Source organism: Oncorhynchus masou, unplaced genomic scaffold (assembly GCF_036934945.1).
Source record: "Oncorhynchus masou masou isolate Uvic2021 unplaced genomic scaffold, UVic_Omas_1.1 unplaced_scaffold_2046, whole genome shotgun sequence".
Lineage (NCBI taxonomy): Eukaryota > Metazoa > Chordata > Actinopteri > Salmoniformes > Salmonidae > Oncorhynchus > Oncorhynchus masou.
In genome coordinates this window covers 13,110-85,198 of record NW_027008534.1, presented here as the reverse complement: position 1 = coordinate 85,198, position 72,089 = coordinate 13,110, and the positions used below count along the sequence as shown (strand labels likewise).

The window sequence follows — 72,089 nt, the reverse complement described above, 5'->3', positions numbered from 1 at the left end:
CAAGTCAGATAAGAACAAATTCTTATTTAAAATGACAGTCTAGGAACAGTGGGTTAACTGCCTCGTTCAGGGGCAGAATGACAGATTTTTACCTTGTCAGCTCAGGGATTCAATCTAGCGACCTTTCGGTTACTGGCCCAACACTCTAACCACTAGGCTACCTGTCCTCCAGTGAAGGAAAAGTAGCGAACAAGTGCTCAGTGTATATGGGAACTCAAATTTATTTATATAGCCCTTCGTACATCAGCTGATATCTCAACGTGCTGTACAGAAACCCAGCCTAAAACCCCAAACAGCAAGCAATGCAGGTGTAGAAGCACGGTGGCTAGGAAAAACTCCCTAGAAAGGCCAAAACCTAGGAAGAAACCTAGAGAGGAACCAGGCTATGTGGGGTGGCCAGTCCTCTTCTGGCTGTGCCGGGTGGATATTATAACAGAACATGGCCAAGATGTTCAAATGTTCATAAATTACCAGCATTGTCCAATAATAATAAGGCAGAACAGTTGAAACTGGAGCAGCAGCACGGCCAGGTGGACTGGGGACAGCAAGGAGTCATCATGTCAGGTAGTCCTGGGGCATGGTCCTAGGGCTTAGGTCCTCCGAGAGAGAGAAGGAGAGAATTAGAGAACGCACACTTAGATTCACACAGGACACCGAATTGGACAGGAGAAGTACTTCAGATATAACAAACTGACCCCAGCCCCCCGACACATAAACTACTGCAGCATAAATACTGGAGGCTGAGACAGGAGGGGTCAGGAGACACTGTGGCCCCATCCGAGCCTTCAAGCCTGGTGGAAACGCATTCCAGGTGAAGCTGGTTGAGAGAATGCCAAGAGTGTGCAAAGCTGTCATCAAGGCAACGGGTGGTTACTTTGAAGAATCTCAAATATAAAATGTATTTTGATATGTTTAACACCTTTCTGGTTACTACATGATTCCATATGTGTATTTGTTTTGATGTATTCACTATTTTTCTACAACATAGAAAATAGTTAAGAAAAACCCGGACTTTGTGTGTCCAAACCTTTGACTGGTACTCTATATTCAAACAATAGGACGTGTGTGTGTGTGTGTGTGTGTGTGTGTGTGTGTGTGTGTGTGTGTGTGTGTGTGTGTGTGTGTGTGTGTGTGTGTGTGTGTGTGTGTGTGTGTGTGTGTGTGTGTGTGTGTGTGTGTGTGTGTGTGTGTGTGTGCATACGTGTGCGTATGTTAGCGTGTATACTGTGTGAGTGGTCTACCTCACCGACAGAACCGTGATCCCTCCCTGTGAATGCTGCCAGTAGTTCATCTATTATTCAGAGTTTTTCTCCATCAGAATGCGTCTCTTGTTTCTATATTAAACTAGGTAGGCAAATACTATGGTAGTGTAAGGTACAGAGCAGCCCCAACACCTTCTCCTCTCCTCTCTAAGGTACAGAGCAGCCCCAACACCTTCTCCTCTCCTCTCTAAGGTACAGAGCAGCCCCAACACCTTCTCCTCTCCTCTCTAAGGTACAGAGCAGCCCCAACACCCTCTCCTCTCCTCTCTAAGGTACAGAGCCCCAACACCCTCTCCTCTCTAAGGTACAGAGCAGCCCCAACACCTTCTCCTCTCCTCTCTAAGGTACAGAGCAGCCCCAACACCCTCTCCTCTCCTCTCTAAGGTACAGAGCAGCCCCAACACCTTCTCCTCTCCTCTCTAAGGTACAGAGCAGCCCCAACACCTTCTCCTCTCCTCTCTAAGGTACAGAGCAGCCCAAACACCCTCTCCTCTCCTCTCTAAGGTACAGAGCAGACCCAACACCCTCTCCTCTCCTCTCTAAGGTACAGAGCAGCCCCAACACCTTCTCCTCTCCTCTCTAAGGTACAGAGCAGCCCCAACACCTTCTCCTCTCCTCTCTAAGGTACAGAGCAGACCCAACACCCTCTCCTCTCCTCTCTAAGGTACAGAGCAGCCCCAACACCTTCTCCTCTCCTCTCTAAGGTACAGAGCAGACCCAACACCTTCTCCTCTCCTCTCTAAGGTACAGAGCCCCAACACCTTCTCCTCTCCTCTCTAAGGTACAGAGCAGACCCAACACCCTCTCCTCTCCTCTCTAAGGTACAGAGCAGCCCCAACACCTTCTCCTCTCCTCTCTAAGGTACAGAGCAGCCCCAACACCTTCTCCTCTCCTCTCTAAGGTACAGAGCAGCCCCAACACCTTCGCCTCTCCTCTCTAAGGTACAGAGCAGCCCCAACACCTTCTCCTCTCCTCTCTAAGGTACAGAGCAGCCCCAACACCTTCTCCTCTCCTCTCTAAGGTACAGAGCAGCCACAACACCCTCTCCTCTCCTCTCTAAGGTACAGAGCAGCCCCAACACCTTCTCCTCTCCTCTCTAAGGTACAGAGCAGCCCCAACACCTTCTCCTCTCCTCTCTAAGGTACAGAGCAGACCCAACACCTTCTCCTCTCCTCTCTAAGGTACAGAGCCCCAACACCTTCTCCTCTCCTCTCTAAGGTACAAAGCAGCCCCAACACCTTCTCCTCTCCTCTCTAAGGTACAGAGACCCAACACCTTCTCCTCTCCTCTCTAAGGTACAGAGCCCCAACACCCTCTCCTCTCCTCTCTAAGGTACAGAGCATCCCCAACACCTTCTCCTCTCCTCTCTAAGGTACAGAGCAGCCCCAACACCTTCTCCTCTCCTCTCTAAGGTACAGAGCAGCCCCAACACCTTCTCCTCTCCTCTCTAAGGTACAGAGCCCCAACACCTTCTCCTCTCCTCTCTAAGGTACAGAGCGAGTTACAGTCATGTGTGCATATATTTAATGTATGGGTGGTCCTGGGAATCAAAACCACAATACTGGTGTTGCAACCACCATGCCAACTGATCTAATAAGGACCATGCTCTACTAACTGATCTACAGAGGACCATGCTCTACTAACTGAACTACAGAGGACTACGCTCTACTAACTGAACTACAGAGGACCATGCTCTACTAACTGATCTACAGAGGACCATGCTCTACTAACTGAACTACAGAGGACCATGCTCTACTAACTGGTCTACAGAGGACCATGCTCTACTAACTGAACTGCAGAGGACCATGCTCTACTAACTGGTCTACAGAGGACCATGCTCTACTAACTGATCTATAGAGGACCACGCTCTACCAACTGATCTACAGAGGACCACGCTCTACCAACTGATCTACAGAGGACCATGCTCTACCAACTGAACTACAGAGGACCATGCTCTACTAACTGATCTATAGAGGACCATGCTCTACCAACTGATCTACAGAGTACCATGCTCTACCAACTGGTCTACAGAGGACCATGCTCTACTAACTGATCTACAGAGGACCATGCTCTACTAACTGAGCAACAGAGGACCATGCTTTACAAACTACAGAGGACCATGCTCTACTAACTACAGAGGACCATGCTCTACCAACTGGTCTACAGAGGACCATGCTCTACTAACTGATCTACAGAGGACCATGCTCTACCTAACTGAGCAACAGAAGACCATGCTCTACAAACTACAGAGGACCATGCTCTACTAACTACAGAGGACCATGCTCTACTAACTGGTCTACAGAGGACCGTGCTCTACAAACTACAGAGGACCATGCTCTACTAACTACAGAGGACCATGCTCTACTAACTGGTCTACAGAGGACCATGCTCTACTAACTGGTCTACAGAGGACCATGCTCTACTAACTGAGCAACAGAGGACCATGCTCTACAAACTGAGCAACAGAGGACCATGCTCTACAAACTACAGAGGACCATGCTCTACTAACTACAGAGGACCATGCTCTACTAACTGGTCTACAGAGGACCATGCTCTACCAACTGGTCTACAGAGGACCATGCTCTACTAACTGATCAACAGAGGACCATGCTCTACTAACTACAGAGGACCATGCTCTACCAACTGATCAACAGAGGACCATGCTCTACTAACTGAGCAACAGAGGACCATGCTCTACAAACTACAGAGGACCATGCTCTACTAACTACAGAGGACCATGCTCTACTAACTGGTCTACAGAGGACCATGCTCTACAAACTACAGAGGACCATGCTCTACTAAGTACAGAGGACCATGCTCTACTAACTGGTCTACAAAGGACCATGCTCTACTAACTGATCAACAGAGGACCATGTTCTACTTACTGAACTACAGAGGACCATGCTCTACTAACTGATCAACAGAGGACCATGCTCTATTAACGGGTCTAGAGAGGACCATGCTCTACTAACTGATCTACAGAGGACCATACTCTACTAACGGGTCTACAGAGGACCATGCTCTACTAACTGATCAACAGAGGACCATGCTCTACTAACTACAGAGGACCATGCTCTTCTAACTGATCAACAGAGGACCATGCTCTACTAACTACAGAGGACCATGCTCTACCAACTGATCAACAGAGGACCATGCTCTACTAACTGATCAACAGAGGACCATGCTCTACCAACTGAACTACAGAGGACCATGCTCTACCAACTGGTCTACAGAGGACCATGCTCTACTAACTGAACTACAGAGGGCCATTCTCTACTAACGGGTCTACAGAGGACCATGCTCTACCAACTGGTCTACAGAGGACCATGCTTTACTAACTGATCTACAGAGGACCATGCTCTACCAACTGGTCTACAGAGGACCATGCTCTACTAACGGGTCTACAGAGGACCATGCTCTACTAACTGATCTACAGAGGACCATGCTCTACTAACTGATCTACAGAGGACCATGCTCTACTAACTGGTCTACAGAGGACCATGCTCTACCAACTGATTTACAGAGGACCATGCTCTACTAACTGATCTACAGAGGACCATGCTCTACCAACTGAACTACAGAGGACCATGCTCTACCAACTGATCTACAGAGGACCATGCTCTACCAACTGAACTACAGAGAACCATGCTCTACCAACTGAACTACAGAGGGCCATGCTCTACTAACTGATCAACAGAGGACCATGTTCTACTAACTGAACTACAGTGGACCATGCTCTACTAACTGATCTACAGAGGACCATGCTCTACCAACTGAACTACAGAGAACCATGCTCTACCAACTGAACTACAGAGGGCCATGCTCTACTAACTGATCAACAGAGGACCATGTTCTACTAACTGAACTACAGTGGACCATGCTCTACTAACTGATCTACAGAGGACCATACTCTACTAACGGGTCTACAGAGGACCATGCTCTACTAACTGATCTACAGAGGACCATGCTCTACTAACTGGTCTACAGAGGACCATGCTCTACTAACTGATCTACAGAGGACCATGCTCTACAGTCGAGTCCTGACACAGTAGACGTGTCCTATAGCTTTCATCTATAGTATACAATCAATGTGCATTTATTTGGAATTGTGCTTATTAGCTAATGGTCATCACAACAGAGCTATCTCAACCTATTGGCTATCACAGCGGAGCATTCTCAACCTATTGGCTATCACAGCGGAGCATTCTCAACCTATTGACTATCACAGCGGTGCTCTCTCAACCTATTGACTATCACAGCAGTGCTCTCTCAACCTATTGACTATCACAGCGGAGGTCTCTCAAGTTAGGCTGGGGGGGGGGGGTCATACACCCAATTAGTACAGCCTGTAACAGACCCCGACATGCAGGGTGACATTTTGGCAGAGCCATAAAGTGCTATCATTGTCATATTGATGGAATTCATGGTTAAGATACGTAGTGCCAGCTGCACTGTCATTTTAAACCTTCATATTGGTGGAATTCATGTCATTTTAAACCCTCATATTGATGGAATTCATTTCATTTTAAACCCTCATATTTATGGAAATCATGTCATTTTAAACCCTAATATTGATGGAATTCATGTCATTTTAAACCCTCATATTGATGGAATTCATGGTTAAGATACACAGTGAGCCCTCCCCACCTCTCCTGTTATGGATGTCAAACAGGGACAGGTTCAGAAGGAAATGCTACCACAGGCATGGGGAGGGAAATGCTACCACAGGCATGTGGGGGGAAATGCTACCACAGGCATGGGGAGGGAAATGCTACCACAGGCATGGGGAGGAAATGCTACCACAGGCATGGGGAGGGAAATGCTACCACAGGCATGGGGATGGAAATGCTACCTCAGGCATGGGGAGGAAATGCTACCACAGGCATGGGGGGGAAATGCTACCACAGGCATGGGGAGGGAAATGCTACCACAGGCATGGGGAGGGAAATGCTACCACAGGCATGGGGAGGGAAATGCTACCACAGGCATGGGGAGGGAAATGCTACCACAGGCATGGGGAGGGAAATGCTACCACAGGCATGGGGAGGGAAATGCTACCTCAGGCATGGGGAGGGAAATGCTACCACAGGCATGAGGGGGGAAATGCTACCACAGGCATGGGGAAGGAAATGCTACCACAGGCATGAGGGGGGAAATGCTACCACAGGCATGGGGAGGGAAATGCTACCACAGGCATGGGGAGTGAAATGCTACCACAGGCATGGGGAGGGAAATGCTACCACAGGCATGGGGAGGGAAATGCTACCTCAGGCATGGGGAGGGAAATGCTACCACAGGCATGGGGAGGGAAATGCTACCACAGGCATGGGGGGGAAATGCTACCACAGGCATGGGGAGGGAAATGCTACCACAGGCATGGGGAGGGAAATGCTACCACTGGCATGGGGAGGGAAATGCTACCACTGGCATGAGGAGGGAAATGCTACCACAGGCATGGGGAGGGAAATGCTACCACAGGCATGTGGAGGGAAATGCTACCACAGGCATGGGGAGGGAAATGCTACCACTGGCATGGGGAGGGAAATGCTACCACAGGCATGGGGAGGGAAATGCTACCACAGGCATGGGGAGGGAAATGCTACCACAGGCATGGGGAGGGAAATGCTACCACAGGCATGGGGAGGGAAATGCTACCACAGGCATGGGGGGGGAAATGCTACCTCAGGCATGGGGAGGAAATGCTACCACAGGCATGAGGGGGGAAATGCTACCTCAGGCATGGGGAGGGAAATGCTACCACAGGCATGGGGAGTGAAATGCTACCACAGGCATGGGGAGGGAAATGCTACCACAGGCATGGGGAGGAAATGCTACCACAGGCATGGGGAGGGAAATGCTACCTCAGGCATGGGGAGGAAATGCTACCACAGGCATGAGGGGGAAATGCTACCACAGGCATGGGGAGGGAAATGCTACCTCAGGCATGGGGAGGAAATGCTACCTCAGGCATGGGGAGGGCAAATGCTACCACAGGCATGAGGGGGAAATGCTACCTCAGGCATGGGGAGGAAATGCTACCTCAGGCATGGGAGGAAATGCTACCACAGGCATGAGGGGGAAATGCTACCACAGGCATGAGGGGGAAATGCTACCACAGGCATGGGGAGGAAAATGCTACCACAGGCATGGGGAGGAAAATGCTACCACTGGCATGGGGAGGGAAATGCTACCTCAGGCATGGGGAGGGAAATGCTACCTCAGGCATGGGGAGGGAAATGCTACCACAGGCATGAGGGGGGAAATGCTACCTCAGGCATGGGGAGGGAAATGCTACCTCAGGCATGGGGAGGGAAATGCTACCACAGGCATGAGGGGGGAAATGCTACCACAGGCATGAGGGGGGAAATGCTACCACAGGCATGAGGGGGGAAATGCTACCACAGGCATGGGGAGGAAAATGCTACCACTGGCATGGGGAGGGAAATGCTACCACAGGCATGGGGAGGGAAATGGGAACTTTCCACACCGGTGACACTTTATTGTAATGTCAAGACAGTACTACTATAGTTCTACATCTGTAAAGCACCTTTCATAAAAATTAAAACACTACAAATATATTTAAAAAACAGTACATACAGTACATACATAGGCAGCAGGTAGCCTAGTGGTTAGAGAGTTGGACTGGTAACCGAAAGGTTGCAAGATCGAATCCCCCAGCTGACAAGGTAAAAAATCTGTCGTTCTGCCCCCGAACAAGGCAGTTAACTGTTGCTAGGCCATCATTTAAAATAAGCATTTGTTCTTAACTGACTTGCCTAGTTTAATAAAGATAAAATAAATAAATGAACATAGTAAACAACAAATAAAAAACAAAATATATATATATATGTGTGTAATAACATATAATCAAAAAATAGTTGGTGGCGTTTTAATATGTATTGATAGCGACTTCCTGGTTTTACAGTATGTCACATGGATGCTGTCTTCCTCAGTTCTGTGAATTGCCATGCAGTCTGCAGTGTGAGCAGTCCTGTACAACTGCATGCTGTAGGTTTGTGTCTGTGTGTGTGTGTGTGTGTGTGTGTGTGTGTGTGTGTGTGTGTGTGTGTGTGTGTGTGTGTGTGTGCGCATGAGTGAGTTTGTACTAAGTTGTTTCACAATGTCTGGGTGTAATTTGGTTTCTGGGGTGTATAAAGTTCATGCAATGTGTGTGTGTGTGTGTGTGTGTGTGTGTGTGTGTGTGTGTGTGTGTGTGTGTGTGTGTGTGTGTGTGTGTGTGTGTGTGTGTGTGTGTGTGCGCGCGTGTGTGTGTCCGTGCGTGTTTGTGTGTGTGTCTATGACGGAGATCGTGTGACAGGAGGGGGGAGTATGACTCCCTAGGTAAACATCGTCCCATAGAGACACAATCTGTTCACCAGAGAGGAGGGAGGGTGAGAGAGAAAGAGAGGAGGGCAGGGTGAGAGAGAAAGAGAAAGGGGGGAGTGGGGATAAGGGAAGCCATCACTGTTATCTTAATTCAAATGGCAATAGCAGCAATCATTTAGAGCGTCAAGAGGGAGATTTGAAGAGGATTTTAATCAATCTCATCAGACAGCGCCCAATGTTCAATATGTCCACCTTCAACTTTCACTAGGTTTCAAATAAACCACTGGACTTAACGAAGGTTTCCACCCACTGACCTTCAAACGTTCTCTGAGTCCCAAAAGGCATCCTATTCCCTACAGGGCTCTGGTCAGAAATAGTGCACTATGTAGGGAATAGTGTGTCATTTGGGAGGTATGGACAGTAGACAAGGGCTCTGTTCTGAAGCCCCCAACGTCACTTCACCAACGACATCCAACCAGTCATCCCTTCCATTCAACCAGTTCATTCATTTCATTGAACTTTCGAGCTGGAATCCTTAGTTGCTACATCCATTTTTGGACTCATTAATTAATGATTTATACTCTTGAAGAATCTAACTTGTAAATGCCTCATGAGCTTAGTTTAACTGTTGTACCCCATCAGAACCCCAAATTTAAGCTAGTTTTACTTCAATGTTTGTAAACAAAGAGAATGTAAACAAACTCTGTATAGCCTCATAGCATGGATCCAACTATACTTTTCATATCATGGATGGTCTGTCCTTGCATTTACTGTACAGAGCTCTTGTTTTGAATTTTAGAGTGGTTACTCGTCTCCAGGCCCATCCCTCAGTTTATTTGACCAAAACACAGGCGGGGTGCCCACTTGTTGTTGTTTCAATATAGCATTCCAGCTTTAACTTTGTTTTTCATGAACAAATTCCAAAGCTGAACACCTCAACAGTTTGATTATTTATCAATATTAAAAGGAATCAGCACATGTTTCCCCATTTCATTTAGTGAATGGTTTTGGATGAGTGTAGTTGCAGCAGCTCTTTCACAGTCTCCCACCCACCTAACACAATGACATAGTGTCCTCAGTCCAGACTCCAGGGATGTATATATGCTGTATGTCACAACATTAGACTGTACAGCAGACACTATGACAACAGTGGATATAATGACAATAGAGACAAGTGGAGGGAGGAGAAAGGATGACATAAAGACAGGATGAGAGGGAGGGACAGCAAGAGGAGGGAGGGACAGCAAGATTTTGAGAGGGACAGCAAGAGTTTGTGAGGGACAGTAAGAGGAGGGAGGGACAGCAAGAGGAGGGAGGGACAGCAAGAGGAGGGATGGACAGCAAGAGGAGAGAGGGACAGCAAGAGGATGGAGGGACAGCAAGAGGATGGAGGGACAGCAAGAGGAGGGAGGTACAGCAAGAGGAGGGAGGGGCAGCAAGAGGAGGGAGGGGCAGAAAGAGGAGGAAGGGACAGCAAGAGGAGGGAGGGACAGCAAGAGCAGGGAGGGGCAGCAAGAGGAGGGAGGGACAGCAAGAGGAGGGAGGGGCAGCAAGAGGAGGGAGGGACAGCAAGAGGAGGGAGGGACAGCAAGAGGAGGGAGGGACAGCAAGAGGAGGGAGGGACAGCAAGAGGAGGGAGGGACAGCAAGAGGAGGGAGGGACAGCAAGAGGAGGGAGGGACCTCGGAAATATCATTATATATGGACAAGTGATCACTAGGGCGTCTGAGATGACGTAACATTTTACTCTCTTCTCTCTCTCTCGTTCCCTCTATTCCTCTCTGTCTGTCTCTCATCCTCTTATGAGGGGATTATCAGGAACGCTCTGTGAATTTGAGAATTTAATATAAAAGGTAACAAAAGAGTTGTCATCAGCTCATTTGCCCAGCCAGTCTGTTCTATCTGTTATAACACACATGGAGGCCCAGCCAGTCTATATGTTATAACACACATGGAGGCCCAGCCAGTCTATCTGTTATAACACACATGGAGGCCCAGCCAGTCTATCTGTTATAACACACATGGAGGCCCAGCCAGTCTATCTGTTATAACACACATGGAGGCCCAGCCAGTCTATATGTTATAACACACATGGAGGCCCAGCCAGGCTGTTAAAACACACATGGAGGCCCAGCCAGTCTATATGTTATAACACACACGGAAGCCCAGACAGTCTATCTGTTATAACACACATGGAGGCCTAGCCAGTCTATATGTTAAAACACACATGGAGGCCCAGCAAGTCTATATGTTAAAACACACATGGAGGCCCAGCCAGTCTGTTCTATATGTTATAACACACATGGAGGCCCAGCCAGTCTATATGTTATAACACACACGGAAGCCCAGACAGTCTATCTGTTATAACACACATGGAGGCCTAGCCAGTCTATCTGTTATAACACACATGGAGGCCTAGCCAGTCTATCTGTTATAACACACATGGAGACTCAGCCAGTCTATATGTTATAACACACATGGAGGCCCAGCCAGTCTGTTCTATCTGTTATAACACACATGGAGGCCCAGCCAGTCTATCTGTTATAACACACATGGAGGCCCAGCCAATCTATCTGTTATAACACACATGGAGACCCAGCCAGTCTATCTGTTATAACACACATGGAGGCCTAGCCAGTCTATCTGTTATAACACACACGGAGGCCTAGCCAGTCTATCTGTTATAACACACATGGAGGCCCAGCAAGTCTATATGTTATAACACACACGGAGGCCTAGCCAGTCTATATGTTATAACACACATGGAGGCCCAGCCAGTCTATCTGTTATAACACACATGGAGGCCCAGCCAGTCTATCTGTTATAACACACATGGAGGCCCAGCCAGTCTATCTGTTATAACACACATGGAGGCCCAGCCAGTCTATCTGTTATAACACACATGGAGTCCCAGCCAGTCTATCTGTTATAACACACATGGAGGCCTAGCCAGTCTATCTGTTATAACACACATGGAGACTCAGCCAGTCTATATGTTATAACACACATGGAGGCCCAGCCAGTCTATCTGTTATAACACACATGGAGGCCCAGCCAATCTATCTGTTATAACACACATGGAGACCCAGCCAGTCTATCTGTTATAACACACATGGAGGCCTAGCCAGTCTATCTGTTATAACACACACGGAGGCCCAGCCAGTCTATCTGTTGTAACATACATGGAGGCCCAGCCAGTCTATATGTTATAACACACATGGAGGCCCAGCCAGTCTATCTGTTATAACACACATGGAGGCCCAGCCAGGCTGTTATAACACACATGGAGGCCCAGCCAGTCTATATGTTATAACACACATGGAGGCCCAGCCAGGCTGTTATAACACACATGGAGGCCCAGCCAGGCTGTTAAAACACACATGGAGGCCCAGCCAGGCTGTTAAAACACACATGGAGGCCCAGCCAGTTTATATGTTATAACACACATGGAGGCCCAGCCAGTTTATATGTTATAAGACACATGGAGGCCCAGCCAGTCTATCTGTTATAACACACATGGAGGCCCAGCCAGTCTATCTGTTATAACACACATGGAGGCCCAGCCAGTTTATATGTTATAACACACATGGAGGCCCAGCCAGTCTATCTGTTATAACACACATGGAGGCCCAGCCAGTTTATATGTTATAACACACATGGAGGCCCAGCCAGTCTATATGTTATAACACACATGGAGGCCCAGCCAGTCTATCTGTTATAACACACATGGAGGCCCAGCCAGGCTGTTAAAACACACATGGAGGCCCAGCCAGTTTATATGTTATAACATACATGGAGGCCCAGCCAGTCTATCTGTTAAAACACACATGGAGGCCCAGCCAGTCTATATGTTATAACACACATGGAGGCCCAGCCAGTTTATATGTTATAACATACATGGAGGCCCAGCCAGTCTATCTGTTATAACACACATGGAGGCCCAGCCAGGCTGTTAAAACACACATGGAGGCCCAGCCAGTTTATATGTTATAACACACATGGAGGCCCAGCCAGTCTATCTGTTATAACACACATGGAGGCCCAGCCAGTCTATCTGTTATAACACACATGGAGGCCCAGCCAGGCTGTTAAAACACACATGGAGGCCCAGCCAGTTTATATGTTATAACACACATGGAGGCCCAGCCAGTTTATATGTTATAAGACACATGGAGGCCCAGCCAGTCTATCTGTTATAACACACATGGAGGCCCAGCCAGGCTGTTAAAACACACATGGAGGCCCAGCCAGTCTATATGTTATAACACACATGGAGGCCCAGCCAGTTTATATGTTATAACACACATGGAGGCCCAGCCAGTCTATCTGTTATAACACACATGGAGGCCCAGCCAGGCTGTTAAAACACACATGGAGGCCCAGCCAGTTTATATGTTATAACATACATGGAGGCCCAGCCAGTCTATATGTTTTAACACACATGGAAGCCTAGCCAGGCTGTTAAAACACACATGGAGGCCCAGCCAGGCTGTTATAACACACATGGAGGCCCAGCCAGTCTATCTGTTATAACATACATGGAGGCCCAGCCAGTCTATCTGTTATAACACACATGGAGGCCCAGCCAGTCTATCTGTTATAACACACATGGAGGCCCAGCCAGTCTATATGTTATAACACACATGGAGGCCCAGCCAGTCTATCTGTTATAACACACATGGAGGCCCAGCCAGTCTATCTGTTATAACACACATGGAGGCCCAGCCAGTCTATATGTTATAACACACATGGAGGCCCAGCCAGTCTATATGTTATAACACACATGGAGGCCCAGCCAGTCTATCTGTTATAACACACATGGAGGCCCAGCCAGTCTATCTGTTATAACACACATGGAGGCCCAGCCAGTCTATATGTTATAACACACATGGAGGCCCAGCCAGTCTATATGTTTTAACACACATGGAGGCGCAGCCAGTCTATCTGTTATAACAACCATGGAGGCCCAGCCAGGCTGTTATAACACACATGGAGGCCCAGCCAGTTTATATGTTATAACATACATGGAGGCCCAGCCAGTTTATATGTTATAACATACATGGAGGCCCAGCCAGGCTGTTCTGTCTGGCAGTGAGGTAGTGTGTATGTTATAACCTTCACAGCACCTTTATAACCTGTTATAGGTTATAGAACTGCTACAGCAACTCCTAAGTCAACGTTGTGGAGTAGATTGTGCTCACAATCAATGTGAGATGGTTGTATGGATGGATTGATGGAGAGATGGATTGATGGACAGATGGGTAGATGCATCGATGGATGGATCAATGTTAGATTACAACCTACTACATTATTTGAAATGATCATCCAGTCCATATCCACAGCTCTACACAGAGCATCACTGAGACACTGGCCGTGTCCCAATACCCGTAGTTGAATTCTAAATAGTAGGCTGATTGGGTATGCGAAAATATTCCTTTTATAGCATGTGACATTTTGAGAACTGAGTATACTTTAAATGCCAGGATGTCATAGTCTTTTCGGCTTTCCGTCGAGTAGGAATTGGATGCATGCTATTGAGGAAAAGCATTGTGTCTTCAGACCCACGCTGTGTTTGACAACAGCCGGTAATCAGATAAGAAGACGGGCTGTATCAATATGAACGAACAGGGAGACAACGCAATTGCATATTACAAATCAAATCAAATGTTATTTGTTACATTCGCCGAATTCAACAGTGAAATGCTTACAAAGCCCTTAACCAACAATGCAGTTTTAAGAAAAATAAGTGTTAATAACAAAGTATTTACTAAATAAACAGAAGTGAAAAAGATAAATACAAAAAATTGAAGAAAAAATAAATATAACAAATAATTGAAGAGCAACAATAAAATAACAGTAACGAGGCTATATACAGGAGGTACCAGTACAGAGTCAATGTGTGGGGGCATGGGTTAGTCCAGGTCATTGAGGTAATATCGTCTCGTCAGTATAATATTTGTTGCTTACTGCATACATTGTTACTAAATAGTACGTTCTAAATAGCATGTCGTAAGATTAGGACACCGTGTGTAGTTTTATTAAGTAGTAGGCAAGACAGATTTCGGACACGGCCAATATTTAACAGTATCCTACTGTTTCTAACTGTAGAACAGTCCTCTGTTACAGTACTTCACTGTAAATCAGAGTCTATATCCAGTCATTAGAAACTTTAAAGGTTCCTCTCAGTATGGAACGCTGTTTATTGTTATAAAGATGATAACGCAGGCCCCGTCATTACTAACATTATCACAGAGTGCCATGGATTCCATAGTGTCACCAGAGGGACGAGCTGGGACTGGCTGTACATGTAGATATGGATTCCATAGTGTCACCAGAGGGACTAGCTGGGACTGGCTGTACATGTAGATATGGATTCCATAGTATCACCAGAGGGACTAGCTGGGACTTGCTGTACATGTAGATATGGATTCCATAGTATCACCAGAGGGACTAGGTGGGACTGGCTGTACATGTAGATATGGATTCCATAGTGCCACCAGAGGGACTAGCTGTACATGTAGATATGGATTCCATAGTGCCACCAGAGGGACTAGCTGGGACTGGCTGTACATGTAGATATGGATTCCATTGTGTCACCAGAGGGACTAGGTGGGACTGGCTGTACATGTAGATATGGATTCCATAGTGCCACCAGAGGGACTAGCTGGGACTGGCTGTACATGTAGATATGGATTCCATTGTGTCACCAGAGGGACTAGCCGGTACTGTAGATATGGATTCCATAGTGTCACCAGAGGGACTAGCTGTACATGTAGATATGGATTCCATAGTATCACCAGAGGGACTAGCTGTACATGTAGATATGGATTCCATAGTATCACCAGAGGGACTAGCTGGGACTGGCTGTACATGTAGATATTGATTCCATAGTGCCACCAGAGGGACTAGCTGTTCATGTAGATATGGATTCCATAGTATCACCAGAGGGACTAGCTGGGACTGGCTGTACATGTAGATATGGATTCCATAGTGTCACCAGAGGGACTAGCTGGGACTGGCTGTACATGTAGATATGGATTCCATAGTGTCACCAGAGGGACTGGCTGTACATGTAGATATGGATTCCATAGTGTCACCAGAGGGACACTAGCTGGGACTGGCTGTACATGTAGATATGGATTCCATAGTGCCACCAGAGGGACTGCCTGTACATGTAGATATGGATTCCATAGTGTCACCAGAGGGACTGGCTGTACATGTAGATATGGATTCCATAGTCTCACCAGAGGGACTAGCTGGGACTGACTGTACATGTAGATATGGATTCCACAGTGCCACCAGAGGGACTAGCTGGGACTGGCTGTACATGTAGATATGGATTCCATAGTGCCACCAGAGGGACTAGCTGTACATGTAGATATGGATTCCATAGTGCCACCAGAGGGACTGGCTGGTACTGTAGATATGGATTCCATAGTGTCACCAGAGGGACTGCCTGTACATGTAGATATGGATTCCATAGTGTCACCAGAGGGACTAGCTGGGACTGCCTGTACATGTAGATATGGATTCCATATTGTCACCAGAGGGACTGCCTGTACATGTACAGGAGATATGTGCATGTGTTATCTTATCTGCAAGTCAACAGCAGATACTGTCAGCTTAAGGCCACATCTGATTCACTTTAGCCTTCTGTTGATAAATGTGAAAGGTATTACCATGCTATGCTCTCATTGCATTATGGGTAGTGCAGTGCTTCACGCCGCACACAGTCAAGGCTGAAACGTACCTGTTGAATAAACCAAGGTTGCTATTTGACATTTAACTGGAACAGCAATGGAAAGAGGACCTGAGTTATCTGTTGTCCCCTCAATGTAATGATAATCGTATTCCTCGACTGTCAACGTGTTGTATTGGGTTTATAAAAGGGCACCGTTAAAAAAACGGACAGGAGAAAACAAAGAAAAGTGTTTCCTATCAGGCACAATGGAACGATGGAGCCAATGGGACTGTTCCTAAAGCACCAACGTTGCAGGCCAGGATCGCTAAATCAACCACAAATTCTCCCAACATTCAGAGTACAGTATTTCTACCTGGTTTGCTCCAGGCTGTCGGCATAGTACTGTCTGACCTGTCTCTGAATGGACCAGGAACCTCTTCCCAGCAAACAGCGAACATTCGGTCACTTTCCAATGGAGTCCCAATTTGGTGTACAACTAACGTTAGCATGACCACATGTCATTTGTGTTTGTTTTTGACATTTCTACAATGTTTTTTTTGTCCAGTTAAATGAATGTTCATAGAGAAAACATCTTATTGGGGAGCATCCCTGGGAACCCCAGTTAATAATTCAGAGAACTTTTAGAGAAGTTGACATTTTAAACCTTCTCAGAATGTCCCTACTAACATTTTGGGAAAGCAGAGGTACCGGTAAACATCAATTGTTTTCTAGTGTAACAGACATCACTCTGTTTGCTTAGCGAGTACCGCTTCCTCCTGATTTGGCTCATACCAAGGCTCTGACCCAGAATCTCTGCCTCGTAAACACACCTGACTGCCCTCCTGATTTGGCTCATACCAAGGCTCTGACCCAGAATCTCTGCCTCGCAAACACACCTGACCGACCTCCTGATCTGGCTCATACCAAGGCTCTGACCCAGAATCTCTGCCTCGTAAACACACCTGACCGCCCTCCTGATTTGGCTCATACCAAGGCTCTAACCCAGAATCTCTGTCTCGCAAACACACCTGACCGCCCTCCTGATTTGGCTCGTACCAAGGCTCTAACCCAGAATCTCTGCCTCGTAAACACACCTGACCGACCTCCTGATTTGGCTCATACCAAGGCTCTAACCCAGAATCTCTGCCTCGTAAATACACCTGACCGACCTCCTGATTTGGCTCATACCAAGGCTCTGACCCAGAATCTCTGTCTCGTAAACACACCTGACCTCCCTCCTGATTTGGCTCATACCAAGGCTCTGACCCAGAATCTCTGCCTCGTAAACACACCTGACCGACCTCCTGATTTGACTCATACCAAGGCTCTGACCCAGAATCTCTGCCTCGTAAACACACCTGACCGACCTCCTGATTTGACTCATACCAAGGCTCTGACCCAGAATCTCTGCCTCGCAAACACACCTGACCGACCTCCTGATTTGGCTCATACCAAGGCTCTAACCCAGAATCTCTGCCTCGTAAACACACCTGACCGACCTCCTGATTTGGCTCATACCAAGGCTCTAACCCAGAATCTCTGTCTCGTAAACACACCTGACCGACCTCCTGATCTGGCTCATACCAAGGCTCTGACCCAGAATCTCTGCCTCGCAAACACACCTGACCGCCCTCCTGATTTGGCTTATACCAAGGCTCTGACCCAGAATCTCTGCCTCGTAAACACACCTGACCGACCTCCTGATCTGGCTCATACCAAGGCTCTAACCCAGAATCTCTGCCTCGTAAACACACCTGACCGACCTCCTGATTTGGCTCATACCAAGGCTCTAACCCAGAATCTCTGCCTCGTAAATACACCTGACCGACCTCCTGATTTGGCTCATACCAAGGCTCTGACCCAGAATCTCTGTCTCGTAAACACACCTGACCTCCCTCCTGATTTGGCTCATACCAAGGCTCTGACCCAGAATCTCTGCCTCATAAACACACCTGACCGACCTCCTGATTTGACTCATACCAAGGCTCTGACCCAGAATCTCTGCCTCGCAAACACACCTGACCGACCTCCTGATTTGGCTCATCAAATCAAATCAAATCAAATTTATTTATATAGCCCTTCGTACATCAGCTGATATCTCAAAGTGCTGTACAGAAACCCAGCCTAAAACCCCAAACAGCAAGCAATGCAGGTATAGAAGCACGGTGGTTAGGAAAAACTCCCTAGAAAGGCCAAAACCTAGGAAGAAACCTAGAGAGGAACCAGGCTATGTGGGGTGGCCAGTCCTCTTCTGGCTGTGCCGGGTAGAGATTATAACAGAACATGGCCAAGATGTTCAAATGTTCATAAATGACCAGCATGGTCGAATAATAATAAGCTCATACCAAGGCTCTAACCCAGAATCTCTGTCTCGTAAACACACCTGACCGCCCTCCTGATTTGGCTCATACCAAGGCTCTAACCCAGAATCTCTGCCTCGTAAACACACCAGACCGCCCTCCTGATTTGGCTCATACCAAGGCTCTGACCCAGAATCTCTGCCTCGTAAATACACCTGACCACCCTCCTGATTTGACTCATACCAAGGCTCTGACCCAGAATCTCTGCCTCGCAAACACACCTGACCGCCCTCCTGATTTGGCTCATCAAATCAAATCAAATTTATTTATATAGCCCTTCGTACATCAGCTGATATCTCAAAGTGCTGTACAGAAACCCAGCCTAAAACCCCAAACAGCAAGCAATGCAGGTATAGAAGCACGGTGGTTAGGAAAAACTCCCTAGAAAGGCCAAAACCTAGGAAGAAACCTAGAGAGGAACCAGGCTATGTGGGGTGGCCAGTCCTCTTCTGGCTGTGCCGGGTAGAGATTATAACAGAACATGGCCAAGATGTTCAAATGTTCATAAATGACCAGCATGGTCGAATAATAATAAGCTCATACCACGGCTCTGTCCCAGAATCTCTGCCTCGTAAACACACCTGACCGCCCTCCTGATTTGACTCATACCAAGGCTCTAACCCAGAATCTCTGCCTCGCAAACACACCTGACCGCCCTCCTGATTTGGCTCATACCAAGGCTCTGAGGCCAGAATCTCTGTCCCGTAAACACACCTGACCGCCCTCCTGATTTGGCTCATACCAAGGCTCTGAGCCAGAATCTCTGTCTCGTAAACACACCTGACCGCCCTCTTGATTTGGCTCATACCAAGGCTCTGAGGCCAGAATCTCTGTCCCGTAAACACACCTGACCGCCCTCCTGATTTGGCTCATACCAAGGCTCTGAGCCAGAATCTCTGTCCCGTAAACACACCTGACCGCCCTCCTGATTTGGCTCATACCAAGGCTCTGACCCAGAATCTCTGTCTCGTAAACACACCTGACCGCCCTCCTGAAGTGTCTTACCCAGCTATTCGGTAGCAGGTGGGGATCTTTCAGGCTAAGGAGTGAATTTCACACATCCCCATGTGTTACACTGGATTCCTTCTTCCTGACATCATTAATACAGTGCCTAGGGTCATCTGACTCCTGCCTCATGTCTCGTTTGATACCTCTTCATTATGTGTGTGTGTGTTTCCTACCTCTTAACTGCTGCCAGCTGAGACCAATCAGAACACCCTATATGAACTGTATCAGCTGACCGGGAAATGAAGTGGTTGAGCTTCAAATGAGGACACAGAAAGATGATGATGGTAATGATGATGATGGTGGGGATGATGATGATGGTGATGATGGTGGTAGTGATGATGGTGATGTTGATGATGGTGGTGGTGATGATGATGATGGTGGTGGTGATGATGATGATGGTGGTGATGGTGATGGTGATGATTATGATGGTGGTGGTGATGATGATGGTGGTGAATATGATGATTGTGATGATGATGGTAGTGATGATGGTGATGTTGGTGATGATGATGGTGGTGATGATGTTGATGATGGTGGTGGTGATGATGATGATGATGATGATTGTGATGTTGATGATGATGGTGATGGTGATGATGATGAAGATGGTGGTGGTGATGATGATGGTGGTGGTGATGGTGATGATGATGAAGATGGTGGTGGTGATGATGATGGTGGTGGTGGTGATGATGATGGTGGAGTGATGATGTTGATGATGGTGATGTTGATGTTGGTGATGATGATGGTGCTGGATGCTTGTAACATGCCAGAGGGTTACATATCTTGTGGTCTCATACCTGGTCCATGACTAGCTACCAACCAGAAACAGAGAGTTTTACGGTGTTGAAGAGACATTGATACATCGTCACAGAGGTTATGGCAGCAGAAGAGGGACAGACCTTTTAGTTACAGCGTAATTGACATCGGCTGTGCTCACGAGGCACCAAACGGAAGAAAACGTACTGAAACAGGGAGAGAATTTCTGGGCTTAAGAAAACTCTCCTTTTCACAAACTTCCTTTCAGTTACTCTGAGTCACATTGATACAGTGATCACGATGGGGGCTCTGTTCCATTTTGATTTAGTCCATTCAGGAGATGGATGGAGATTCTATCCATTCATTGAATGTGTTCATATACTTCTTGAATTATGTTTTAAATGTAATAAATTGAAAAGTTAATTTCCAGAATATATTAAATTAACATTTCTGGTGAAGTTAGCCACCTTGATAGTGCCCTTAGGTTAAAGAGACTGCACAATACTGTAGAGGACGTCCCACTAGAGTCCTGCCGAAGCCCTGGACCAGAGACCACACACCGTGGGGGAAAGGGAGAGGACATCCCACTAGAGTCCTGCCGAAGCCCTGGACCAGAGACCACACACCGTTGGGGAAAGGTAGAGGACGTCCCACTAGAGTCCTGCCGAAGCCCTGGACCAGAGACCACACACCATGGGGGAAAGGTAGAGGACGTCCCACTAGAGTCCTGCCGAAGCCCTGGACCAGAGACCACACACCGTGGGGGAAAGGTAGAGGACGTCCCACTAGAGTCCTGCCGAAGCCCTGGACCAGAGACCACACACCGTGGGGGAAAGGGAGAGGACGTCCCACTAGAGTCCTGCCGAAGCCCTGGACCAGAGACCACACACCGTGGGGGAAAGGTAGAGGACGTCCCACTAGAGTACTGCCGAAGCCCTGGACCAGAGACCATACACCGTGGGGGAAAGGTAGAGGACGTCCCACTAGAGTCCTGCCAAAGCCCTGGACCAGAGACCACACACCGTGGGGGAAAGAGCAGCCCTTTGAGTGAATAGAAGTGTAATTCACGTTAATTAACCCCGTGGGCGAGTCTCGTTAGCAGGTAGCATATGTGCTGGTGCCGGGCTGCAATCTGTCTCGTTGGGTCTCAATACAAAGGCTGATGGTTAATGAAGGCCCTGCTGCAACATCCACACCACTCAGCTCAGCTGTGATGGGCTGGTATCTCATCTCCTCCATTTGTATTGGGTGGATGGATACCATTATTCAGCAGATTAGTAGATGTGCTAAAATCCCAAATGTGCAAAGGGAAATCCAAAGGGACTTACTATTATAAATAAACAACATATTATGGGCTGGCCACCACATCCAAATTGCTTACTTTAGACAAAGAAACTGTCTCAATCAAATCTGCATATTGAAGGAAAGAAGTCTGACTAGTTTATCCTATTTTGATATTTGAAATACTGTGTAGTGCACATAAGTAGGTAAGTATGCTAAACAATCCTAGCATACAACAGTGCTTAGTGTACCAGTCCTCTGTCACGGCTGGCTGAAGGACTGGACCAAGGTGCAGCAAGGTAAGCGCACATTTTCTTTTTATTAAAAATGACGCCGACAAAACAAAGAACAAAAACCAAACCGTGAAGCTTTGGGCCATGTGCCCTGAACAAAGTCAAAGTTAACTTCCTACTAAACAGGTGGGAAGAAAAGGGTACCTGAGTTTGGTTCTCAATCAGAGACAATGATAGACAGCTACCTCTGATTGAGAACCACACCTGGCCAAACACATAGAAATAGAAAATCATAGAAAAAATGACATAGAATGCCCACCCTAGTCACACCCTGGCCTAACCAAAATAGAGAATAAAAAGCCTCTCTATGGCCAGGGCGTGACATCATCCTTCTCATGAACTCAATTTAATAATCAGTGCAATTCCCCAAGTGTGACTTGTTGCTAAAATCAAGAGATGGGTAGTAAAGAATACTGTATGTCCATCCAAAAAACAATGATATAAAAGATAGGGTGGAGTTATGGAAAGACATGGTGGAGGAGATGGGTTGAGTGTGTTCGAGTTAGAGGGAGAGAGTGGAAGAGAGAGAGATGGTGTTCCACTATAGAATAAAGACAGCCAGAGAAAAGTAAAGACTAGAGGATGGAGAGGCAGAATGAGGACTAGAGGATGGAGAGGTAGAATGAGGACTAAAGGATGGAGAGGTAGAATGAGGACTAGAGGATGGAGAGGTAGAATGGGGACTAGAGGATGGAGAGGTAGAATGAGGACTAGAGGAGGGAGAGGTAGAATGAGGACTAGAGGATGGAGAGGTAGAATGGGGACTAGAGGATGGAGAGGTAGAATGAGGACTAGAGGAGGGAGAGGTAGAATGAGGACTAGAGGATGACCCACTAGCGTAGTATGTGTTGCGCTTGATGCCATCGTTTATTCCTCCATATTCATTTCCGGAAGTAAATATTTTTGGGTAATCCTAATCTGAATGTTGTGACAGATTAAGAGGGAGTGGGAGGAGAGATTGGGATCACTTGAACAGTGCATGAGAGATGGAAAAAGGGAGAGAGCGAGTGAGGAGGGAGGGAGAATACACCGGAAGAGGTGAGGAAGAGGTACAGTAGCAGGGGATAGGATAGAGGGAGGGAGGGAGGGAGGGAGGGAGGGAGGGAGGGAGGGAGGGAGGGAGGGAGGGAGGGAGGGAGGGAGGGAGGGAGGGAGGGAGGGAGGGAGGGAGGGAGGGAGAATACACCGGAAGAGGTGAGGAAGAGGTACAGTAGCAGGGGATAGGATAGAGGGAGGGAGGGAGGGAGGGAGGGAGGGAGGGAGGGAGGGAGGGAGGGAGGGGTAAGGGAGGGAGGGAGGGAGGGAGGGAGGGAGGGAGGGAGGGAGGGAGGGAGGGAGGGAGAATACACCGGAAGAGGTGAGGAAGAGGTACAGTAGCAGGGGATAGGATAGAGGGAGGGAGGGAGGGAGGGAGGGAGGGAGGGAGGGAGGGAGGGAGGGAGGGAGGGAGGGAGGGAGGGAGGGAGGGAGGGAGGGAGGGAGGGAGGGAGGGTACACCGGAAGAGGTGAGGAAGAGGTACAGTAGCAGGGGATAGGATAGAGGGAAGGAGGGAGGGAGGGAGGGAGGGAGGGAGGGAGGGAGGGAGGGAGGGAGAGGGAGGGAGGGAGGGAGGGAGGGAGGGAGGGAGGGAGGGAGGGAGGGAGGGAGGGAGGGGGAGGGAGGGAGGGAGGGAGGGAGGGAGGGAGGGAGGGCATAACATTTAATCCCATTTACATCCAAATAAACTGTTTTTTATCCCTCTATCTATACATTGTATTAGTCAATATAACAATACACTCACTGTATACTACTTTGCTAAATAAATATTATGTACATTTCAATGTAGAACCAAGTTTTCTCTCTCTCTTCTATGCTGTTCTTGGTTTGCGTTTTACTGATTGCGTGTTTCCAGCGTTTGAAGGGATTACAACAAATCTGCTTTGTTGAAAGGGGGAGGTACAAGCTGCAGCATAAGAGCATTGACCAACATACGTATAGACAGATATACTGAACAAAAATATACACGCAACATGCATCAATTTCAACCATTTTATTGAGTGAGAATTCATATAAGGAAATCAGTCAATTGAAATAAATGCATATACATGTACTGCCAATTTCTCTAAAACTACGTTGGAGGTTTCTTATGGTGGAGGAATGAATATTAAATTCTCTGGCAACAGCTCTGGTGGACATTCATGCAATCAGCATGCACCTGTGTAATGATAATGCTGTTTAATTAGCTTCTTGATATGCCACACCTGTCAGGTGGATGGATTATCTTGGCAAAGGAGAAATGCTCACAAACAGGGATTTAAACAAATTCGTGCACAAAATTTGAAAGAAATAAGCTGTTTGTGCATCTGGAAAATATTTCTGGGATCTTTTATTTTAGCTCATGAAACATGGGGACCAACACATTACGTTGCGTTTATATAATTTTCTTCAGTGCAGACAGACAGACAGACAGACAGACAGACAGACTGACTGACAACGAGAGAGAGAGAGAGAGAGAGAGAGAGAGAGATGAGGGAGAGAGAGAATATTAGAAGGGGGATAACTCAATAATTCATCTCCCCAAAAAATCTATTAATATTTAATCAAGCTAAGAGTTGGACTTGCTTGTGTGTATTGTGTATTTGTGTTCATTAAAATTCAATTGTATTTGTAACATGCGCCGAATACAACAAATGCTTATTGTGTGTCTGTGTGTGTGTTCAGTGTGTGTCTGTGTGTTTGTCCAGTGTGTGTTCAGTGTGTGTGTGTTCATACTTAAAATAATGGACGAGGAGAATAGAGTGAGGCAAGAATCATCTCCAGGAATCTCTAAATCACTTGATTTGAATAAAGGATGAGTCTTTCTATTTAGACATTCTATTTGATTTAGTCCGGACTGATTCACAATGAATCAACTCTTTGGAACACAATGATTCCTAGCATTGATTCCGGCTGCTTTCGTCGACCTCACTGAGTAACTGGATCCTCCATGGAAACCAGACAACCTGTGAGCTCCTGTGTGACCCTGTAAGAGCATACACACACATGCACATGCAGGCACACACTAAAACACACAAACACACTGATACACACACACCTACACACACCTATATATATATACACACACGCACACAAACACACCTATACACACACCTATATACACACACACATATACACACACCTACAGTATATACAGTGCCAAAAGTATTCGGCCCCCTTGAACTTTGCGACCTTTTGCCAAATTTCAGGCTTCAAACATAAAGATATAAAACTCTATTTTTTTTGTGAAGAATCAACAACAAGTGGGATACAATCATGAAGTGGAACGACATTTATTGGATATTTCAAACTTTTTTAACAAATCAAAAACTGAAAAATTGGGCATGCAAAATGATTCAGCCCCCTTAAGTTAATACTTTGTAGCGCCACCTTTTGCTGCGATTACAGCTGTAAGTCGCTTGGGGTATGTCTCTATCAGTTTTGCACATCGAGAGACTGAAATGTTTTCCCATTCCTCCTTGCAAAACAGCTCGAGCTCAGTGAGGTTGGATGGAGAGCATTTGTGAACAGCAGTTTTCAGTTCTTTCCACAGATTCTCGATTGGATTCAGGTCTGGACTTTGACTTGGCCATTCTAACACCAGGATATGTTTATTTTTGAACCATTCCATTGTAGATTTTGCTTTATGTTTTGGATCATTGTCTTGTTGGAAGACAAATCTCCGTCCCAGTCTCAGGTCTTTTGCAGACTCCATCAGGTTTTCTTCCAGAATGGTCCTGTATTTGGCTCCATCCATCTTCCCATCAATTTTAACCATCTTCCCTGTCCCTGCTGAAGAAAAGCAGGCCCAAACCATGATGCTGCCACCACCATGTTTGACAGTGGGTATGGTGTGTTCAGGGTGATGAGCTGTGTTGCTTTTACGCCAAACATAACGTTTTGCATTGTTGCCAAAAAGTTCAATTTTGGTTTCATCTGACCAGAGCACCTTCTTCCACATGTTTGGTGTGTCTCCCAGGTGCCTTGTGGTAAACTTTAAACAACACTTTTTATGGATATCTTTAAGAAATGGCTTTCTTCTTGCCCTCTTCCATAAAGGCCAGATTTGTGCAATATACGACTGATTGTTGTCCTATGGACAGAGTCTCCCACCTCAGCTGTAGATCTCTGCAGTTCATCCAGAGTGATCATGGGCCTCTTGGCTGCATCTCTGATCAGTCTTCTCCTTGTATGAGCTGAAAGTTTAGAGGGACGGCCAGGTCTTGGTAGATTTGCAGTGGTCTGATACTCCTTCCATTTCAATATTATCGCTTGCACAGTGCTCCTTGGGATGTTTAAAGCTTGGGAAATCTTTTTGTATCCAAATCCGGCTTTAAACTTCTTCACAACAGTATCTCGGACCTGCCTGGTGTGTTCCTTGTTCTTCATGATGCTCTCTGCGCTTTTAACGGACCTCTGAGACTATCATAGTGCAGGTGCATTTATACGGAGACATGATTACACACAGGTGGATTGTATTTATCATCATTAGTCATTTAGGTCAACATTGGATCATTCAGAGATCCTCACTGAACTTCTGGAGAGAGTTTGCTGCACTGAAAGTAAAGGGGCTGAATAATTTTGCACGCCCAATTTTTCAGTTTTTGATTTGTTAAAAAAGTTTGAAATATCCAATAAATGTCGTTCCACTTCATGAATGTGTCCCACTTGTTGTTGATTCTTCACAAAAAAATACAGTTTTATATCTTTATGTTTGAAGCCTGAAATGTGGCAAAAGGTCGCAAAGTTCAAGGGGGCCGAATACTTTCGCAAGGCACTGTATACACATACACACACACACACACACACACAAACACACACACCTATATACACACACACGCACACAAACACACACACAAAACATCTCTAATTCTGTCTCTGTCCCTCTCTGTCTCTCTCTACCCCCCTCTCATTCTGTATCTCTCTACCCCTCTCTCATTCTGTCTCTCTCTACCCCTCTCTCATTCTGTCTCTCTCTACCCCTCTCTCATTCTGTCTCTGCCCCTCTCTGTCTTTCTCTCTACCCCTCTCGGTCTCTCTCTCTACCCCTCTCTCATTCTCTCTCTCTAATTCTGTCTCTGCCCCTCTCTGTCTTTCTCTCTACCCCTCTCGGTCTCTCTCTCTACCCCTCTCTCATTCTCTCTCTCTAATTCTGTCTCTGCCCCTCTCTGTCTTTCTCTCTACCCCTCTCTCATTCTCTCTCTCTAATTATGTCTCTGTCCCTCTCTGTCTTTCTCTCTACCCCTCTCTCATTCTCTCTCTCTAATTATGTCTCTGTCCCTCTGTCTTTCTCTCTACCCCTCTCGGTCTCTCTCTCTACCCCTCTCTCATTCTCTCTCTAATTATGTCTCTGTCCCTCTCTGTCTTCCTCCCTACCCCTCTCGGTCTCTCTCTCTACCCCTCTCTCATTCTCTCTCTCTAATTATGTCTATGTCCCTTTCTCTCTCTCTTTCTTTGCCATGCTAGCTATAGGTGAAATTAGTCATTGCATATATACTGTGATAGTGTGTGTGTGCGTGCGTGTGTGTGTGCGTGCGTGTGTGTGTGTGTGCGTGTGTGTGTGAGTGCGTGCGTGCATGTGTGTGTGTGTGCGTGCGTGCGTGCGTGCGTGTGTGTGTGTGTGCGTGCGTGTGTGCGTGTGTGTGTGTGTGTGCGTGCGTTCAAGCTCCAATAATAATGATCATGGTGGTTTTGTTATCGAGGTCCAAGGTTCTGTATGGCTACGTCTTTACCGTGGACACACGGCTCCACATTAGATTAGATACCACAGCTCTGTGTGGGTGGGTGGGTGCTGGTGCCAGTGTGTGTATGACAGAGTGGACAGTGTCAGAAGGGCTAAGAGCTTATCAGTGATGGTCCGCACAGCAGAGTTCTAGAATACTAGACCGTTGGCTTTCATACTTTATGAATTCTCAGGGTGGCTGAAGACATTTCTGCACCTGTCACCACAATGAAATGTATAGGAGCTTTGCACACGGAGATGCTTTGGTTGAGAATTTGTGGGAGGTGCATGTTCGGGCTGTGTGTTCCCTGCAGATGGTTATCGCAGAGCAAGATCCAAAATTCTGCATTGTTGGTTAAGTAAGCATTTCACTGCGCATGTGACAAATAAAATGTGATTTGATGTCACTATGGGACTCCGGACTATCACGAATCAGCTGCTTTGGACTCTGAACTGAACTGCGCTTTAGTGTGTAAAGTGTGTGTGTGTGTGTGTGTGTGACAGAGTGGTCAGTGCCAGAGCAGCAGCAGGTATAGGCTACTGTGAAGGACTGAACACTGGGGGAATGTGCCATAGCTGGTACCCACCCACCTAGGGACCAGGCAAACAACAGATGCTCCTACACAGGGGGAGTTGCTGATTCAGAGATGACCTGTGTGTGTGTGTGTGTGTGTGTGTGTGTGTGTGTGTGTGTGTGTGTGTGTGTGTGTGTGTGTGTGTGTGTGTGTGTGTGTGTGTGTGTGTGTGTGTGTGTGTGTGTGTGTGTGTGTGTGTGTGTGTGTGTGTGTAAGCTTGGAGACTTATAGGAGACTTACAGTTCAGCGAGTGCATACATTTGAAGTATACTATGTGATTAAGGGCAGCAGGTGGTTTTACCTCTAGTGGTGAGAGCGTTGGGCCAGTAACCGTAAGGTTGCTAGATCGAATCCCTGAGCCGATGAGGTAAAAATCCGTCTTTCTGCCCCTGAACAGGCAGTTAACCCACTGTTCCTAGTCCGTCATTGTAAATAAGAATTTGTTCTTAACTGACTTGCCTAGTTAAATAAGAAATAATAATAATAAATTATATGGGAATTGAACCCTTGCCGTTGTTAACACAATGCTCCTTCTTCCAACTAAGCACCACAGGGTTCAGTTCTCACTAGATTTCAGTTTCTTCTTTTTCTTTTATAGAATTGTAAAGCGACTGGGTGCTTGAAGAGCGCTACATACCATGTGTAATTATTACTATTGCTACTAACTCTGTCCCTCTCTCTCCCTCTGCTCTTCACCAGAATCCTAGAAAAGCGTCAGCCCAATGGCGAGACCATCGAGCTTTCGGCCGAGGGCCGCCCAGAGCTTGTGGAGGAGAAGGAGATGCCCGTGGTGGACTGCACCTGCTTCGGCCTTCCCCGTCGCTACATCATCGCCATCCTCTCAGGCCTGGGCTTCTGCATCTCCTTCGGCATCCGCTGCAACCTGGGCGTGGCCATCGTCAGCATGGTCAACGACCACACCGTCTGGAAGGGTAACAAGGAGGTCCTGGTGGTGAGGCACACTGTTCTGGCACTTACACTCACACTTCTATTTTCTTCCTGCACTCTTAGAGAAAAAAGGTGCTATCTAGAACCTAAAAAGGTTCTTCGGCTGTCCCCATAGGAGAACCCTTTAAAGAATCCTTTTCGGTTCCAGGTAGAACACTTTTGGTTCCAGGTAAAAACCCATTTGGAAAATTATTATTTTTGGTTCCAGCTAGACCTCTTTTGGAAAAAGGTTCTACCTGGAACCGAAACGGTCTTACATGGAACCAAAAAGGGCTTTCCTTTATAGGACAGCCGAAGAACCCTTGTGGAACCTTTTTGTCTAAGACTGTAGTTCTGAAGAATAAATTTTTTGAAGAATTGAAGAAAACATTTACTTACTATGACTGTCTGCTTTAATGAGGAAAACATTTACTTACTATGAGTGTCTGCTTTAATGAGGAAAACATTTACTTACTATGACTGTCTGCTTTAATGAGGAAAACATTTACTTACTATGACTGTCTGCTTTAATGAGGAAAACATTTACTTACTATGACTGTCTGCTTTAATGAGGAAAACATTTACTTACTATGACTGTCTGCTTTAATGAGGAAAACATTTACTTACTATGACTGTCTGCTTTAATGAGGAAAACATTTACTTACTATGACTGTCTGCTTTAATGAGGAAAACATTTACTTACTATGACTGTCTGCTTTAATGAGGAAAACATTTACTTACTATGACTGTCTGCTTTAATGAGGAAAACATTTACTTACTATGAGTGTCTGCTTTAATGAGGAAAACATTTACTTACTATGACTGTCTGCTTTAATGAGGAAAACATTTACTTACTATGACTGTCTGCTTTAATGAGGAAAACATTTACTTACTATGAGTGTCTGCTTTAATGAGGAAAACATTTACTTACTATGACTGTCTGCTTTAATGAGGAAAACATTTACTTACTATGACTGTCTGCTTTAATGAGGAAAACATTTACTTACTATGACTGTCTGCTTTAATGAGGAAAACATTTACTTACTATGAGTGTCTGCTTTAATGAGGAAAACATTTACTTACTATGACTGTCTGCTTTAATGAGGAAAACATTTACTTACTATGAGTGTCTGCTTTAATGAGGAAAACATTTACTTACTATGAGTGTCTGCTTTAATGAGGAAAACATTTACTTACTATGAGTGTCTGCTTTAATGAGGAAAACATTTACTTACTATGACTGTCTGCGCTAACGACTCAAATGTAAATGTCTGAAAAAGGGAGGCTCTTTGAAGTGACCGGTGGTTCTATGTGGCTCTTTCTTCTCAAAGAACCATTTTCTTGAAGAGGGTTTTTCCCTTCTTTCTTCGCTGTCTGAATGGTAGCAAATAACCTTGCTAGCTAGAGTTGTGGGAAGAGGAGGGTTGGGGTCAGGTCAGGTTAGGGAAGGGCTGGCTACAGGCCACAACAAAGGTTGTAACTTTGGGCTTGGAGGCTCATAGTGTGTGTAACCTAACGTAGCAGGTGTAAAATAAATACCTGAGCGGGGTCCACACATCCATTTTTCAGGGGAAAAGCAAGCTAGGTTGAAGATACTGTATCAATGAAAACCGCATACTTCCGGTTGTTTCCGACCTCGCTGAGGTTGGAGTGTGTCCAGGCTTTATTTTTGTGCAGAGGAAGAAGAATACTGTCAATGGACAATGTACTTTGACTTGAAAATACTTATTTATAATCACAATCAGCACCTTTTGAAGTGTGGCCTTTATCAAGGTGCTTGGGAAGCTAACACAAGTCTTCAGGTCCCAGGCAAGGTTCCTCATCACTCAAGCATTATTAAACGAACCCACTCCGCTACACATCCGTAGTCATGGGTTGTGTTCATTAGGACACGCAACAACAAACACTTATTCAAAAATGTTCTGCAACTGAAAATCTAAATGAGCGTTTCTTATTGTACAAATCCAGGTAGTCCCTTGCTCCCAGATGGTTTCCTTCCGTTTGGTGTCTTATGAGCACAACCATGGTCACTCCTCCTCTTTCTCTCCCTCCAGGCAGCACAGTTCAGCTGGGATCCAGAGACCGTGGGGATGATCCACGGGTCCTTCTTCTGGGGATACATCGTCACACAGATTCCCGGAGGTTTTATATGTCAAAAATATAAAGCGAACAAGTAAGTACATTTTAGGATACATCGTCACACAGATTCCCGGAGGTTTTATATGTCAAAAATATAAAGCTAACAAGTAAGTACATTTTAGGATACATTGTCACGCAGATTCCTGGAGGTCTCATATGTCAAAAATATAAAGCTAACAAGTATGTCCGTTTTAGCATGCTTTGGGATGATTATTCCTGTATTGATTGACTGATTTCCTTATTGTATGTCAATACCTTTCCTCAAACGTGTCGGAGGTCAACTTTTTTACAACTAGGATTCATTTGACTAAAGTATACATTATATATGACTAAAATATACATTATAGTTGACCTAAGTATACATTATATTTGACTAAAATATACATTCTATTTTACTAGAGGATACATTATATTTGACTTAAGTATACATTCTATTTTACAAAAATATACATTATATTTTACTAGAGTAAACATATTTGACTGATTGACTGATTTCCTTATTGTATGTCAATACCTTTCCTCAAACGTGTTAGAGGTCAACTTTTTTACTACTAGGATTCATTTGACTAAAGTATACATTATATATGACTAAAATATACATTATAGTTGACCTAAGTATACATTATATTTGACTTAAGGATACATTCTATTTTACAAAAATATACATTATATTTTACTAGAGTATACATATTTGACTAAAGTATACTTTATATTTTACTAGAGTATACATTACATTTGACTAAAGTTTACATTATATTTACTAAAATATACATTATATTTTACTAGAGTATACATTATATTTGACTAAAGTGTACATTATTTTGACTAAAATATACATTCTATTTTACCAGAGTATACATTATATTTGACTAAAGTATACTAAAATATACATTATACTATGGCTGCGGATGTTGCCTCAATCAAAAAGTTGTGTATTCATTTTTACTAATGAAGTATAGACGGAGCCCTTATAGTCAAGCGTTTCCATCAGACATTTTGAACTGCTACCAAGGTTGGGACAGTCTCATCAATAACACCAAATACATTTCTCTCAGGGTTGGGGTTAATTACATGTTGATATCAGTCAAATGAAATGAAAACCAGCTCATGAATTGAAATCTTTATAGAATTTAAATATTTTATCTTCATAGAAAATATTTGCCAATAATTACTTCCTGAATTAAACTAAATTGAAAACTAATCTGACCCCTGATGAACCATGGTCTCTATCGCTCTCAGTGGTTGAAATGGAGGCTGGTCTCTATCGCTCTCAGTGGTTGAAATGAAGGCTGGTCTCTATAGCTCTCAGTGGTTGAAATGAAGGCTGGTCTCTATAGCTCTCAGTGGTTGAAATGGAGGCTGGTCTCTATCGCTCTCAGTGGTTGAAATGAAGGCTGGTCTCTATAGCTCTCAGTGGTTGAAATGGAGGCTGGTCTCTATCGCTCTCAGTGGTTGAAATGAAGACTGGTCTCTATAGCTCTCAGTGGTTGAAATGAAGGCTGGTCTCTATAGCTCTCAGTGGTTGAAATGGAGGCTGGTCTCTATCGCTCTCAGTGGTTGAAATGAAGGCGGGTCTCTATAGCTCTCAGTGGTTGAAATGAAGGCTGGTCTCTATAGCTCTCAGTGGTTGAAATGAAGGCTGGTTGTGTTTGTCTCTGACTGTTTCTGTCTTGGTGTGTTTCAGTGTGTTTGGCTTCGCCATAGTGGCCACATCCACTCTCAACATGCTGATTCCATCTGCTGCTCGTACACACTACAGCTGTGTCATACTAGTCAGGATATGCCAAGGCCTCGTCGAGGTACTTAGAGTGCATCTGTCTCTCTCACTCTCTCTGTGTGTGTGTGTGTGTGTGTGTGTGTGTGTGTGTGTGTGTGTGTGTGTGTGTGTGTGTGTGTGTGCGTGCGTGCGTGCGTGCGTGCGTGCGTGCGTGCGTACGTGCGTGTTTTGAATATTATGTTTGGATATTTACTGTGTGCATCACTTCATTACTTCCCTATAGGGCGTATCTTACCCAGCATGCCATGGGATCTGGGCCAAATGGGCCCCGCCACTAGAGAGAAGTCGACTGGCCACAACAGCATTCTGTGGTAAGATACTAAAACAAATGGATTTAAACATCCTCTCACGCTCTCCCTCCCCTTTTCTCTCTCTTAAACTACACAATGAATGAATGAATTTCCCCCCGGGGATAATAAAGACTACTCTACACATTACTGGATCCAACCATTTGTGATGTTACTTGATGTTCTTGTCAAGAGGTTAGCTAAGATGTGCTTATAAACAACCTCAACATTATAGTAAAGTTCCTATTGGTAACATCCCAAATAAATCTAGTGCAGCACATTGTCTTCCTACATACTGTATGCATGCATTCCACAGGAGGTTGGTGATACCTTAATTGGGGAGGACGGGTTTGTGGTAATGGCTGGAGTGGAATGGATGGAATGGTATCAAATACATGCCATTCCATTCGCCCATTCCAGCCTTTATTATGAGATGCATTCCAGCCTTTATTATGAGCCGTCCTCCCCTCTGCCTCCATTGATGCATTCTCAGCTGCAGGAAGTGTATGTTGGATTGTAGCCCTTTACACTCCAGGGTCCAGGTATGAGATCAAAATGGCAGAGCTTAAATTTGAGGCACTTTCAAATTATGCTTTTACCTAAACCAGATGGAGATTTGTAATGGACCTTTGTTGGATTGTAATGGACCGTTGTTGGATTGTAATGGACCGTTGTTGGATTGTAATGGACTGTTGTTGGATTGTTGTGGATCGTTGTTGGATTGTTGTGGATCGTTGTTGGATTGCATAAACATCAACAGTAATTGTGTGATGGTGGGGATTTTAATTTGTTTATTTATTTAACCTTTATATAACCAGGTAGGCAGGTTGAGAACAAGTTCTCATTTACAATTGCGACCTGGACAAGATAAAGCAAAGCAGTTCGACACATACAACAACACAGAGTTACACATGGAGTAAAACAAACATACAGTCAATAATACAGTAGGAAAATAAGTCTATATACAATGTGAGCAAATGAGGTGAGATAAGGGAGGTAAAGGCAAAAAAGGCCATGGTGGCAAAGTAAATACAATATAGCAAGTAAAACACTGGAATGGTAGATTTGCAGTGGAAGAATGTGCAAAGTAGAAATATGAATATAAAATAAAAATAAATAAATAAATAAATACAGTAGGGAAAGAGGTAGTTGTTTGAGCTAAATTATAGATGGGCTATGTACAGGTGCAGTAATCTGTGAGCTGCTCTGACAGCTGGTGCTTAAAGCTAGTGAGGGAGATAAGTGTTTCCAGTTTCAGAGATTGTGTAGTTAGTTCCAGTCATTGGCAGCAGAGAACTGGAAGGAGAGGCGGCCAAAGGAAGAATTGCTTTTATGGGTGACCAGAGAGATATATCTGCTGGAGCGCGTGCTACTGGTGGGTGCTGCCATGGTGACCAGCGAGCTGAGATAAGGGGGGACTTTACAGCAGGGTCTTGTAGATGACCTGGAGCCAGTGAGTTTGGCGACGAGTATGAAGCAAAGGCCAGCCAACGAGAGCGTACAGGTCACAGTGGTGGGTAGTATATGGGGCTTTGGTGACAAAACGGATGGCACTGTGATAGACTGCATCCAATTTATTGAGTAGGGTATTGGAGGCTATATTGTAAATTACATCGCCGAAGTCGAGGATCGGTAGGATGGCCAGTTTTACGAGGGTATGTTTGGCAGCATGAGTGAAGGATGCTTTGTTGCGAAATAGGAAGCCAATTATAGATTTAACTTTGGATTGGAGATGTTTGATGTGAGTCTGGAAGGAGAGTTTACAGTCTAACCAGACACCTAGGTATTTGTAGTTGTCCACATATTCTAAGTCAGAACCGTCCAGAGTAGTGATGCTGGACGGGCGGGCAGGTGCAGGCAGCAATCAGTTGAAGAGCATGCATTTAGTTTTACTTGTATTTAAGAGCAGTTGGAGGCCAGTGAAGGAGAGTTGTATGGCATTGAAGCTCGTCTGGAGGGTTGTTAACAGAGTTTCCAACGAAGGGCCAGAAGTATACAGAATGGTGTCGTCTGCGTAGAGGTGAATCAGAGACTCACCAGCAGCAAGAGCGACATCATTGATGTATACAGAGAAGAGAGTCGGCCCGAGAATTGAACCCTGTGGCACCCCCATAGAGACTGGAAGAGGCCCAGACAACAGGCCCTCCGATTTGACACACTGAACTCTATCAGAGAAGTAGTTGGTAAACCAGCCGAGGGAATCATTTGAGAGACCATGGCTATTGAGTCAGCCGATGAGGATGTGGTGATTGACAGAGTCGAAAGCCTTGGCCAGGTCAATGAATACGGCAGCACAGTATTGTTTCTTATCGATGGCGGTTAAGATATCGTTTCGTACCTTGAGCGTGGCTGAGGTGCACGCATGACCAGCTCTGAAACCAGATTGCATAGCGGAGAAGGTGCGGTGGGATTCAAAATGGTCGGTGATCTGTTTGCTGACTTGGCTTTCGAAGACCTTAGAAAGGCAGGGTAGGATAAATATAGGTCTGTAGCAGTTTGGGTCAAGAGTGTGTCCCCCCTTTGAAGAGGGGGATGACCGAAGCTGCTTTCCAATCTTTGGGAATCTCAGATGACACGAAAGAGAGGTTGAACAGGCTAGTAATAGGGGTTGCAACAATTTCGGCAGATCGTTTTTAGAAAGAAAGGGTCCAGATTGTCTAGCCTGGCTGATTTGTAGGGATCCAGATTTTGCAGCTTTCAGAACATCAGCTGACTGGATTTAGGGAGAAGGAGAAATGGGGAAGGCTTGGGCGAGTTGTTGTGGGGGGTGCATTGCTGTTGACCGGGGTAGGAGTAGCCAGGTGGAAAGCATGGCCAGCCGTAGAAAAATGCTTATTGAAATTCTCTATTATAGTGGATTTATCGGTGGTGACAGTTTCCTATCCTCAGTGCAGTGGGCAGCTGGGAGGAGGTGTTCTTATTCTCCATGGACTTTACAGTGTCCCAGAACTTTTTGGAGTTTGTGTTGCAGGAAGCAAATTTCTGCTTGTAAAAGCTTGCCTAGGCTTTTCTAACTGCCTGTGTATATTAGTTTCTAACTTCACTGAAAAGTTGCATATCACGGGGGCTGTTCGATGCTAATGCAAAACGCCACAGGGTGTTATTGTGTTGGTGAAGGGCAGTCAGGTCTGGAGAGAACCAAGGGCTATATCTGTTCCTGGTTCTACATTTCTTGATTGGGTCATGCTTATTTAAGATGTTGAGGAAGGCATATAAAAAAATAACCAGGTATCCTCTACTGACGGGATGAGATCAGTATCCCACCAGGATACCCAGTCCAGGTCGATTAGAAAGGCCTGCTCGCTGAAGTGTTTCAGGGAGCGTTTGACAGTGATGAGTAGAGGTCGTTTGACCACTGACCCATTATGGATGCAGGCAATCTTGGTTGAAAACAGCAGAGGTGTATTTAGAGGGCAAGTTGGTTAGGATAATATCTATGAGGGTGCCCTTGTTTACGGCTTTGTGGTGGTACCTGGTAGGTTCATTGATAATTTGTGTTAGATTGAGGGCATCAAGCTTAGATTATAGGAGGGCTGGGGTGTTAAGCATGTCCCAGTTTAGGTCACCTCGCAGCACAAGCTCTGACGATAGATGGGGGGCAATCAGTTCACATATGCAAATGCTGGGCTTTGTTCCAAATAAAATGTTTCAACTAGCCCAAATGTTGCATGAATATTCTTATTATGTCACTGAATGTATCCAGCATATTTCCAGATTCTATTATTGACAAATGCTGTGAAAAGTCCAGTAAATGTAAATATCAACAGTAATGTAATTGCTTGGATTGTATCCTCACCTTTGTTCTGATAAACGTTTTCTCTTTCCACTGCTACCATGGTTATGCTTTTTAAATGTCTTCTCTTTCCACTGCTACCATGGTTATGCTTTTTAAATGTCTTCTCTTTCCACTGCTTCCATGGTTATGCTTTTTAAATGTCTTCTCTTTCAACTGCTACCATGGTTATGCTTTTTAAATGTCTTCTCTTTCCACTGCTTCCATGGTTATGCTTTTTAAATGTCTTCTCTTTCAACTGCTACCATGGTTATGCTTTTTAAATGTCTTCTCTTTCAACTGCTACCATGGTTATGCTTTTTAAATGTCTTCTCTTTCAACAACTACCATGGTTATGCTTTTTAAATGTCTTCTCTTTCAACTGCTACCATGGTTATGCTTTTTAAATGTCTTCTTTTTCCACTGCTACCATGGTAATGCTTTTTAAATGTATTCTCTTTCAACTGCTGCCATGGTTATGCTTTTTAAATGTCTTCTCTTTCAACAACTACCATGGTTATGCTTTTTAAATGTCTTCTCTTTCAACTGCTACCATGGTTATGCTTTTTAAATGTCTTCTTTTTCCACTGCTACCATGGTAATGCTTTTTAAATGTATTCTCTTTCAAATGCTGCCATGGTTATGCTTTTTAAATGTCTTCTCTTTCAACTGCTACCATGGTTATGCTTTTTAAATGTCTTCTCTTTCAACTGCTACCATGGTTATGCTTTTTAAATGTCTTCTCTTTCAACTGCTACCATGGTTATGCTTTTTAAATGTCTTCTCTTTCAACTGCTACCATGGTTATGCTTTTTAAATGTCTTCTCTTTCAACTGCTACCATGGTTATGCTTTTTAAATGTTTTCTGTTAGAAACATTTCAGTTTGTCCCTGTCCACATACAGTTTGTAACGGGTTATAAGTATAATGCTGTGAATCAGTGGAGGCTGTTGAGGGGAGGACGGCTCATAATAAAATCTGGAACGGCGCAAATGGAATGGCATCAAACACCTGGAAACCATGAAAACCATATGTTTGATGCATTTGATACCATTCCACTTATTCCACTCCAGCCATTATCACGAGTCCATCCTCCCCAATTAAGGTGCCACCAACCTCCTGTGCTGTTACTTTTCATAGGAATTGACAATGAACAGGACTTGTCAATATGTAAACATTAGTGAAGCCACCTTATCAGTTTAGGAGAAGGCGTAATCTTTTCTAGCAAAGAGCTAATTAACTGTTCTTACTGTAAGTTAATTGTTTCCCTCCACAGTTAGTTGGCTAGGTTAGTTAGTTAGTTAGTTAGTTAGTTAGTTAGTTAGTTAGTTAGTTGGCTTGGTTAGTTCATTAGCTTGCTAGCTAATCTCGAAACCCGGAACCAAATATTGCGTGAGCTAGCTATTGCTACTGACTTTGATTGTGGGTGCTGAGGTGTTCAGATCTGGCCTGACGGAGGCATTACACAACAACATTAGAAACATTAATGTACCATATTTCTGTGTCTTGCTCTTTCTTTGTGTCACAGGTTCCTATGCGGGAGCTGTGGTGGCCATGCCTCTTGCTGGGGTGTTGGTTCAGTATGTAGGGTGGCCTTCAGTCTTCTATGTCTATGGTGAGTAAAACCAACCTGGCAGTACCGAGTTTAACTGTCTCATCACCACACAGGCCTCTGCTCAGCTGCCTACTGCCCATGACCCAGTGTTGGTAGACCAGACTGTTGAAAGTGGTATGCTGACTACTCAGTTAGCCAGTGCTAGCCTCCTTTGGGTAGCTAGCGGCACAGCACCAGTTCATAGGAGGAGAGCGGTAGAGACATGGGTCCAATAAGAGCTTGTTGGGTATTTTTTCTGTGACAATGACATCCAAACTGACACAATTTATGTTATTGCAAACGTGTCATCACTGTAGTGTACTGTAGAGACCATTCTCCCTACCCTACCTTTCTCCCTACTCCACCCTTCTCATTTCCTACCCTTCTCTCCCCTCTTTACCTCTCTTCCACTCTCCTCCTCTCTCTCTGCTCTCTCTCTCCATTTGACCTCTCTCCTCTCTCGCGCCTCTTTAACTCTCTACCTCTCTCCTACTCTCGCTCCCCCTTTACCTCTCTACCTCTCTCCTCCTCTCTCTCCCTCTTACCTCTCTACCTCTCTCCTCCTCTATCTCCCCCTTTACCTCGCTACCTCTCCCCTCCTCTCTCTCCCTCTTAACTCTCTACCTCTCTCCTCCTCTCCCCCTTTAACTCTCTACCTCTCTCCTCTCTCCCCCTTTATCTCTCTACCTCTCTCCTCCTCTCTCTCCTCTTTACCTCTCTCCTCCTCTCTCTCCACCTTTACCTCTCTACCTCTCTCCTCCTCTCTCCCCTCTTTACCTCTCTTCCTCTCTCCTCCTCTCTCTCCCTCTTACCTCTCTACCTCTCTCCTCCTCTCCCTCTTTACCTCTCTACCTCTCTACCTCTCCCCTCCTCTCTCCCCTCTTTACCTCTCTCCTCCTCTCTCTCCCCCTTTACCTCTCTACCTCTCTCCTCCTCTCTCTCTCATCTTTACCTCTCTACCTCTCTCCTCCTCTCTCTTCTCTTTACCTCTCTACCTCTCTCTTCCTCTCCTCTCCCCCTTTACCTCCCTACTTCTATCCTCCTCTCTCTCCCCCTTTATCTCTCTACCTCTCCCCTCCTCTCTCTCCCTCTTACCTCTCTACCTCTCTCCTCCTCTCTCTCCTCTTTACCTCTCTACCTCTCTCCTCCTCTCTCTCCTCTTTACCTCTCTACCTCTCTCCTCCTCTCTCTCCCCCTTTACCTCTCTACCTCTCTCCTCCTCTCTCTCCCCCTTGACCTCTCTACCTCTCTCCTCTCTACCTCTCTCCTCCTCTCTCTCCCCCTTTACCTCTCTACCTCTCTCCTCCTCTCTCCCCCTTTACCTCTCTACCTCTCCCGTCCTCTCTCTCCTCTTTACCTCTCTACCTCTCTCCTCCTCTCTCTCCCTACTTTGCCTCTCTACCTCTCTCCTCCTCTCTCCCCTCTTTACCTCTCTTCCTCTCTCCTCCTCTCTCTCCCTCTTACCTCTCTACCTCTCTCCTCCTCTCCCCCCTTTACCTCTCTACCTCTCTACCTCTCCCCTCCTCTCTCTCCTCTTTACCTCTCTACCTCTCCCCTCCTCTCTCCCCCCCTTTACCTCTCTACCTCTCTCCTCCTCTCTCTCCTCTTTACCTCTCTACCTCTCTCCTTCTCTCTCTCCCCCTTTACCTATCTACCTCTCTCCTCCTCTCTCTCCCTCTCTACCTCTCTCCTCCTCTCTCTCCTCTTTACCTCTCTACCTCTCCCCTCCTCTCTCTCCCTCTTACCTCTCTACCTCTCTCCTCCTCTCTCTCCCTCTCTACCTCTCTCCTCTCTCTCCTCTTTACCTCTCTACCTCTCTCCTTCTCTCTCTCCCCCTTTATCTCTCTACCTCTCTCCTCTCTACCTCTCTCCTCCTCTCTCTCCCCCTTTACCTCTCTACCTCTCTCCTCCTCTCTCTCCCCTTTGCCTCTCTACCTCTCCCGTCCTCTCTCTCCTCTTTACCTCTCTACCTCTCTCCTCCTCTCTCTCCCCACTTTGCCTCTCTACCTCTCCCGTCCTCTCTCTCCTCTTTACCTCTCTACCTCTCTCCTCCTCTCTCTCCCCACTTTGCCTCTCTACCTCTCTCTTCCTCTCTCTCCCCACTTTGCCTCTCTACCTCTCTCCTCCTCTCTCTCCCTCTCTACCTCTCTCCTCCTCTCTCTCCTCTTTACCTCTCTACCTCTCCCCTCCTCTCTCTCCCTCTTACCTCTCTACCTCTCTCCTCCACTCTCTCCTATTTACCTCTCTACCTCTCTCCTCCTCTCTCTCCTCTTTACCTCTCTACCTCTCTCCTTCTCTCTCTCCCCCTTTATCTCTCTACCTCTCTCCTCTCTACCTCTCTCCTCCTCTCTCTCCCCCTTTACCTCTCTACCTCTCTCCTCCTCTCTCTCCCCTTTACCTCTCTACCTCTCCCGTCCTCTCTCTCCTCTTTATCTCTCTACCTCTCTCCTCCTCTCTCTCCTCTTTACCTCTCTACCTCTCTCCCTCCTCTCTCTCCTCTTTACCTCTCTACCTCTCTCCTCCTCTCTCTCCCCCCTTTACCTCTCTACCTCTCTCCTCCTCTCTCTCCCCCTTGACCTCTCTACCTCTCTCCTCTCTACCTCTCTCCTCCTCTCTCTCCCCCTTTACCTCTCTACCTCTCTCCTCCTCTCTCCCCCTTTACCTCTCTACCTCTCCCGTCCTCTCTCTCCTCTTTACCTCTCTACCTCTCTCCTCCTCTCTCTCCCTACTTTGCCTCTCTACCTCTCTCCTCCTCTCTCCCCTCTTTACCTCTCTTCCTCTCTCCTCCTCTCTCTCCCTCTTACCTCTCTACCTCTCTCCTCCTCTCCCCCTTTACCTCTCTACCTCTCTACCTCTCCCCTCCTCTCTCTCCTCTTTACCTCTCTACCTCTCCCCTCCTCTCTCCCCCCTTTACCTCTCTACCTCTCTCCTCCTCTCTCTCCTCTTTACCTCTCTACCTCTCTCCTTCTCTCTCTCCCCCTTTACCTATCTACCTCTCTCCTCCTCTCTCTCCCTCTCTACCTCTCTCCTCCTCTCTCTCCCCTTTGCCTCTCTACCTCTCCCGTCCTCTCTCTCCTCTTTACCTCTCTACCTCTCTCCTCCTCTCTCTCCCCACTTTGCCTCTCTACCTCTCCCGTCCTCTCTCTCCTCTTTACCTCTCTACCTCTCTCCTCCTCTCTCTCCCCACTTTGCCTCTCTACCTCTCTCTTCCTCTCTCTCCCCACTTTGCCTCTCTACCTCTCTCCTCCTCTCTCTCCCTCTCTACCTCTCTCCTCCTCTCTCTCCTCTTTACCTCTCTACCTCTCCCCTCCTCTCTCTCCCTCTTACCTCTCTACCTCTCTCCTCCACTCTCTCCTATTTACCTCTCTACCTCTCTCCTCCTCTCTCTCCCTCTTTACCTCTCTACCTCTCTCCTTCTCTCTCTCCCCCTTTATCTCTCTACCTCTCTCCTCTCTACCTCTCTCCTCCTCTCTCTCCCCCTTTACCTCTCTACCTCTCTCCTCCTCTCTCTCCCCTTTACCTCTCTACCTCTCCCGTCCTCTCTCTCCTCTTTATCTCTCTACCTCTCTCTCCTCTCTCTCCTCTTTACCTCTCTACCTCTCTCCTCCTCTCTCTCCTCTTTACCTCTCTACCTCTCTCCTCCTCTCTCTCCCCCTTTACCTCTCTACCTCTCTCCCTCCTCTCTCTCCCCCTTGACCTCTCTACCTCTCTCCTCTCTACCTCTCTCCTCCTCTCTCTCCCCCTTTACCTCTCTACCTCTCTCCTCCTCTCTCCCCCTTTACCTCTCTACCTCTCTCCTCCTCTCTCTTCTCTTTACCTCTCTACCTCTCTCTTCCTCTCCTCTCCCCCTTTACCTCCCTACTTCTATCCTCCTCTCTCTCCCCCTTTATCTCTCTACCTCTCCCCTCCTCTCTCTCCCTCTTACCTCTCTACCTCTCTCCTCCTCTCTCTCCTCTTTACCTCTCTACCTCTCTCCTCCTCTCTCTCCTCTTTACCTCTCTACCTCTCTCCTCCTCTCTCTCCTCTTTACCTCTCTACCTCTCTCCTCCTCTCTCCCCCCTTGACCTCTCTACCTCTCTCTCTCTACCTCTCTCCTCCTCTCTCTCCCCCTTTACCTCTCTACCTCTCTCCTCCTCTCTCCCCCTTTACCTCTCTACCTCTCCCGTCCTCTCTCTCCTCTTTACCTCTCTACCTCTCTCCTCCTCTCTCTCCCTACTTTGCCTCTCTACCTCTCTCCTCCTCTCTCCCCTCTTTACCTCTCTTCCTCTCTCCTCCTCTCTCTCCCTCTTACCTCTCTACCTCTCTCCTCCTCTCCCCCTTTACCTCTCTACCTCTCTACCTCTCCCCTCCTCTCTCTCCTCTTTACCTCTCTACCTCTCCCCTCCTCTCTCCCCCCCTTTACCTCTCTACCTCTCTCCTCCTCTCTCCCTCTTTACCTCTCTACCTCTCTCCTTCTCTCTCTCCCCCCTTTACCTATCTACCTCTCTCCTCCCTCTCTCCCCTCTCTACCTCTCTCCTCCTCTCTCTCCTCTTTACCTCTCTACCTCTCCCCTCCTCTCTCTCCCTCTTACCTCTCTACCTCTCTCCTCCTCTCTCTCCCTCTCTACCTCTCTCCTCTCTCCCTCTTTACCTCTCTACCTCCTCCTTCTCTCTCTCCCCCTTTATCTCTCTACCTCTCTCCTCCTACCTCTCTCCTCCTCTCTCTCCCCCTTTACCTCTCTACCTCTCTCCTCCTCTCTCTCCCCTTTGCCTCTCTACCTCTCCCGTCCTCTCTCTCCTCTTTACCTCTCTACCTCTCTCCTCCTCTCTCTCCCCACTTTGCCTCTCTACCTCTCCCGTCCTCTCTCTCCTCTTTACCTCTCTACCTCTCTCCTCCTCTCTCTCCCCACTTTGCCTCTCTACCTCTCTCTTCCTCTCTCCCCCACTTTGCCTCTCTACCTCTCTCCTCCTCTCCTCCCTCTCTACCTCTCTCCTCCTCTCTCTCCTCTTTACCTCTCTACCTCTCCCCTCCTCTCTCTCCCTCTTACCTCTCTACCTCTCTCCTCCACTCTCTCCTATTTACCTCTCTACCTCTCTCCTCCTCTCTCTCCTCTTTACCTCTCTACCTCTCTCCTTCTCTCTCTCCCCCTTTATCTCTCTACCTCTCTCCTCTCTACCTCTCTCCTCCTCTCTCTCCCCCTTTACCTCTCTACCTCTCTCCTCCTCTCTCTCCCCTTTACCTCTCTACCTCTCCCGTCCTCTCTCTCCTCTTTATCTCTCTACCTCTCTCCTCCTCTCTCTCCTCTTTACCTCTCTACCTCTCTCCTCCTCTCTCTCCTCTTTACCTCTCTACCTCTCTCCTCCTCTCTCTCCCCCTTTACCTCTCTACCTCTCTCCTCCTCTCCTCCCCCTTGACCTCTCTACCTCTCTCCCCTCTCTACCTCTCTCCTCCTCTCTCTCCCCCTTTACCTCTCTACCTCTCTCCTCCTCTCTCCCCCTTTACCTCTCTACCTCTCCCGTCCTCTCTCCCTCTTTACCTCTCTACCTCTCTCCTCCTCTCTCTCCCTACTTTGCCTCTCTACCTCTCTCCTCCTCTCTCCCCTCTTTACCTCTCTTCCTCTCTCCTCCTCTCTCTCCCTCTTACCTCTCTACCTCTCTCCTCCTCTCCCCCTTTACCTCTCTACCTCTCTACCTCTCCCCCTCCTCTCCTCCTCTTTACCTCTCTACCTCTCCCCTCCTCTCTCCCCCCTTTACCTCTCTACCTCTCTCCTCCTCTCTCTCCTCTTTACCTCTCTACCTCTCTCCCTTCTCTCTCTCCCCCCTTTACCTATCTACCTCTCCCTCCTCTCTCTCCCTCTCTACCTCTCTCCCTCCTCTCTCTCCCCTTTGCCTCTCTACCTCTCCCGTCCTCTCTCTCCTCTTTACCTCTCTACCTCTCTCCTCCTCTCTCTCCCCACTTTGCCTCTCTACCTCTCCCGTCCTCTCTCTCCTCTTTACCTCTCTACCTCTCCCTCCTCTCTCTCCCCCACTTTGCCTCTCTACCTCTCTCTTCCTCTCTCTCCCCACTTTGCCTCTACCTCTCTCCTCCTCTCTCTCCCTCTCTACCTCTCTCCTCCTCTCTCTCCTCTTTACCTCTCTACCTCTCCCCCTCCTCTCTCTCCCTCTTACCTCTCTACCTCTCTCCTCCACTCTCTCCTATTTACCTCTCTACCTCTCTCCTCCTCTCTCCCTCTTTACCTCTCTACCTCTCTCCTTCTCTCTCTCCCCCTTTATCTCTCTACCTCTCTCCTCTCTACCTCTCTCCTCCTCTCTCTCCCCCTTTACCTCTCTACCTCTCTCCTCCTCTCTCTCCCCTTTACCTCTCTACCTCTCCCGTCCTCTCTCTCCTCTTTATCTCTCTACCTCTCTCCTCCTCTCTCTCCTCTTTACCTCTCTACCTCTCTCCTCCTCTCTCTCCTCTTTACCTCTCTACCTCTCTCCTCCTCTCTCTCCCCCTTTACCTCTCTACCTCTCTCCTCCTCTCTCTCCCCCTTGACCTCTCTACCTCTCTCCCTCTCTACCTCTCTCCTCCTCTCTCTCCCCCTTTACCTCTCTACCTCTCTCCTCCTCTCTCCCCCTTTACCTCTCTACCTCTCCCGTCCTCTCTCTCCTCTTTACCTCTCTACCTCTCTCCTCCTCTCTCTCCCTACTTTGCCTCTCTACCTCTCTCCTCCTCTCTCCCCTCTTTACCTCTCTTCCTCTCTCCTCCTCTCTCCCCTCTTACCTCTCTACCTCTCTCCTCCTCTCCCCCTTTACCTCTCTACCTCTCTACCTCTCCCTCCTCTCTCTCCTCTTTACCTCTCTACCCTCCCCCTCCTCTCTCCCCCCTTTACCTCTCTACCTCTCTCCTCCTCTCTCTCCTCTTTACCTCTCTACCTCTCTCCTTCTCTCTCTCCCCCTTTACCTATCTACCTCTCTCCTCCTCTCTCCCCTCTCTACCTCTCTCCTCCTCTCTCCCCTTTACCTCTCTACCTCTCCCCTCCTCTCTCTCCCTCTTACCTCTCTACCTCCTCCTCCTCTCTCCCCTCTCTACCTCTCTCCTCCTCTCTCTCCTCTTTACCTCTCTACCTCTCTCCTTCCTCTCTCCCCCTTTATCTCTCTACCTCTCTCCTCTCTACCTCTCTCCTCCTCCTCTCCCCCTTTACCTCTCTACCTCTCTCCTCCTCTCTCTCCCCTTTGCCTCTCTACCTCTCCCGTCCTCTCTCTCCTCTTTACCTCTCTACCTCTCTCCTCCTCTCTCTCCCCACTTTGCCTCTCTACCTCTCCCGTCCTCTCTCTCCTCTTTACCTCTCTACCTCTCTCCTCCTCTCTCTCCCCACTTTGCCTCTCTACCTCTCTCTTCCTCTCTCTCCCCACTTTGCCTCCTACCTCTCTCCTCCTCTCTCTCCCTCTCTACCTCTCTCCTCCTCTCTCTCCTCTTTACCTCTCTACCTCTCCCCCTCCCTCTCTCTCCCTCTTACCTCTCTACCTCTCTCCTCCACTCTCTCCTATTTACCTCTCTACCTCTCTCCTCCTCTCTCTCCTCTTTACCTCTCTACCTCTCTCCTTCTCTCTCTCCCCCTTTATCTCTCTACCTCTCTCCTCTCTACCTCTCTCCTCCTCTCTCTCCCCCTTTACCTCTCTACCTCTCTCCTCCTCTCTCTCCCCTTTACCTCTCTACCTCTCCCGTCCTCTCTCTCCTCTTTATCTCTCTACCTCTCTCCTCCTCTCTCTCCCCACTTTACCTCTCTACCTCTCCCGTCCTCTCTCTCCTCTTTACCTCTCTACCTCTCTCCTCCTCTCTCTCCCCACTTTGCCTCTCTACCTCTCTCTTCCTCTCTCTCCCCACTTTGCCTCTCTACCTCTCTCTTCCTCTCTCTCCTTTCTCTCTCCTCTTTACCTCTACCTCTCTCCTCCTCCCTCTCCTCTTTACATCTCTTCCTCTTTCATCCTCTCTCCTCTTTATCTCTCTACCTCTGTCATCCTCTCTCTCCCCCTCTCTCTCCATCTCCATCCCTCTCCCAGGCAGTTTTGGGATAGCATGGTATCTCTTCTGGATCCTGGTGTCGTATGAAAGCCCGGCAGCCCACCCCACTATCACCCCTGAGGAGAGGAAGTACATTGAGGAAGCCATCGGAGAGTCAGCAGGTTTTGCCAATCCTCTACAGGTAAGCACCAAGACGCATGAAACATTGTATTTCACATAAACTGCACTGTCTCTCACACACACACACACACTCCACCACTTTTCTTTTTGCTTGTGACTTGTGCACACACACACACACACACACACACACACACACACACACACACACACACACACAAACACACACCACATCCCTCTATAATTTCACTTTTTTGCTGTGTGAGGGCTGGTGAGGACTGAGCACAACCATCTCTCATTCCTCCTTGTTGCAGAAATTCAAAACCCCGTGGAGAGCATTCTTCACATCCATGCCGGTGTACGCCATTATCGTAGCCAACTTCTGCAGGAGCTGGACTTTCTACCTGCTTCTCATCAGCCAGCCGGCCTACTTTGAGGAAGTGTTTGGCTTTGAGATCAGCAAGGTGAGACAGAGTTTTAATTATGAATTAACCCCTATCCCCCATCCCCTAGCCCCTATCCACTAGCCCCTATCCTCTAGCTTAGCCCCTATCCCCAAGCATAGCCCCTATCCCCTAGCCTATATCCCCTAGCCTCTATCCCCTAGCCTATCCCCTAGCTTAGTCCCTATCCCCTAGCCTCTATCCCCCAGCCCCTAAACCCCTATCCCCTAGCCTCTATCCCCTATCCCATAGCCTCTATCTCATAGCCCCTAGCCTAGCCCCTACCCCCTGGCCTCTATCCCCTAGCCTCTATCCACTATCCCCTATCCCCTAGCCTCTATCCCATAGCCCCTATCCCCTAGCCCCTATCCCCAAGCCTAGCCCCTATCCCCTAGCCTAGCCCCTATCCCCTAGCCTAGCCCCTATCCCCTAGTCTCTACCCCATATCCCCTATCCCCTAGCCTAGCCCCTATCCCCTAGCCTCTATCCCCTAGCCCCTAGCCTAGCCCCTATCCACTAGCCTATCCCCTAGCCTCTATCCCCTATCCGCTAGCCTCTATCCCCTATCCCCTAGCCTAGCCCCTATCCCCTGGCCTCTATCCCTTATTCCCTAGCCTCTATCCCCTAGCCCCTAGCCTCTATCCCATAGCCTAGCCCCTATCCCCTAGCCTAGCCCCTATCCCCATGGCCTCTATCCCTTATTCCCTAGCCTCTATCCCCTAGCCCCTAGCCTCTATCCCATAGCCTAGCCCCTATCCCCTAGCCTAGCCCCTATCCCCTGGCCTCTATCCCTTATTCCCTAGCCTCTATCCCCTAGCCCCTAGCCTCTATCCCATAGCCTAGCCCCTATCCCCTAGCCTAGCCCCTATCCCATAGCCCCTAGCCTAGCCCCTAGCCTAGCCCCTATCCCCAAGCGTAGCCCCTAGCCTATCCCCTATCCCCTAGCCTAGCCCCTAGCCTAGCCCCTATCCCCAAGCGTAGCCCCTAGCCTAGCCCCTATCCCCTAGCCTAGCCCCTATCCCATAGCCCCTAGCCTAGCCCCTAGCATAGCCCCTATCCCCAAGCGTAGCCCCTAGCCTATCCCCTATCCCCTAGAATATCCTCTAGCCTAGCCCCTATCCCATAGCCCCTATCCCCTAGCCTATATCCCCTAGCCTATCCCCTAGCTTAGTCCCTATCCCCTAGCCTCTATCCCCTAGCCCCTAGCCCCTATCCCATAGCCTAGCCCCTATCCCCTAGCCTAGCCCATAGCACCTAGCCTAGCCCATAGCACCTATCCCATAGCCCCTAGCCTAGCCCATAGCACCTATCCCATAGCCCCTAGCCTAGCCCCTAGCCTAGCCCCTAGCCTAGCCCCTAGCCTAGCCCCTATCCCCAAGCGTAGCCCCTAGCCTATCCCCTATCCCCTAGCCTAGCCCCTAGCCTAGCCCCTATCCCCAAGCGTAGCCCCTAGCCTATCCCCTATCCCCTAGCCTAGCCCCTAGCCTAGCCCCTATCCCCAAGCGTAGCCCCTAGCCTATCCCCTATCCCCTAGCCTATCCTCTAGCCTAGCCCCTATCCCATAGCCCCTATCCCCTAGCCTAGCCCCTAGCCTATCCCCTGGCCTCAAGCCCCTAACCCCTATCCCCTAGCCTAACCCCTGTCCCCAAGCGTCGCCCCTATCCCCTAGCCTATCCCCTAGCCTATCCCCTAGCCTATCCCCTATCCCCTGACCTCTAGCCCCTATCCCCTAGCCTAGCCCCTATCCCCTGACCTCTAGCCCCTATCCCCTAGCCTAGCCCCTATCCCCTGACCTCTAGCCCCTATCCCCTAGCCTAGCCCCTATCCCCTGACCTCTAGCCCCTATCCCCTAACCTAGCCCCTATCCCCTAGCCCCTATCCCCTAGCCTAGCCCCTATCCCCTGACCTCTAGCCCCTATCCCCTAACCTAGCCCCTATCCCCTATCCCCTAGCCTAGCCCCTATCCCCTGACCTCTAGCCCCTATACCCTAGCCTAGCCCCTATCCCCTGACCTCTAGCCCCTATCCCCTAGCCTAGCCCCTATCCCCTGATCTCTAGCCCCTATCCCCTAACCTAGCCCCTATCCCATAGCCTAGCTCCTATCCCCTAGCCTAGCCCCTATCCCCAGACCTCTAGCCCCTATCCCCTAACCTGGCCCCTATCCCCTAGCCTAGCCCCTATCACCTGACCTCTAGCCCCTATCCCTTAACCTAGCCCCTATCCCCTAGCCCCTATCCCCTAGCCTAGCCCCTATCCCCTGACCTCTTGCCCCTATCCCCTAACCTAGCCCCTATCCCCAGATCTCTTGCCCCTATCCCCTAACCTAGCCCCTATCCCCTATCCCCTAGCCCCTATCCCCTAGCCTAGCCCCTATCCCCTGACCTCTTGCCCCTATCCCCTAACCTAGCCCCTATCCCCTGACCTCTTGCCCCTATCCCCTAACCTAGCCACTATCCCCTATCCTCTAACCTAGCCTTTTTGTTTTTGGGAAGAAAAAGGCATGGTCATGGGAAACATATGTTTACATTTACAAAGCAAGTGAAATAGATAATAAACTAAAGTGAAATAAACAATCAAAAATTAACATTAAACATTACACTGACACGTTTCAAAGGAATAGACACATTTCAGATGTCATATTATGGCTATGTACAGTGTTATATTGATGTGAAAAAAGTACAAAAGGAAAAATAAATCAACGTAAATATGGGTTGTGGTGTTTGTTCTTCACTGGTTGACCTTTTCTTGTGGCAACATGTCACAAATCTTGCTGCTGTGATGACACACTGTGGTATTTCACTCAGTAGATATGGGAGTTTAGAAAAATTGAGTTTGTTTTGGAATTCTTTGTGGGTCATTGTGATCTGAGGGAAATATGTGTCTCTAATATGGTCATACATTTGGCAGGAGGCTAGGAAGTGCAGCTCAGTTTCCACCTCATTTTGTGGGCAGTGAGCACATAGCCTGTCTTCTCTTGAGAGCCATGTCTGCCTACGGGAGCCTTTCTCAATTGCAAGGTTCTGCTCACTGAGTCTGTACATAGTCAAAATGAATGTCAGTCACAGTGGTCAGGTATTCTGCCACTGTGTTCTCTCTGTTTAGGGACAAATAGCATTCCAGTTTGCTCTGTTTTTTGGTCAATTCTTTCCAAGTAATTATCTTTTTGTCAAGTAATTATCTTTTTGTTTTCTCATGATTTGGTTTGGTCTAATTGTGTTGCTGTCCTGGGGATCTGTGGGGTCTGTTTATGTTTGTGATGGCTTTGTTATAGAAGGTTGGGGAATTGCTTTGTTTTAGGTGGAATTTAACTATTTTAACTATTTTCTGGATTTTGATAATTAGGGGGTATCGTCCTAATTCTGTTCTGCATGCATTGTTTGATGTTTTAAGTTGTACACAGAGGATGTTTTTGCAGAGTCTTAATTTGGTGTTTGTCCCATTTAGTGAATTCTCTCTCTCTCTGCCAGGTGGGGATGGTGTCGGCCTTGCCACATCTGGTGATGACCATCATTGTGCCCATCGGGGGACAGCTGGCCGACTACCTTCGAACACGCAACATCATGACCACCACCAACGTCAGGAAGCTCATGAACTGTGGAGGTGAGAGGCCACTCCAGAGAACTTTCCCCTATATAGAGACAGATATGGGGTCAGTTTTGCATTTCCCTCACTAATGGTTCAAGTTAGGATTGGGGGAGGGGAAGTTGATCCTAGATCTGTACTTAAGGGAAACTTAGATTCGAAAACAAACCCATTTGAGAGGTGTTAGCTGGTGTTAGCTGAGCAGGGGGAGGGAGAGACTGAGTCAGACAGGGGTGGGTCGTGTTGCAGGATAACGTTTATGCAATACACTTCATTTCAAACTTGTAGTGTAATTTCAGATTCAACCTTTCAAAAACTGTCCATGAATTCTAATCCACATAATAATTCACATTTTCTGTTGCTGCTGGATTAGTTTCATGCTGTAGCAAACTGGCTCAAATGAAGATCCTGTAGTTATAAGGGAGGAGAGAGAGAGAGAGCGAGAGAGAGGGACAGAGAGAGTGAGGGACAGAGAGAGAGAGAGGGACAGAGAGAGAGAGAGGGACAGAGAGAGAGGGGGACAGAGAGAGAGAGAAAGAGAGAGGGGGGGACAGAGAGAGAGAGAGAGAGAGAGAGAGAGAGAGAGAGGGAGGGAAGGCCCAAACAGCTGATGACGAAGATGTGTGATTGTGAGTGTAAAATAAAGTGTGTGACTGTGGCGGCAGCTTGTTCATGAGGGCATCATGTGTGTAAAAGCAGTATTAAAGTGCCTGAGAGAGCACGGTGTATGACGGTCGCAGCACACAGACATGTTCTGCTGCTGTGAGCTAGTGGTAGTGGTGTGCTAGCCGGGATCAAACTGCTGATTCTACAGCTGGGACTGTGCTAACACAAGCATGCTGTGTACGCATCACTGGCCCCTCTGCTAATGAGAGCAGTCTCACAGAATAGAACAGGAGATAGGTAACTCTCAGTGCCAGAACTACGTTAGCTCAACATTAGCTCAACGTCCCAACACAACCTATTTGTGTCAGAGAGGGGAAGAACAAAACCATCGAACCAATAAAAAGGAATGCAGAATGTTAAATAATTGTAATATAAACAGAAGGAATGCAGAACGTTCTCTAAATGTAATATAAACAGAAGGAATGCAGAACGTTCTCTAATTGTAATATAAACAGAAGGAATGCAGAACGTTAAATAATTGTAATATAAACAGAAGGAATGCAGAACGTTAAATAATTGTAATATAAACAGAAGGAATGCAGAACGTTAAATAATTGTAATATAAACAGAAGGAATGCAGAACGTTCTCTAATTGTTATTTTAAACAGAAGGAATGCAGAACGTTCTCTAATTGTTATATAAAACAGAAGGAATGCAGAACGTTCTCTAATTGTTATATAAAACAGAAGGAATGCAGAACGTTCTCTAATTGTAATATAAACAGAAGGAATGCAGAACGTTCTCTAATTGTTATTTTAAACAGAAGGAATACAGAACGTTCTCTAATTGTAATATAAACAGAAGGAATGCAGAACGTTCTCTAATTGTAATATAAACAGAAGGAATACAGAACGTTCTCTAATTGTTATTTTAAACAGAAGGAATGCAGAACGTTCTCTAATTGTAATATAAACAGAAGGAATGCAGAACGTTCTCTAATTGTAATATAAACAGAAGGAATGCAGAACGTTCTCTAATTGTTATATAAAACAGAAGGGATATAATATGTGCCAAATGGTAGATGCTTTAATCCAGAATGACTTTACAGTTCAGTGAGGGCAAACATTATAGTATCTGTATAAACACATTTCCTGTGGGAATTGAACCCATAACCTTGGCATTGCTAGCGCTCTGCTCTCACCAATTGAGCCACACAGGATCATCATCATCACATCACTGGCACAGGGCACGGGCATGACAGAAGGGGCAAATTCAAATGATCCACTCAACAAACACGACTAGGACAAGACATTCATGATAAAGTTGCAATATGTACATTTTTTGGTCGAAAAATTCTAAAAGTTATCCCAACTCTCTAAATATATGTCTCTGCCCACAACCTATGTTTGTCACAGAGTGCAACACTAAATGGTGATCAACACCCCCACCCACCCCTAATACCAGGACAAACATTGGAGTCAAAGGGTCCTTTCCATATTGTGATCTTTCGTGTTTGTTGTTAGTGGTGATATTAGTGTGTTTAGTTGTGGTTCCTGTTTTGTCACCAGGGTTTGGAATGGAGGCCACTTTCTTGCTGGTGGTGGGATACTCTCACACCAAGGTCATGGCCATCTCCTTTTTAGTCATCGCTGTGGGCTTCAGTGGATTTGCCATCTCAGGTAAGGATGTGAAGGATCTTCTCTCCCACAAACAAACCGACTTTAGGACCGTCACTACATCTCTACAGAGCTGTGAGAAACCAGATTTCAATTCATATTCAGTTGTAGAAAAGCACTGTTTAAATCCAATCAATGAATTATTATTGATCTATTTGTTTTGAACTGTCAAGGATGTTCTGTTGATGATGTATGTATGTGGCGAGCTATGAAACACCTATCCAGGCATTGTGACATCATGTGTCTGAAGTGTAGTCAGCCTGGAACGTGTCCACTGTCTGTGCATGAGCATTGGTAGAGTCCTCAGGGATGAATGCTTTGTGATGCAAAGGTATGGGTGTCCTCTCCCGCCTCTGACTCTGTCATCTGATTTGTCAATTCACTTTGGAGAAAGACAACAACCAATCAGTTAGGGTATTCTTCAGTCAACTTGTAGGTCTGAGAGACGATGCTCAGTTGCACCACTCGCTGGATAAATGGAAGTGAAATGTCCCACTCGTAATTCAATACAGGTACCAAACTGTCTGTTAGGTTTACTGAGTAACAACAGTCGGGGAGATAATACCAAACTGTCTGTTAGGTTTACTGAGTAACAACAGTCAGGAAGACAATACCAAACTGTCCGTTAGGTTTACTGAGTAACAACAGTCAGGAAGACAATACCAAACTGTCTGTTAGGTTTACTGAGTAACAACAGTCAGGAAGACAATACCAAACTGTCCGTTAGGTTTACTGAGTAACAACAGTCAGGGAGATAATACCAAACTGTCTGTTAGGTTTACTGAGTAACAACAGTCAGGAAGACAATACCAAACTGTCTGTTAGGTTTACTGAGTAACAACAGTCAGGGAGATAATACCAAACTGTCTGTTAGGTTTACTGAGTAACAACAGTCAGGAAGACAATACCAAACTGTCTGTTAGGTTTACTGAGTAACAACAGTCATGGAGACAATACCAAACTGTCAGTCAGGTTTACTGAGTAACAACAGTCAGGGAGATAATACCAAACTGTAGGTTAGGTTTACTGAGTAACAACAGTCAGGAAGACAATACCAAACTGTCTGTTAGGTTTACTGAGTAACAACAGTCAGGGAGACAATACCAAACTGTCTGTTAGGTTTACTGAGTAACAACAGTCATGAAGACAATACCAAACTGTTAGTTAGGTTTACTGAGTAACAACAGTCAGGGAGATAATACCAAACTGTCCGTTAGGTTTACTGAGTAACAACAGTCAGGAAGACAATACCAAACTGTCTGTTAGGTTTACTGAGTAACAACAGTCAGGGAGATAATACCAAACTGTCTGTTAGGTTTACTGAGTAACAACAGTCAGGGAGATAATACCAAACTGTCAGTCAGGTTTACTGAGTAACAACAGTCAGGGAGATAATACCAAACTGTCTGTTAGGTTTACTGAGTAACAACAGTCAGGAAGACAATACCAAACTGTCCGTTAGGTTTACTGAGTAACAACAGTCAGGGAGATAATACCAAACCTAAGGACTGTTCTTTCCTTTTCAGACATTGAAAGGGATTTTTGTTGAAATGGTCATGCTATGAAAAAAAATGGGCTATATAATCAGATTCTTATGAGGTTTTTAGTCTTATTTTAGGGTTAAGATAAGGTTGTGGTTATGGTAATGTTGTTGTTAGGGTTAAGATAAGGTTGTGGTTATGGTAAGGTTGTGGTTAGGGTTAAGATAAGGTTGTGGTTAGGGTTAAGATAAGGTTGTGGTTATGGTAATGTTGTTGTTAGGGTTAAGATAAGGTTGTGGTTATGGTAAGGTTGTGGTTAGGGTTAAGATAAGGTTGTGGTTAGGGTTAAGATAAGGTTGTGGTTATGGTAATGTTGTGGTTAGGGTTAAGATAAGGTTGTGGTTATGGTTATGGTAAGGTTGTGGTTAGGGTTAAGATAAGGTTGTGGTTATGGTAAGGTTGTGGTTAGGGTTAAGATAAGGTTGTGGTTATGGTAAGGTTGTGGTTAGGGTTAAGATAAGGTTGTGGTTATGGTAATGTTGTTGTTAGGGTTAAGATAAGGTTGTGGTTATGGTAATGTTGTGGTTATGGTTAAGATAAGGTTGTGGTTATGGTTAAGATAAGGTTGTGGTTATGGTAAGGTTGTGGTTGTGGTTAGGGTTAGGATAAGGTTGTGGTTATGGTAATGTTGTGGTTAGGGTTGGGATAAGGTGGTGTTTAGGGTTGGGATAAGGTGGTGGTTAGGGTTAAGGTATGGTTGTGGTTATGGTAATGTTGTGGTTAGGGTTGGGATAAGGTTGTGTTTAGGGTTGGGATAAGGTTGTGGTTAGGGTTAGGATAAGGTTATGGTTATGGTAATGTTGTGGTTAAGGTAATGTTGTAGTTAGGGTTGGGATAAGGTTGTGTTTAGGGTTGGGATAAGGTTGTGGTTAGGGTTAGGATAAGGTTGTAGTTATGGTAATGTTGTGTTTAGGGTTGGGATAAGGTTGTGGTTAGGGTTAGGCTAAGGTTGTGGTTATGTTGTGGTAAGGGTTGGGATAAGGTTGTGTTTAGGGTTGGGATAAGGTTGTGGTTAGGGTTGGGATAAGGTTGTGGTTAGGGTTAGGATAAGGTTGTGGTTGTGGTAATGTTGTGGTTAAGGTAATGTTGTGTTTAGGGTTGGGATAAGGTTGTGGTTAGGGTTATGGTAATGTTGTGGTTAAGGTAATGTTGTAGTTAGGGTTTGGGTAAGGTTGTGGTTAGATTAGATTAGGCAGCCAACTGGTGATAAGGAAAGCTTCATACTTCAGTTGTTTGTAGCATGGTCAGATGGTGAGTCTCTCCAGACAGACTGCTACATAGCGGGAGATTTGGTTCTGGGTTCCAAACCAACATATTTCTCTGCATTTCTCCTGTCCCCCCATCCCTCCCTCTCTCTTCAGGTTTCAACGTGAATCACTTGGATATTGCCCCCCGCTATGCCAGCATTTTGATGGGCATTTCCAACGGAGTGGGCACCTTGTCGGGTATGGTGTGCCCTCTTATAGTGGGCGCCATGACCAAACACAAGGTACCAAGACACAGCGCTCTGTTCAATCGAACTGGCATTACATTTAGCCAGTTACATGGAGGTGAATTACCAAGACACACAGAGCTCTGTTCAATCAAACTGGCATTACATTTAGCCAGTTACATAGCGGTGAATTACCAAGACACAGCGCTCTGTTCAATCAAACTGGCATTACATTTAGCCAGTTACATAGCGGTGAATTACCAAGACACAGCGCTCTGTTCAATCAAACTGGCATTACATTTAGCCAGTTACATGGAGGTGAATTACCAAGACACACAGAGCTCTGTTCAATCAAACTGGCATTACATTTAGCCAGTTACATGGAGGTGAATTACCAAGACACACAGAACTCTGTTCAATCAAACTGGCATTACATTTAGCCAGTTACATGGAGGTGAATTACCAAGACACACAGAGCTCTGTTCAATCAAACTGGCATTACATTTAGCCAGTTTACATGTAGGAGCAGTTTGCCAGACACAGATTAAGCCTAGTCCTGAACTAACATGTAGGCAGGTCCCGGATCGGTCTGTGCTTTACCTACTTCATTGTCAAGACAATTCCATGAGTTGTCGGCAACACAGCAGAAAAAGACTGAAATGAGCTTTCAATGGACATGATTTAGTGAGAATGGTTTTTACTCCAGGACAAGGCATTAGATCTAATCATAAACTGCTTGTAAACTATTCAACTGTCCAGAATTTGCCAACATGATGGTTCTAACATGTTTATATTTCCATAATTCCCTATCTTAAAACCTCTTCTCTCTCTCTCTCTCAGTCACGTGAGGATTGGCAGGGTGTCTTCCTCATTGCTTCAGTCGTTCACTATGGTGGAGTGATTTTCTATGGTATGTGTTTATGTGTTGGTTCCTGTGTGAAGCTCCAGTCAGTCGTTCAATGAACCTATAGTTCAGGGAGTCTTTGTGAATTGTATGCAAATGGTTAATTTCATCAACAAACCATGTGTGAGGGGTTTCTAAATCACATGACTCCTATGTGAATCGCAAATAAATGATGTAAAATGGTGTAAAATACTGGGAATCCAGTGCCAATTTAGCGTGAACCACAAATGAATTGACAGTGGCTCATGTAAATCACCAATATACGAAGGAATGCAACTTGAGTTCTGTCGAAATCGTATTGGAATCCAAGGTGAATGACTGATGTAAATCCTCCACCAAATCAATCATGTTTGAACCCTAAAGGAAATTCACACTGAATTCAATTAAAAATAATGTTTGAACCCTAAAGGAAATTCACACTGAATTCAATTAAAAATCATGTTTAAACCCTAAAGGAAATTCACACTGAATTCAATTAAAAATCATGTTTGAACCCTAAAGGAAATTCACACTGAATTCAATTAAAAATCATGTTTGAACCCTAAAGGAAATTCACACTGAATTCAATTAAAAATCATGTTTGAAACCATTTGCGTGAATTCAATCACAATTGAGAATGTGATTACTCATTTGAATTCACTTTGCCACATAAAGTATTAATCACATCGTAGCAAAAGGTTTTGCTAACCTTTCTAATTGGACAAGCTCAGTTAGTCCCTTTCTGTTTCCATCAGTTTTCTTCTAATTGGTGCCTTATGAATAGACCGAGGTGTGAACCTAATGTGACCCAAACCTGATTCTGAATTATCCTCCTGGCTCTTTCCCAGGAATCTTTGCGTCAGGGGAGAAGCAGCCGTGGGCGGACCAGGAGGACACCAGTGATGAGAAGTGTGGCATCATCGACGGGACGAACTGGCCAATGAGACGGAAGAGATGTACCGCTGGCGGAGGGGGCAGTACGGAGCCATGAGCCAGCCAACAGCGGGCCCCAACGGAGGAGGGGGTGCTGGAGGGGGCAGGGTGGGTCCAGGACTGGGAGAAGACGGAGGAATATGTTCAACCTCCGGGATACAACCAGTAACTCTACGGAGGGGAGGGAGAGAGGGAGCTCACATAATGCCCTATTCAGATTTGAGATAAGTTGACTAAATATGGACCTTGGTCTAAAAAGGCTGACTTAAGTCCATGTTAAGTATACTGTACCTTTCTCAAGTCTGAAGAGAGGGGAGATAGGGAAGAGAGGGGAGATAAGGAAGAGAGGGGAGATAGGGAAGAGAGGGGAGATAGGGAAGAGAGGGGAGATAGGGAAGAGAGGGAAGATAGGGAAGAGAGGGGAGATAAGGAAGAGAGGGGGAGATAGGGAAGAGAGGGGAGATAAGGAAGAGAGGGAGATAGGGAAGAGAGGGAGATAGGGAAGAGAGGGGAGATAGGGGAGATAGGGAAGAGAGGGGAGATAGGGAAGAGAGAGGAGATAGGGAAGAGAGGGGAGATAGGGAAGAGAGGGGAGATAGGGAAGAGAGGGGAGATAGGGAAGAGAGGGGAGATAGGGAAGAGAGAGAGGTGAAATAAGAAAGGGCAGATATTTTGGCAAATGTAGTGAGGGAAGATAGAGTGTTAGCAAATTGTCATAGGTGTGTTTTTGTATATACGTACATTATATGAATTATATGCATTTGTATAAGTGTGTGTGTGTGTGTGTGTGTGTGTGTGTGTGTGTGTGTGTGTGTGTGTGTGTGTGTGTGTGTGTGTGTGTGTGTGTGTGTGTGTGTGTGTGTGTGTGTGTGTGTGTGTGTGTGTGTGTGTGTGTGTGTGTGTGTGTGTGCGTGAACATTTTGCCTGTTGAACCTGAAACTCTTATTGGGTCACTGTTGCTCACTCATCAGTTGAGTTTAATTTACATGTAATTTACTTTCAAACGAATAATTCTCCATGAGCTGTCTGTCGGCTTTGTGAGTGTCTCTGGAAATCAAATGTAAGTGTCTCATTTGTGAAAAGCTTGTTGTTTTTTAGCAATGGGTGGTATGGATGACTGCGACTCAGCCCAATGCTTATTTTCAATTGCTACTGGCCTATGTTGCACACAGCAGTCTAATGTTTCGAGCATCGGCAAAGTGGGCATTATATCCATGAGAAAGGGCCATGGGTTACTCCACTGAATCCTGTCAGAGAGCAGTTAAATGGTGCTCCAGAATCCTGTCGTTATTGTCATATTACCCTCTCAGTATTTTAGGCATTTTGCCAAAATCACTGAATGCACTTATATGTAGAAGTCAATATTTACTGTATGTAGGTTACTGTTCCTTTCTATACACGTTTCTATGTATTAGACAGTACTCTCCCGAAGCGTGTGTGTGTGTGTGTGTGTGTGTGTGTGTGTGTGTGTGTGTGTGTGTGTGTGTGTGTGTGTGTGTGTGTGTGTGTGTGTGTGTGTGTGTGTGTGTGCGTGCTTGCGTGCGTGCGTGCGTGCGTGTGTGCGTTTGTGTGTGTCGGGTGCAGGTGCTGGAACATTGTGCGGTGAGCATGCTGTAATGATGGTTTCATGGGTGCAGTGAGTGCACCACACAACGTGTCCATGTGTCCACGTGTGACAAGAGAAGTAATGATGACTTCGGATGTTAATGTGTGAACGCACGCTGCTTCATTATTTCATGTGATGAAACTTGTCGGCCTGTTAGTGAATGACTGGCTGTTGGTGAATTGTGTGTTAACCTTTTGTGCAGTGATGGAAAACATGTGCGGTTGCCATTGCACCACAGTGTGCAATGTGTGTCTAGTACTGGTCTTTGGCAATATGAACTGTATCTTCAGGTGTGTGTGTTCTGTCATACTATACAGTGTATGTTTGCGAGGCTAAGGGGGACTGTATGCTTTACGTGTCCTGAACAGAACATTTGAGCAACCAATCCTGGACTTGTTACTATAGTTGTGTTGTTGTTGTTGTTTTTCTGTTGATTTCTTTTGTCTCTTGGATTCTTACTTTCCTGTTTCAATGTTCTCCTCCGTCTTGTTGAAACGTACGATTACCTGTGGGGAGACAACATGTAAAAACACATACAGACATATACATACAAAAACACACAACAAATATGACATGTATGAAATATGTATATGTGTAAAATAAAAGGTGTATATAAAATGGTGTCATCGTTATTAGTCATATAGCATATATACATGTATATGAAATGGTGTCATCGTTATTAGTCATATAGCATATATACATGTATATAAAATGGTGTCATCGTTATTAGTCATATAGCATATATACATGTATATAAAATGGTGTCATCGTTATTAGTCATATAGCATATATACATGTATATAAAATGGTGTCATCGTTATTAGTCATATAGCATATATACATGTATATAAAATGGTGTCATCGTTATTAGTCATATAGCATATATACATGTATATAAAATGGTGTCATCGTTATTAGTCATATAGCATATATACATGTATATAAAATGGTCTCATCGTTATTACACCCCTGTGGTCATTACTGTTTACAATCGATCCATAGTTCTGGTTTTATCCCTTTCTAAGTTTACAATATCATATTGGTTACAGTCGTCATATAGCACTGGTACATTTGAGTAAATACAGCGATTGGTATTGTAAGAGCACAAGAAATGTTTAACTTTTTACATAATATTCACATTCATATTCCCAATGTTCTCTCTCTCTCTCTCCTCCATGACAGATGGATGCTGGATTATCTCTGTGATTTTAGGCAAAGATTAGTGAGAAGAGCAGATGCACTCAGTAGAGAGAGAGAGAGAGAGAGAGAGAGAGAGAGAGAGAGAGGGAGAGGGGGAGAGAGAGAGACATGGGGCAGGATGCAGGGGATTGGCTATAGCCTAGGCTATGGCAGGGAGGTGAGGGGGAGAGACTGGTGTGTGTGTGTGTGTGTGTGTGTGTGTGTGTGTGTGTGTGTGTGTGTGTGTGTGTGTGTGTGTGTGTGTGTGTGTGTGTGTGTGCTTCCCTAAATCCTTAGTGAGCTGTAACACAGTTTGATCCATCACTGTCAGGGTTCCACTACTGACCTTTACAGCACCAATCCTCTCTTTAACGAATGCAGTTCGATACTTACAGCAAACCCAATAGAGATTAAGGTATTCCATTAAGTTTTATTTACCAATATTATCCTCAACCAATTTGTCAGTTTGAATATCGTTTTTGAAGGAAACCCCATAAAATTGGGCCATCAACCTTGTGCTTGAAACGTGTCAATAGCGTGCAATGAACAAAGCGATCTTGACTGTGTCTGTTTTACATAGACATGGTTCGCTCTTTTTACAGCCTTTCGGTTGGTTAGCCGCTAGTACAATGATTCCATCTAGTGGTCAAATTATCTCCGCACACTCAACAACCCAAATAATCGAGCCAATCAGACTCGAGTGCGCTCTTTCCAAACCTCACTGCAGCAATGTCTTTGATTGGTTCATCTTCGTACAAAGGCGGGACTATCAAGGTGTTGAGAGCATGCGATTTATTTTTCGGACACAACCAATGAGGCTTTCAGTCGGTTCCTGATTGGTCAGTTTCTGATTTGAAGGCGGGTATAACCGGAAGTAGAACGAAAGCCCCATTCTGGTTAGGTTACTCTACTGTCTGTCTACTTCACCACAATGGTATTGGCTGTTAAATCAATACCATTGATTGCGTTTGCCGTGAAAGCCTTACCCCTTTTCAACCACAATGGAGTCTAGAGATTTACTCCCCTACTACTAATTCTTACCTATAAATTAATTCGGGTTATATTCAACCTATATTTCCCGTTCATTGCCAACAGTGATTTGACATATTTGTGGCTCAATTGCCGCAAAGATTGCAGTTTCTAAAAGCATATATTTGTTCTTAGCTGGCTTCAATCAGGAAATTGTTTCAGGCTATGTAGCACTAATCTCATTTTGTCATTCAAACGCTGCATTTTTGTTTGGTGAAAAACGACCAACCAAATTAAGGTAAGCGCTCTGATTTTTGTCATTTTCCTCATGCAATAGGCCTACATTATTATCGCAGAAATGCAGTGATTGTATTCTGCCTAGTGTGTCATCTACCGCAGTCTGTTAGTTATGCTATGCTAGCTAACGTTAGCCCCCATACAAATCTGGGTCAAATTAGAGCCGGCCTCTTTGCTAGCAGATACCAGCATATTTTGTAATGACCGCGAATAAAGATTGATATCCTGCAATGATCAGACAATTCTCCGGGCCGTGGGCTATTCCAAATCACTGGAAAAGCATATTATGTGAACTTGTTGTTGGCTGTACTGTAGACACCACAGGTTTCCTCGTGCCTTTGTCTTACTAATGCCTTGTTTTCAATTGAAATAGTATACAGAGCGTTTTCCTTTGGGGATGCTCCTCAATCAAAAGGGTCCCCCAAGTGTACAGAAATATTGTCTAGAATGTACCTAATTGGACTGAAAGACGAACACCTCATCACACTTGAACAGAAAGTATATAATTAGCCTAAAATATAGGACTCGTTTGGTTCAGAAATGAGTTAATGTATAATATTGTTATGAATTTGGGGACTAGCCCTGACTGGGACACAAACTTTGATCTAGAGACTGTCAAGTCAACACCTTAACCATTATGCCAAGAGGTCAGAATGTCTTGTTGAGGTTTGGTTAAGGGCCCTACATTACCATTCCTTCAGGAGAGTGTGACCCACGCTTCTCTATAACAAGTTCCTCAGGTGTACACCCTCTCAGATGGCCTCAAGGATGCCATCCCACATCTGACACCAGTGTAGCCAATTTCGAGGGGTAGCACCGGCCAGGACTCAAATCTGGGTCCAGCTACTGTAAAGCCCAACACATGAATCATTACGGCAGGAGGTCCAAGTCTCTTTGAGGTCATTGGGTTAAGGTCTCTACAATGAACCATACAGTCAGATGTAAATCTGACATGCACACACACAATTACACACACAGACATTTCAGAACTTATTTACAAGTAAGAAAACAACTAGTACTTAAATCAGTTAACCCACTGTTCCTAGGCCGTCATTGAAAATAAGAATTTGTTCTTAACTGACTTGCCTAGTTAAATAAAGGTTAAAAAAAAAATATATATATATTATATTTTAAAACCAATTTAATAAATCTATATGGATTCAACATTAAAAGCTACAATATGTAACTTTTTGGGTGACCCAACAATGTCTATAGAAATGGGAGTTATAGGTCTGTCATTCTCATTTAGTCTAAGTGGTAGATCTGTTCCATGTGTGCTATTAAAGATGCAATATGCAGGAATCGCTCTGCCATTTTCTGGTTGCTAAAATTCTAAATAGTTTGCCTAATTTCAGTTAATGTGACAAAACAAGCAGTCATTGTGTAGAGAAACATTGTACTCTAAACCGCTGTGAAATATATTTTCCATAAACAAAAATATTGTATTTTCAGTTGTTTTGAAGCTGGTGTAACAAACTGAAAGAAGCAGAAACAAAACATAACATAAGAACGGAAGCATAGTAATAGCTTACATAGAACAGATCTACCACGTAGACTTGCTTTCAATGAGAAGGGCAGATCTATAACACACATTTCTATGTGAAGCTTTAATGGAAACACGTGTTTCTCTTTCTCCCGCTCTCTCCAGGCATGACTGAGTATAAGCTTGTTGTGGTGGGTGCTGGAGGTGTTGGGAAGAGTGCCTTAACTATCCAGCTCATCCAGAATCACTTTGTGGATGAATATGACCCCACCATCGAGGTGAGTTGCAGGTGTTTGTCTCTCTGTGACTCTTATTAAAGGGGAACTCCGCCACTTTTCCCCTTATATCTCCAGCACCAAACCAGTGTCTACATATATGAAAATGACACGTTGTTATGATCTGTAGTTAAAAAGTATAAGAAGGGTTCCTAAAAAATGCTTCTGTGACATCACAGGGTGGGATTAAAAGTAAGAGAAACTGGGATTTTCAAAACCTGTAACTAGTTTCTAGCCAAAGGGATGCTATTTCTTGCCCCCCCCATCAATGTTTGAAAATTTAAAAAACTTTTCTTTTTTTTTTTTTACTTTTTGATGTCATTTAAAAATTATTTCTCTTTTTTTTCTTATGTAGAAATGAGCTGTTTCCACATATGTAGACACTGGTTTGGTGAAAAGTTGTGGAGTTGCCATTTAATAGTAAGTTAATTCAATTGAAATTGTCTGCTTCAAACGTAGCAACCCACTATATGGAGTCTATGTAGATTCTATTCTATAATATCTATCCACAGTCTCCTGATCATTAGGATAAGTGTTGCCGCTAGCTAAATGGTTAGAATGATTTACAGAGTGGTTCTGTAAGCTATGAGGGTGGCAAAGGGGAGGGGTTATTACTTTCCAAACATTGTTACGATCATGCTTTCCAATCCATTCAGATTCACACCAGTACCTATGGGTAGGTGGTAGGAGTCTATTAGAAATGGCACCTGTTGTCTCTGGATAATGTTCATTTGGGCAGCGGTTCCCAAATCCAGTCCTCGAGTACCCCAACAGTACACATTTTTATTGTAGCCCCGGTGAAGCACACCTGATTCTAACTAGTCATCAGGCCCTCAATGAGTTGAATCAGGTCTGTTTGTCCGGGGCTACAAAAATGTGTTCTGCTGTGGGTTTCTCAGGACAGGAGTTGGGACCCACTGCATTAGAGCAACAGAAAACAGAAAAAAAAGACAGTTTTGCAATGATAAACATTTTGTCATTGGACAAGTCCAGGTAGTCCCTCCCTGTTTCTGCTTGTTTCCTTCCATGTGATGCCTAATGAACACACCCCTATTTTAGGACTTGTACTAGGTTGAATATACCCAGGTTAGCAAAACCTAATAATTCCATGTGGAAGCTTCTGAAAATAAACAGATTCCCAGCAGTGTTGCTTATTAGCATCGCCTGTCCCATTGTTTTGAATTCCTCATTTTATGCTAAGAGTTCTAGAATATTAGAATCCTGTTCTTAAGCTTTATGTTCAATCTAGGACTCGTACAGGAAGCAGGTGGTGATTGACGGGGAGACGTGTCTGCTGGACATCCTGGACACAGCAGGTCAGGAGGAGTACAGCGCCATGAGGGACCAGTACATGAGGACAGGGGAAGGCTTCCTTTGTGTGTTCGCCATCAACAACATCAAGTCCTTTGAGGACGTTCACCTGTACAGGTACTGACTGTCTGTCACAGTGACTGCTGTCCGACACCTGGAGTGTATTCATTATTCGCAGACCTTAGTGAAACATTTGGCCTGTTTGTGAAAAGTTTTGCAATGGAAACCGTTTATACTAGGAAGCAAACAGAAGGAAACTGGGAGGGACCTACTTGAATTTGTCCAATATAAACTCTAGTTTCCATTGCAAAATGGTTTCTGTTTGGAGTAAACTATTTCCGTTGCAAAATGTCCCGCAACAGACCAAAGGTTTTGCTACGGTCCGCGACTACTGAATACAACGCTGTAGAGTCATTATCATGTTCCGTTAGCATGCATTCTTTTCCCTGTTGTCAGACTCCGTTAGGCATCACGCCCCAATTAAGGCCCAACTCTAAATGTGGAACAACAGCTAAACGGTGTTCCCGCTACTTGGTTTGCTTTAACTTGTTGACGCTACCCATCCCGGTAGCGGGATAATTGTCATCAGCAACCGCTGAATAGCATAGCGCCACAGTTAAATAACATTACTAAAAAATATTCATATTCACGAAATCACAAGTGCAATATAGGATAACACAGTTTGGTCTTTTGTTAATCCACCTGTCGTCTCAGATTTTGAAATTATGCTTTACAGCGAAAGCAATCGAGGCGTTTGTGTAAGTTTATCGATAGCATAACATTATGTACACTAAGCATGAAGTAGCTAGATCACGAAAATCAGAAAAGCAATAAAAAAAAATAGTTTACCTTTGGTCTTCGGATGTTTTCACACGAGACACAACAAAGGTTCCTTTTGTTCCATAAAGATTATTTTTATACCAAAAAAACAGATGTTTGTTTGTCGCGTTATGTTCAGAAATCCACAGGAAAGAGTGGTCACAACAACAGACGTATATTCCAAATAATATCCATAATGTCCACAGAGACATGTCAAACGTTTTTTATAATCAATCCTCATGTTGTTTTTAAAATATATATTCAATAATATATCAACTGAGTGTGTAGGTTTTTCAATAACAGCGGGAGGAAGATTGGCGGCTTTACTCAGTTGCGCAAAATTCACTCTGAGAGCCCCCACCTATCCACTTACGCAATGTAATCCTTCACGCTCATCTTTCAAAATAAAAGCCTGAAACTATGTCTAAAGCCTGTTGACACCTTAGGGAAGCCATAGAAAGAAAAATCTGGCTGATATCCCTTTAAATGGAGGATAGGCATGCATAGGAACAGAGAGGTTTCAAAATAAGAGGCACTTACTGATTGGATTTTCCTCAGGTTTTCGCCTGCAATATCAGTTCTGTTATACTCACAGACAATATTTTGACAGTTTTGGTAACTTTAGAGTGTTTTCTATCCTAATCTGATTCTAGTTTCTGGGGCTGAGAAATAGGCAGTTTCAAATGGGTATGTTTTTAGCCAAAAACTAAAATACTGCCCCCTACAAACAAGGTTAAAGCTGAGGGATGGGACTGGATATCTGTAGCCACTCAAATGTATAGATGGCTCTATGAATGCAAGGACTGACGGTCCATGAAGTCAACGTGATCATTTGAACCATGTGGGTTTTTCTCCTCCTCAGAGAACAGATCAACAGGGTGAAGGACAGTGACAGTGTGCCTATGGTGCTGGTGGGGAACAAGAGTGACCTGGGGAGTCGGAGCGTGGAGAGCAGGCAGGCTCAGGAACTGGCCCGCGGCTATGGTGTGCCCTTCGTGGAGACCTCTGCCAAAACCAGACAGGTGGGTTTTCCAGCCAGGGGAACTACACGGGGGAGCAGTAGGAATGGACCAGCTACACTGGAAGCATAACTTTTGAGCAGCACGTGATCCACTTTTATCATGTGTTCACAGGCGGGAATGTTGAAATAGAACCAGACGCTGAGCAGCGCTCTCCTACTTCTCACACTCTGCAGAGATGATGCGTCCATTGTAGCAGGCTTGTTCGGCCTCAGACTGGGAAAATCTAAACAAACTTTATTTGTCACATGTGCCGAATACAAGTGTAGACCTTATCGTGAAATGCTTTACTTACAAGCCTTTAACCAACAGTCCAGTTCAAGAAAAGTTAAGAAAATATTTACCAAATAAACTAAAGTAAAAAAATATATAAAAAGTAACACTATAACATAACAATAATGAGGCTATATAAAGGGGGTACCGAGTCAGTGTGCGGGTGTACAGGTTAGAGGTCTTTTGTACATGTAGGTAGTCCTGTGGCCATTTGATTAATTGTTCAGCAGTTGTATGGCTTGGGGGTAGAAGCTGTTAGTGTTTTGGTCCTAAACAGGGAGGGTCAGAGGAGGTGTTGTCCTGACAGACTCCTGTGTCTTAACTGTTGTGTATCATTTGAATAAACTCAACTGACTCACTAAAGGTATTGGGTAACATAACACATTTATACACAGCCGTCATGTCACTATTTGAGGGCACAAATGGGATAACTTTGATATTGGATACATTCAGGTAGCACTCTTCTATTCTACTCGTTTGCTCTGTTTTTGAGTCTACTGAAGGCGACCAAGCTGCATTCCATCACGCTTCATTTGAGTGTAAAGTTTCTCCTTTGTGCGTCTTTGTTTCAGGGAGTGGAGGAGGCGTTCTACTCTCTAGTCAGAGAGATCAGGAGGTATAAGGAAACCAACCGCAGCAACAAGAAGAGCAAGAAAAGCACTCAGAGACGTTGCACCATTCTATAACACCACACACACACTGCACATAGCCCATAACCCCCCCCACAAACTGCAGTTCCTTTACCACATGGGAGACGTTACTTCTCGTGTTGACGGGATCTGGAATGGTGAACGCATCAAGTTCCACTTTCTGTCATTGGTGTCGTTACCGTAGTAACGGAAACTTCACTTCCTGTTGCTTCTCATTGGCTGCACCATTAGAATTGTGACTTCAGTTTATCCACGTTGTTTTCTAACAATTGTAACAAGAAACTAGAAGTTGTAGCATTGAAGAGGGGATTTATAGACTGGGTTTAAAGCCGCCATCTTCGGTTGGTTTAAATATGAACGTCACTTTACTGCCCCTAGTGGTAAATATCTGAGGGGTAATTGATTAATTAATGGTCTCATAGCTACACATTCCAAATGATCATCTGGTTTATTTTTTCACCCTAAGGGGGAAAAAATAGATTTTTGGTCTTTGCCAACGTGTTCTGCATTGCAAGAAGCCAGTGTAGGCTAGCTTTTCTTGCATTCCAAGGTAGTTTTCTCTTCAGTATTTACACAAGTGGCTATCCCTGTTATTGTTTTTTAAATGATTCAGCAGGGTTGTAATAGAGAAGGTATTTTGGTCCTCACCTAGCCTCACTCTCACTTTCTGTATTAAAAAAAATCCAATCAGAGTCGAAGGCCACAACTCACTATTGTCATTAGGCAGCGTTTGCATGGGCAGCTCAATTGGGATTTTTCTTTTTTTTTCAATTATTGGCAAAAGATCTGATTGGTCAAAAGACCAGTTAGTGAGGAACATATCAGAATTAGGTTGCCTGTGTGAACACGGCCTTATACTGTTGCCATTTCTATAGGATCATGTCCAATTATTTAGGCAAGCTGTTCAGGTCAGTGTCCTAGCTTGAGGTCCATTAAAGTTGTGCACATGAAAATGTCTATTGTGACTTCTGATCGCCAGATTCCATTTTGATGTCCGTCGTGTGGTATTATTTCAGATACAAATTCTGGATGTGTTCCAATGTCCATGCTAGCATACTCCTTAGTGCATGCCCAATAGTTTCATGCTAAGTGGCATGGTGGTTTGGTGGTCAAGAATTTGAGCTGAATGGTCTCAATCGGCCTTTGCAAATGAGTAATGTGTAATTTGCTAATATCTGTAGCTTTACATTCTTAATAGCTGAAGCCAGGGACTTTTCCCCCAGAGGTTGACACAGAACGTGTCAGAGAGAACGTGATTCTCTTCTGTGGAGATCGAAACAGCGTTCATTCTGTACCATGTATGTCAATCTGCAACATGTTAATTACTTCAGTCTACAGGTATCTGAAGTGTTAGACAAGAGCATCGGGGGACAAAAACAGGTATTTACACACTGAAAGGTGTCAGACCAACACTTTGAGTGAAAACATGCTGTTTTATTGGTTGGAATTATGCTAAATGAGGTCATTGGACACTTTCTAGTCTCATCCCAAATGACTGATGTAATATGTGGGCCGAGGTGAACCCACAATGACCCTGGTGTTGCCAGCAGGATGAGGAGAGGAAGAATCCCCTAAAGATTCAGTAGTTACTGAGTGTAACCTATAGGTGTCTATGGTAGTGTTCCATTGCCCAGGCCGGTGCAACAGTACCAATGTTCTAATGGTGTTACTCAGCTCTCCGGGAGTGTAGTCTCTCATTGCCCCCCTGTTGCACATATTTCTTATAGCCCAGCACTAACACACTTGACGCAACTTCTTAAGAGCTTGTTGATCGTTGCAGCAGTTGTGCTACTGTAGTGCTGGACTAAAGTAAACAATTGTGCAATTCTTAGGGTCCTCAAACTCAACTCTGGACCTCGAAGCCGGTTCTACTGCAATTTTTCATTGTTGCCCTCTAATCAGGACTGATTTAGACCTGGGACACCAGGTGGGTGCAACTAATTCAGGTAGAACAGGAAACCAGCAGGCTCTGGACCTCGTAGGGTAAGAGTTGAGTACCCCCTGCCCTAGGGGGACCTGTGACGGAGTTGAGCAACACTGCCAGAATACATTCTACTTTGAGAGACGACAGCATACCGCCAGTTACTGGGTTGTACCGCCAGTTACTGGGTTGTACCGCCAGTTACTGGGTTGTACCGCCAGTTACTGAGTTGTACCGCCAGTTACTGGGTTGTACCTCCAGTTACTGGGTTGTACAGCCAGTTACTGGGTTGTACCGCCAGTTACTGGGTTGTACCGCCAGTTACTGGGTTGTACCGCCAGTTACTGGGTTGTACCGCCAGTTACTGGGTTGTACCACTCCTTCACACTCCTGGTCTAGTCACATTAAGGTTGTTTCATAAATAAAGTGGCTTTTGGCTATTTGGACTTGTGTGTCATTGTTTTTGGTGGAAACAAGTTGAATAGAAAGACACTTATGGGCCCTCCTTTCTGTCAATCAGCTACATTTAGACACTTATGGGCCCTCCTTTCTGTCAATCAGCTACATTTAGACACTTATGGGCCCTCCTTTCTGTCAATCAGCTACATTTAGACACTTATGGGCCCTCCTTTCTGTCAATCAGCTACATTTAGACACTTATGGGCCCTCCTTTCTGTCAATCAGCTACATTTAGACACTTATGGGCCCTCCTTTCTGTCAATCAGCTACATTTAGACATATGGGCCCTCCTTTCTGCCAATCAGCTACATTTAGACACTTATGGGCCCTCCTTTCTGTCAATCAGCTACATTTAGACACTTATGGGCCCTCCTTTCTGTCAATCAGCTACATTTAGACACTTATGGGCCCTCCTTTCTGTCAATTAGCTACATTTAGACACTTATGGGCCCTCCTTTCTGTCAATCAGCTACATTTAGACACTTATGGGCCCTCCTTTCTGTCAATCAGCTACATTTAGACACTTATGGGCCCTCCTTTCTGTCAATCAGCTACATTTAGACACTTATGGGCCCTCCTTTCTGTCAATCAGCTACATTGATGCCTTTACTAGACTATAGGGATGTTTTTTATATGAATGCTTCCGCTCAGTGTTTGAGATCAATGGACACCCTTTACCATGGTGCTTTGAGATGGATTTTAAACAGCGAAACCCTTCCGCACCACTGTACTTTGTATACCAGGGTTGGCTGGCCTTCTCTAGTCAAGCTCAGTCACTGTTATACTTTTATTTACAAAGCCGTTTTGGGTTTACTACCATTTTATTTGGGCATTTTTATTGTTCAGAAATGTAGTGGATACTCTCTTTGTTCGCAGGACTTTATCCTGCTAACTGTTCCAAATGTCCCAACTGAATTTGGTAAAAGGGCTTGTATGTACTCTGCGCCATCGTCTTGGAACACCTTAAAATACTTTTCAACTGGAAGAACTTGTCACATTGGTGTTTTTAAATCACTGATGAAGAATGTTGACTGACAGGTCAGGGAATCATTTTTTATTTGCTGTTTTATGATTTTGTTATACTCTTGTGGATTCTTTGGTTTTTACAAGATGACTTGTAGTTTTGCATGTTGTCTGTCTAATTGTGTAATGACTTGGTGCTGCCGATCTTGGCCAGGACGCTCTTGAAAATTATTTTTCAAATCTCAATGAGCCCTTCCTGGTTTAAATAAAATATATCAGTAAGCAGGATCAAATGGCGGGAGACCGCCCTCTAGTGGCACAATGGCTCTGCTTCTCTAGACGGAGTATCAGAGCGGAGCAAGGAGCGAGATTCCCGAAACCTGTAGCGTCTGCGTTCTCGCCCGCTTCAATAACGCTCAAAGTTGCGCTCAGTACATGCTGGTCCCAGCATGTATTTGTAGTCTACTTGTGTGCTGCTATAGCCCTTTGCTTTAGAGACTGTCATGGAGTTCACTAAATATTTTCATCAAGAAACTGATCAAACGCACAGGTGCTAAAGCAAGGTGACTTACAAAGATGAGGACCAAGAGCAAGAGAGTGCTGTGACTTAGAATTAAATACAAATTAAACAAATGACTTAATTCCTTTGAAAAGTATGATGGTGTACTTACTACGTGCACATGCTAAAAGAAAGGAACGAGTTGGGTAGATAACTGTCATTGTAGAAAAATATTTATAAACTAAAATTCAGATCTCTTAAACGTTTAGTTCGTTTTTGTTCTATTTATACAATAGCCCTGGCATAATCCCACGTTCAATTAGCTTTCCGTTTTGAATGGATTATTTTGCCTAAAAACCTTTTAGGCGTACCTATAGAAAATCAAATATACAACTCTAAAT

At 45.5% G+C, this 72,089-nt stretch overlaps 2 protein-coding genes and 1 pseudogene across 4 annotated transcripts in view; 2 read left to right on the top strand and 1 right to left on the bottom strand.

The window, feature by feature from the left end:
- The first annotated feature begins 28,635 nt into the window (after window positions 1-28,635).
- Window positions 28,636-58,387, top strand: LOC135532820 (vesicular glutamate transporter 1-like; annotated as a pseudogene).
- Window positions 58,388-61,766: 3,379 nt separating this feature from the next.
- On the top strand, window positions 61,767-70,207 carry LOC135532818 (GTPase HRas-like). Of its 2 annotated transcripts, none has more exons than XM_064960251.1 (5): window positions 61,767-62,017; window positions 63,665-63,777; window positions 65,024-65,202; window positions 66,767-66,926; window positions 67,769-70,207. In XM_064960251.1, the coding sequence occupies exons 2-5, from the start codon at window positions 63,667-63,669 to the stop codon at window positions 67,880-67,882; spliced, it is 564 nt and encodes a 187-aa protein (XP_064816323.1). In that variant the 5' UTR covers window positions 61,767-62,017; window positions 63,665-63,666; the 3' UTR covers window positions 67,883-70,207. The 2 variants fall into 2 exon arrangements, with proteins under 2 accessions (XP_064816323.1, XP_064816324.1); XM_064960252.1 differs by lacking the exon at window positions 61,767-62,017 and adding an exon at window positions 64,130-64,194 and having other exon boundaries at window positions 63,708-63,777.
- Window positions 70,208-72,055: 1,848 nt separating this feature from the next.
- The window catches only part of LOC135532819 (B-cell receptor CD22-like), a 10,726-nt gene continuing 10,692 nt past the window's right edge, over window positions 72,056-72,089 (bottom strand). For both annotated transcript variants that reach the window (XM_064960253.1, XM_064960254.1), the window contains exon 8: window positions 72,056-72,089. This exon is cut by the window's right edge and continues 142 nt beyond it. The gene's annotated coding sequence lies outside the window, so the exon portion shown is untranslated.

Excerpts from the sequence above, each read along its gene's own strand:
- LOC135532818 (XM_064960251.1), top strand. The coding sequence starts at position 63,667 with ATGACTGAGTATAAGCTTGTTGTGGTGGGTGCTGGAGGTGTTGGGAAG. Across the intron at positions 63,778-65,023 it reads AATATGACCCCACCATCGAG|GACTCGTACAGGAAGCAGGT; the intron begins GTGAGTTGCAGG and ends TGTTCAATCTAG. Across the intron at positions 65,203-66,766 it reads GAGGACGTTCACCTGTACAG|AGAACAGATCAACAGGGTGA; the intron begins GTACTGACTGTC and ends TCTCCTCCTCAG.